Source organism: Pocillopora damicornis, chromosome 1, assembly GCF_964200805.1.
Source record: "Pocillopora damicornis chromosome 1, jaPocDami1.2, whole genome shotgun sequence".
NCBI classification, from domain to species: domain Eukaryota; kingdom Metazoa; phylum Cnidaria; class Anthozoa; order Scleractinia; family Pocilloporidae; genus Pocillopora; species Pocillopora damicornis.
Window position 1 is genome coordinate 40,743,481 of NC_142670.1, and position 69,890 is coordinate 40,813,370.

A 69,890-nucleotide genomic window follows, 5' to 3' on the forward strand; every position below is an offset into this window, starting at 1 on the left:
TTTCTTTAGAAACTTACCCTTTTAAACAATATAACCTAATCAAGATAACGCCACTAATTACATCTATTCTTCTTCGATGAAAAGCGCTACGTTTCGGTTGTCTGCACAAGAAACAATACTTTCGAACACTGCGTACACGGGGGATTACATGATTGACAGTCGGATTGACAGGCCTGCGTGAAGTTACGCATGCTCTCTTTCTCTTTTCTAGCTTATTTGCATTTTCCCGTGCGACGTTTTTCAATGGGCGCGATTCTGTAATGCTCAGGAATTATTTGTCCCTCGTCATTTACTGTAACCAGGTAAGAATACGGCTTTGTCACTTACGTATCTATACATTTATATTTACACTCGAGATTAAATTTATTTCTTACATTATCATTTCTGTACACGAAAGATTAATGGGTGCTAATAATCTTAAAATCACAACAACGCACTTTACTAATAGATTTGGAGTTTGAAAACTGTCACGACAAAATTGTAATCCCACATACAATATATCATCCGTATTGTAAATGAAGAGTCGTCAAAGGGATACACACTGCATGCCTGAAAGTATATCATCACCTTGTAAAACTAGTGTAAGATATATTTTACTGCAATAATAATATCTAATAATAATATAAACACATCATATGTACATTGCTGTGTGAAATAGGCTGTCTACAGCATACCCGTGCTGTAATGAGCTTAATCATTACCATTACAATTTCCTCAAATGTGATTGGTACATTACCTGCTTCATTTTTCACTAATCATTCTGTACAGCTGTAATAGGACAGTTGGCTGTAACCGGACCGTAGAAGAACACAGTCATACTAGGTCCACTTAGCTAAATCCATCAATCACAGAATTTATCACAATAACCATAGCAACAACCACTTATCCAAAGAAAAAGAAGGCAATTTCCAAAATGCAAGAATATTTAACTAAAGACATGGTCTCCACTGGAGATATTTGTTCTAGGTGTGTTTGTTTCTACGGAAATTGAAATGGTTATGATTAATTTGAAACAGGATTTCTTGTCGTCCAATTCTGTCAGTAATCATACTCGTGATAAACAAATCGGACTCCTGATAAACAAATCGGACTCCCGCTAAGCGGTCGTCCGATTTTGTTAATCACTCGTATGATTACAGACCGAATTGGACTCCACTCGGTCCTATTACCGTTATTTATAACCCTGATTCGAGCGTCAGTCTTTGATTTCCACCTCTATCATTTACCTTTTAGCCATGAAGATTTACAAACTAATCATGGTCAGCTCGTTCGATTCTTATTCGTTGTTTCGTGAAAATTATTGGTATGTCAATTATAACAAAAACAAACAGTGTGTACATCTATTTACATTTAAATCTCTATTCGTGGTCAATTTTTTCATCTTAGCCCGTTACTTATCACCCTCCATACTGATGTATTCAACAAGTTTTCGTGAGTCGTAATCAAAGGTTACTTGTTACCTGATTTATGAAACTTCAACACCGAGTTTAATTTTTCTGCTCTTACACTTTTTACGGTTACGTTCACCGTCCTCGACAACATCATTTATTTATTCAATAAATCATTCATTTGTTCGTTCATCCCTTCGTTCATTTCATTAAATACTTTTGGGTGGGATTGAGCTCAAAACCATGAAATTACTGCCTAGTATTTATCATTTAAAACTTCAATTTTAAGCTAAAACTAATCATAATCTGTCCAGTTGTTTTCATCAGCCATTTTTACATTCAATAATTTTTTTTAATCATGCAGTTGATCAGTTTGATTGAAAACAAAAAAAACCAATCGGCTTAAAATGTTTACTATTAATACCTTGGCCTTTCAAAGAAAACCAATCTTTGTAAGTATTTGTTTTCCTCGGAGCAATTTATAACTTACCACCATCAGGAGTACGAGTATTGTATTTAATTCTGCACTTAAAAACTTTTGTTTAGCTTTCCTTGAGAGACAACTTCACCAGTGCAAATAGTTACTGTGGTGAATTTGAGCTCTTCAAAATTCCCTTCATTGCTGTTATCTGAACGAATGTGATAGTTGTCTTTTCGACTTGTTAGAGCATTTCCGATTACAGTTGCACTTTGTGTTCCATCTTCTGTTGCAATGACTCCAACTCTGCCCTTAGTTTCGCAGCATAATATTTTTCGGAACTCACGTTTGAACAAGTGATTCATGCCAGCATATATGAAAGGATTGATTGTGTTGGAAAAGTAGAGGAGAAACATGCAGAGTAACTCAAAACTCCGAGGCATTTTCCCCACCAAATTGAAGCGCCTCAAGATGACAATCACCCAAAATGGAATCCAGCAGATCATGAACGCAAACACAACAGCAAAAAGCGATTTACTCACTTTTATCTCGTGCGCACTTATCGCTACGTTTCCTGTAGATCTCTGAATAGTTGAAGACGCCCCCATGTTGTGTTGTCTGATCATTTTGGCAACTTTTATGTAACTGATAATGGTAGACATTAGCGGGACCAAGAAGAATAGTGTTAGAACGATCCCGTAATGAATCATTTTTCCGCTTTCGCTAAAATGAGCCAAGGAACATTGTGCATAGCCCTGAACAAATTCAAAGCCTTGTAGACCAGTTAGGCGAGGAACAAGGACATAACATGCGACAAATGACCACACCATGATAAGCAAGGCCCGTGACTTGCGCGCTGAAAACAATTTTCTATATTGTTGGTCAGATTTGCACATTCTCACATATCTGTTAACAGCAGTCAGTCCCATAGTCACAGGAGAAACGTAGATCACAAAAAGACTGAAAAAAGCGTGAAGCTGGCAAAGAACCTCTCCAAAACTCCATTGGCTGGTTATTAGTACACCAGTTCCAAGAGGCATGACAAAAACAGCGGAAAGCAAGTCACTTACTGCTAGAGCGATGATGTATAAGTTCGTGGTAGTGCGAAGTCTGTTGTTCTTGTAAACTGAAATACAAACCAATGTGTTTCCAGTCAAGGACAGAACATTCAAGATGATCAATGAGCTTATTTCCACAATCTTTAGGGAAAGACTCCTAGAAATAAGATCGTCAGCCATTTCACCGTCCACCGCCGGAAAGCGTAGAGAATATGCTGCTACGTTTCCTTCCTTATTTGTTTTATCAATTTTTAACGACTTGTAAAGTTACAAGAAAAATACATTAGCACTGAGGGATCTCTCTAGCTGCTGGTGTCAATGAGGGTGTAAGACTCTAATGAGCCTGCTCGTGTTGATGAAAGCACACGATTGAACAAAACAAGAAAATTGTCTTATTGATTATGATCGGTTTGTCGGAATAAATTTACTCAAGTTGGCAACGTTTGAATAAAAACACCTGGCGTAATAGATATATCTTGATTAAAACCTGGAAGAAATATCTTTTATCTATCCCGATCTTCTTTTGATTTTCAGATACTTTTGACTAAAAGGTTTAGTCTACAAAACTCTGGGATCTAGATTTTTAGATAAGGAAACTTCAGGAATATTGAGCATCACTAAGCACTAAGCACTAGGAAGACTTTAAATAAATAAAGCAAGTGCCAGCCTTCCACATCAAGCAAAGCAAGATATAAATATTGATTGTCGAAAAATTTTTCAAAAGAACCCACGGCTCGAATTGAATCGGAGAAATTGAGTGAGAAGAGAGAAATAAATAAAAAAATATTATTAAATCAACGACCGGTTAAAACTATGGTATCAGATCACTCTCTCTCTCTTTGAGATGGATTAGATTGAATATAATAACTTGCCATTTATATCGCTTTTTCAAAACATTTCCTTTTCACCACGAAGGTAAATAGCTTATTAATCTTCACAGAATAAGGAATTTTAAAAAGTTTGAGGAACATTTTTCCTTTAAGCATCAAGATGAATAATGAGGAAATCGACGGAGATTATTTGGATAAAACGTTATCTCTCTGTTCGTTTCGCACAGAAGGGCAAATTTTCCCTTCTGGTGAAGTTTTGATATGAATAAATTGTGGATTCATCGTATGAGTCGAATAATAGTCAACTCTAATTGACTAAGGCTGTTGCTGTCAGTTTTAAGTTTCGATTTTAATTAAAAAGAATATCAAACTAACCTAGAGAGAAAAATTTGAATTATACAAACGTTGAAAGTTATTGTGTGTTTCTGTCAAGTAAACGGAAATTTGGTCTGTGTGAATTCAAGCAGTTTTCGATTGAGTACTGAGGTTGGCTTTGTTTTGCCTTGCGCTGTAAAATATCACCATCCATAAGATGCACCTGTAAACCAATATTTTTGATTACCAAAACATGCGGGAAAATGCAGAAAAGAAAAGAAAGGGTTGAAGCATTGAAATATATATAACAAGATGATGGCAGGAACAGACAATTAAAAAAAGCCATACCGAATTATGTGTTGTTAAAAAAGCAACATGTCAAAGTTTAAGACAATGTCAGAAATACATGATCGTGGAATAATGACTAAGTAAATAAAGTAAATACATAAATGGATGGATGGAAAATGAATAACGCATATCTCACTGTTTTACCGCTTGATTGACACACCTGACAAAACAAGTGAATCAAACCCTAGAGTGCTTCTGAAAACAAAACCTTTTAACCAAAGTGTCGATCGGTGAGGGGAAGAGCTTGACAACTAAGCAGGTTTTCATTTCAAACGAGATTTCTAACCGCTTCCGTGCCAAACGGAGTATAGCCATGCACAGAAGAGAAAAAGGTTAATGGATTGGAATGGAAAATGGAATGTAAACTTCTCCAGTTCTCTGAAAGTGTATCAGAACCGATCTAGATTTCTTGTTAAAATTTTTCTCAGGAAGACGGACCACAGTGGTCATTACAGACCATGCACCAGCACTACACGTAGGTCTCTAAGGCACTTCTGGTTGATTGAAGAAATAACATGAATAAACATACCTTTGGAAAGGTTCAGCAAGTATTTTGTCATTAAAGGGATTATGGTAAGTTATTTGAATAAAGGCTATCGTGTGATAGGAAGAATAGAGAAGAATAGAGAAGGAAGAAGAACCTCTATGTTCTATTTGAGTGCTATGGTTCACCTTTCAATGGTCCTCGAAGAAAACGAGTTCATATGCATGCTAACCCTTTAACTCTCATGAGTGACCAAGACAGATTTTCTCTTTACAAGATCAATATAATATAAAGCAGACAAGCGATAAGGATAAACAAAAATCAATGAGGGGAAATTATTTGATGCAGATATAAAAGTCATCAATGCAGTTATAAAGACACTTTAGAGGCCCACCTTCCTATGTCCATAGTGCCATGTAATGAATTACTTGAGCAACGGTTTTATTCGTTACCCTAATATCACTTAGGGTGTTATTTAACTTTGTATTTAAGACTCAGTTGGATGTTTTCTCAAAGTAATTATATATTTCTATGGAAATGGCACAGCAATCACCCAACAGTTTGATCAGAATTTGTCATCATGACCATAATAACTAAATAAGAAATATGAACAGATCTATGTGGTACTGTCTCTCTTATTGCTGTCTAATGGGTACGCAATATCAGAGGATTTCTTCTAGAATCCCATTGAAAGCTAAGGGAAAATTAGGAAATAATGACAACAACAACAGCTTCATACAAATAAACACCTGATAATGACACTGGATAAACATTCAAGAGGCAACCTGAACGCCCATGAACTATCGAGTTTAGTGAGGAGAAGTTCTCAAGTGACCAATGTTTTTTGTTTGTTTGTTTATATTTTTGTCTGTTTGATTTTTTTCTAAGCGTGACGAAAAGCAACATAATCACGTGGCAAGAAAACCAATGTTACTTTCATTTCATAGGACATGGGCATTTAGACTGGAATTTAGATGAATTTGACGGTGGTGTCTACATTAGAAAAATGATACCAAAATATTTGGGAACAACATTCATTCTACTTATTTTCTTATTTGCAATTGATATAAGAAGAAAATTATTTATACTTGAGGTGATTTATTCTTTTGTAGGTAAAGGTATAATGCTCTATTTGAAAAATATGTCTTCAAAGAAGATTTTTTGTTTTTTTTTTACTTTTTAGGCCAGACGAGATTTTCATATACCCGAGGAATTATTCATATTCAAAACTGAAAAGAGTAGATTATGTTGTTTCTGTGGCAACGAGCGGTTTATCGACTATAATGTGAGCGCTCTCTTATGTAAGCTTTGTTACCAACCTAAACGAAAAGATTACCAAGAGAACCTTACTTTTACAAACGAAAATAAAAAATAAACCTGTCGTCATTAACATTTCCTGAAATAGGAAAAAATTTAGAAAAACTCACTGAAATAGTAAAAATGGATAAGTTTACAAACGCTACCAGGTTTTTGGTTCTTCAAATTTTGCATGCACTTACATGTACAGATTTATTTTTATGACAACCCTGTAACGTTGCTAATATGACAAAAGCCACGCATGTTCTTCTTAATTATGTTCCCTCTCAGTCTTTAATACTTTTCAGTTCCTTAAGTGAAATTTGTTGTGCAAGGGAACTGAAGCATTAATATAAACAATGTATCAGACAGGATACACGATCATTCATATTTGGACTTGTCACGATAACCTCTTAATTGATTATTATTGAACGTCGAACATGTGCGCATTGGTTTTTTTACCGAGCAAAGACTGAAATTAAAAATTTGCTGCCGAAGATCGATCAAAATACTACAATTTACATGGAAAGAGCTTTTTAAAACCTTTTTCTAAAATGATACCATAGTATTGTACGTTCTATTTTTGACAGAACTGCCTTTCTTGAAAATCAGGCTCCACGTACGAGCAAAACGGGAACAAGTCTGTTCTATGGAACACCGCCGCTTTGTGGAATACCTCGAGACAAACCTGGTAGTATACAGTGAATAAACATTTGAACCAAGAACTCAGCTCCTTCTTATTAAACTAATTTTAAAAAAACTCCCTGTAATTTCAACTGGAGTTACAAAGTTTTCCTGAGAGGTGATTCTGAAACGAAAGAGAACCGTATAGTTTAGTATGAACGTTATATCAGCATTTCAGGTTAGGAAACATCAAACAACAATGCAATCACTCTTATTGCGCGAAGAACGGAAATTAAAGGCAAATAATCATGTTTCTCCAGGGCAATCTAATCATTAGTGACATTTCATATAAAAGGAATAATATATATTTCATGCCTTGGCGTTAAAGGTAATGCTACGGTAACAACAATCGTGTGTTTGCTCAGTTTAGCCTATTCGGAAAGTAATTCAGTCATTCAGTGAATGGTAACCGCCAACAATCTTGGTCGTTGTCGAAGGATTGTCATTAGTAATGTTGAATATGTTCTCGCTCGTGGGAAATATGTTGATCTATCCATCTGTTTAAAGAAATAAAAAATTACGCACATCTACAGATCTTTGAATCATAGCTTTGGTTGTGAGCGATTTACTCTTAGCGGTCTTTGTGATGCCTATGACTGAATAAGTTCTGTTTTCAGGATAGTGCCCATTCGGAGAAACAATTTGCCAGCTCCACGCTCTTATTTATCAGCTGTAAAAAGATACGTGCGGATATGCTTATGCAAGCTGAAAGAAGCTATTTTCTCGCCAAAGGTCTCGTACTGGGTTGATGTTATGTTTGGTTATTTGTGGCTGGCTACATTGCAATTCCAAAATTGGTAAATTTGCAAGATTTTGAGTTTGTGCCTGGTTATGCTCAGGGTTCAGTATAACGCCGTGGAGAACAAGAAAAAGTAAGTCATTACGCATAGCCTTAACTCTTATTCTCATCACCCCATTGTTTGCTGCAACGCTTTTTTACTCGAAAGTTCTCAAAGCTTTTCGTCAGTAACAAGCAGGGCTCTTACCGTCCCCTACCGTCTGAGACACTCGATACGAAACGACACCCACATAAATTTTCCGCTCAAGAATTGGACTGAGTAGATCTTTATATTATTCACGGTTGCAATCACTTTCTTGTCAATACAATACAATACAATACGTCTACTTTATTTACCCAGGCTACATCTCGGAGAGATAAAAACTCTATAAAACATGTGCGTGAGACAAAAAACGTTGAAAAGAAAAGAAATCAGTAATTTAAGTTACCATTCTTAAATCTATCTAAAACCTTGCCTCTTTAAAAGTCATTTAAAAGTAGAAATATCCTTGACGTTTATAACATACGTAGGTAACGAATTCCAAAGTTTTGCTGCCAAAAATGAGAATGACTTATGGCGCCATTCTAGATTGAAATTGGGTAACGTTAAAAGTGCCCCCGACCCTCTTAATTTATGATTGCAGATTTTAATCTTAAAAAAAAATTCCTCAATATACCTTGGGCTTCTTTATAAATACATTTATATACCAAAACCAGGGCCTAGAATTTTCATCTTTCTTCAAGCGTTCTTACCGGCCAGCCATATTTAATAAATGATTGTATGGGGTATGCTTTCCATACCCTAAAATAGATCTAAGAATATTATTATCGGTGCCTTCTGGTTCTTTAACTTGACCTCTTCCAACTCCAAGTAATAGCGGACAACAATATTCTAGATGAGGAAAAATATATGCTTTATAAAGGTGGCATATTACTTCTAAAGAAATAATCCTGCGATTCCTCCGAAACACGAAGGCTTTGGCAGACGCCTTTTTTACTTTAGTCGGAAACATGAGCGACAAAATTGTAATCTACACTGAAGTTAGAGCGATATGGTACTGGACCTATAGTCTTTGCCTGTGTCTTAGACGCATTGATCTGTAGATAGTTTTGCCGAAGCCATGTTGATAATATATGTGGATCAGAGTTAATAATATATTCTATAACTGGAGGGGAAGCGTCCGATGCATATTCAGTAGTGCTAAGAAGAAAGTACCGGACTGGCGTGTCGTGCGATTAGCGCGCGCGCGCTGAGACATTTAAATTTGACCAGTTCGTTCGCAAGTTACGCGTACGATTTCTCATGTGTGTGTTTTTCAGTTTTAGTCGCATTTTGGAGGTTTTTGTGTTTGAGTTTGTATTTTAAGCCGTTACCGTTTTACCGTCTTTTTACCGATTAAACGTGCCTGCTTTTAAAGGAGATTTTTGTTATCGCTTCCGAACTTCTGTCATCTGGTGTCATACAACCGAAGAGAGGAAGAGAGGTATTTCTAACCTGAAGGTTCAAATCATTGATGTTAATGTTCAAAAGCAAAGGGCCCAACAGGGACCCCTGAGGGAACCCAGTTTTGATAGGTTTCCAGTCAGAGTAAGTGCCATCCAATTTGACTCTCTGTCTACTAACTTGCAAGTAATTGCTCATCAACTCCAATACTTAATCTGTGAAGTTTTGCAAGCAGTAGGCCATGGAAAAAATAGAAACTGGTTAGCAGTCAATGGATGTCTTTTTGCAGTACATAGATGGTAATATTTAGTCATACCCATCCTCTTCAATTTTACAATCTTGGTACAACGCGGGATTTTTATAAAAAAGATGATCTGGTCTCTGGATTAAACTCTGCCAGAAAAGCAATCGAGAAACAAAATTAACTAACACTGTGTCCTGCTTAATGTCACAGGAGGAACAAACAACGTTCCATTCGTTCAAAGAGTTTCTCTTCTGACCTGAATTAAAGATCACTCTCCGACTTCAATTTACACATTCATTTAAGTGTAACTCTGGAATTGGCTTTTTAAGCAACTTTAGCTTGACTTTAACCATGTCAACTGGGCTGTCATGAGTGGTTTGGACGAACAAATACACAGTTTATGACACGGGCTTTCAGACATGACAAAACACAGTTTTGTAGAATTAGCCTTCGCTAACCTTCAGCGGGGGCATGGTTGTTTCATACAGTAAATAGTTAAATTGATTTTTTTTTCAAATAAGCCGTATGGTCCACTCGAGGCAAAAAAGATAGGTGGATACAATGTGTTTCTAGGGTAGTCAGCGTTTTCTACAAGCAAAATCCGTCTGAAAACAGTGGAAACTTTTAGATCCTCTTTGTGCGTTTGCTATTATAATATTTTTATTAAATGAGCGTTGGAACCTAAACCGATCAATGTTCTGCGTGGAGGTTATACCTGTGTCAGAGTGTGATGAATAACAACGAACAACTTCTTCAAAATTGAAATACTTTAATGCATCAGTAACCTGTATCAGATTCTGAATGCAAAAGGTTAACTAGTGCAAAAAGCATGCAGGTACGAATCTAAGGGACTTACAGTGTAAGAAGCTTGGAAACAATCTCGGATGTAATTTCGAAATCATTCACCGTCTCATTTTAAATTTCTTCCTCATCTTTATTCTTTCCCCCACCCCTTCTCCCCCAATTATCTATGCTGCCTGTTACACAACTTAGACAATTCGTAATAAACCGATCTTAAACTTTAAGTAAAGAAACAGATAAAAATTCAGTGTGAAGATTCCTGGTTCAAAACCAAGGATGAAGTAGTAACAGTACAGTTCAGAGATATTTTCCGAAGGAAGAACGAGCGTGAGGAGGCGAGCGTGGCCTAGTGGTTAGGGCGCTGCACTTGTAAGCCGGAGGTCCCGGGTTCAAGTCCTCCTCCCTGCCACTGGATGGATTTGTCTTCGGTGGCCCCGAATTCAACTCCTGCACGCTTTGTAAATAGCCAACTGGTCTGCCTCCTACCAGTTGGGGTTTTTAACGAGTTTCTGTTCATTTACGATATTTGTTTCCTTATTTACAGTATCCCCAATTAGCACAGCAGTGCTAAAATACACTGACACTTAAATAAAGTTATTATTATTATTATTAACGACCCAACACGCTGGCTTCGTTCATTAATGACAGCCATGACGTCATCTAAGATGAGGAAGATAAATTTTTTACAGACAACTAAGAGGCAAGCGTCCTCGCCGGTTAAGAAAAAACCGCTCTCCTTTCATCCTTTCTCAATTTAAATTGTTTTTTGACCGATTCATTCGCCGCTTAGTGTCTTGAATTTTCAATTCGTACACAGTCATTACTGTATTTTTCTTTGTAGTGACCAGAGAAACCCAGCGGCAGATGCACTTTTCTTTTGGAAAAGCTCTTCTGTATATATTTACACAAAATTTCTGTGAAATGCACGTACGTGAGCTCTTTCTGTCAGGGATAAAAAACGTCATTAGCTGACCGAGCCAATTAAACAGCGGAATAAACTGATCGATGAACGCTTTGTGGATGAGAGCGTCTTTGTGACGAGATACAGGGAAACGATAAGATCTTCTGCTATATTTGCTAGTAAGGACAGAGTCATGTGCAATCAAGCCAATAAAATTAGCCGATAATAAAGAAGCGAACGTATGTATTTCATAACAAACATCATGGTAAGCAACTGAATAGTTAAGGGACTGGATCTTCATAATTGTAGGTGTAGCTCTCGGCATCCACCGTGCAATTAACAAAGTAAGCCTTCATGATCAAGAATCTCGTGGAAAAAAAAAAGTTGCAACTTACCTAACAGTCATTAGTGAAATTTTACCCACACAGAGAAACACATACACGACGGAATAGTTCAGAGCCTGCATTGACCAGGATAAATACAGACAATTGTCATTGAAAACGTCTTCCTGTCGAGCATACAAGAGTCACTGTAATCAAACTTCGGCATCCACTAGAATGGATAAGGGAGCATATGATAATTGGCTTTTTCCTACAAACTGTTTTATGTCAGATATATTTGCGCAAAATTATAAATTCAAGTTCGATAGATAAAGCAGTTGTGAACTATGGGGTTTCAAAACCAAAGTCACAAATTGGGAATGACTAGATAAAAAAACGGAACGAGAAATCCTTGAGTGTGTTTGATTTCGTGACAACGATGTTCGGCTGGCTGGAGATGATAATCGTGACGATACTGCTGATTTCAAAGAAGCGAAAAGCTGCCGTCCCATTTAAAGGAACGGAGCTTACTTAATGTTCTTATTGTCATTTCCTGTTTTAATGGTGCAATGAATTAAACACTCTCTCAATTATAATTAGGCAACAAAAGTATAGGGTATGTATCAGAGAAACACAATGACTTTCTATTTCAAGCAGATATGGGGGAATATCGTCCTGTGTTTTAAATTTAAAGAGCGTGCATTTAGTCTTGTCGTGCTTGATGACCAACTGAATTTGATACGAGCCAATCATATGTTACCGAATATAATTTGTTTGTCTCATTCAGTCATGTTTCAGCACGCACACAGTTCGTTTTGCGATTAATGTAGCAGTGAGCTATGGAATAAAACTGCAATTTGGGAAATAGGCACTGAATTTGATACAGGATTACGAGGAAAACATCTAAATACATAACCAAAAGGAAGACTATTCAAGGTTTATTGTATATTGTGATTAGACAATAAAAATAAACAGTGCTGGTGACGTCACCGGGTAAATAGCCCTTAGAAGGCAGATGGTGTTTAATTGTCTCAATTTAAAATTTAAAATTTTTAGGAAATTCATTTCCTAATATACTGTTGCTATAAGTTGCTACTTGCAGTTTATTTGACTGAACGAAAGGGTGTTTGTTGATACCTTTCAAATGCTATGGGGATATTAAGCCGGCGAGTAGGAAACTCTTTAATAGGCGGCATTATTAGCAAAGTATAAAATTTATAAATATTTTAGTATTTCGTTCCAATTCTATAACTGCATTCTACATTCTTCTTTTTTAAAACGAGATCTCAGGTAATTTAGGAGAAGTCGGTTGTTTGTAGAAGAAGGAAAATGTTCTCTTTTTGGTGTGCTATTACAAAGACTGTGTGTACAAAAGAAGTCAAACAAAAGCAGGATGCAGCTATTTACTTATGTCAAAATGACAAAACACAACAGGGGATCTTCGGTGAAGGCTGTCAAAACTGACCAGAAATAATTTCCTCTCGGCCCTGCTTTAAGCAAATTGTTTGCATTGACTAAATTACGACTCCTGTGAAGCTGCCGTCAGTTTCATGGTCAAACGCCAGGCTTCACATTGAAGCCAGACGAAAGCCTTCCTTATTTTGAGTATTCACCACGGGGAAAACGACTTTCTGGTGAAGAATAAATTCTCAAGCCATTTTCGCATCTCTGAATTTGCAATTCATTTAAGTTTTGCGATGATATCGTAAATTTTGTATATTCATTATTCTTTTTGCAGAGTTAAAATGACGTTTGTTCGAGACTTGATGATCATTGGCGGTCTGCTCGTATTTGCAAGCGGTTTGTTTGATGATAGTTTTCTTTTTTTTTTTCGTTTTGCTCCATCTGAATCACCCATCTCCATAGTTTTTTTTTTGCTCTTCAACGCAGTGAAATCTATAATTGTTTGCTTAGTGCAGTTCATGAGCCATTGTGTTCCTTCCCCTTTTTGGGGGACGGTTGTTCTTATGATAACACGAAATAACGCAATTTCCATTTACACTGTCTGTATGGGTCTTATGCGAAATTACCGGCTCGGTTCATTACCATGAAACATGTATCAAGCTGCAGTGTAAGGAAAGGTAAATAGGCCTTTTACATGTTGTTGCTAATTATTCTGATGTTTCTATGGAAAAATTACTTTGCTCAAGTACCTTGAGAGGCTATTAACACGTGCTTAGAATACAGATCATCTCTGTTCTATATTGGTTATAAATGGCGATTGAATTATCTCCATGTAACCCGGCTGGGGAGTTTTCTCAATGACCCGTGGCGGATTTATGGGAAGGGGTTTTTTAATGGAATTATCCGTCTGTTCACTTACTGTACAAACTCCATTGAGATCCTTTTGCATCTATACTTGATGTTTATGAGTATCGCAAAACTCTCTTTCAGACTAATAAATCGAATTTTATCATAATGCTGCTCTCCAAATATAATACTAATTCAGTTTTGAAGAGAACTGTAAGCCCAACGAACTTTAGATAGAGTATACTTGTACGTAAGATGTCACCAAACTGTCGTTATCGTTGGAATTTAGATAGATATATGTTGTTTAAATTCTTAAAGCACAATCTTCGGATACTTTACGCTAACGGTTAAAAAAAGATGTCATTCACCTTGAATGACAGATTAGATTAAATTACCACCTGATAACTGAGTGACGGTGAGAAAGAGGTCAGTGGTATGTGATGTTTGCTCTCTGGGGTCGAGACTTAATTTCCGTTGTCCGTATTAGGGAGAGCCAATGTAATAGAAGTTTTTTTTTGACAGAAATCCTATCAGAGTTTTATCGCAGCACGGTAGACTACCTGCAATAAAGAGCAGTCCGTAAGGAGGGGTTCGACTGCATCATATTGCAGATGGCAATGATTTTAGCTACTAGTATAAATGCTGTTGTAGGGGAAAGCAACGTTACTAAGGAAACAAGATGCTGTTAAAAGCGTTAAATCGAGCCTGCTTGAGGAGTATATAAGGAATAAGAAGGTGACTTTTTCTTGAGAGCGTGTGTGTAGTTATCACGACCACTGGAGCCATGAGGTGAGGGGTAAAAGAGCGCCAGTTACTGACTGCCTTTGCAGTGGTGGGGTGAACTGACAGATGATAGGATGATTGGACCTAATGACAAAAATAGAAATGAGAATGTACTCAATTTGAGAAAAAAAAGTGATTTATGTAATAATCATTCGAAAGGTCCCATAACTTCAAAAATTTTGTCCAATAAATCTGATCATTCTTCTATTCTTCTACCACTGGTGTGAAATATTTCAATTTTCAGAACATGAAATCAGGTGATTATGTATTATGTATTATGGTCTTAGCTTCGATCAGATTGGTTATTTGTAATAAAGAGTAACAAATATTCCGCGGAAAAAAACTATTCCTACGAATGCCTTTCTATAAACCTTCAAGTTCTCACATTTCAATTATTTCATATAGACTTTGAAAGTATCGCACTAAGATATGTCTAATAGTACACAAGTTCCTTGAGGATAACTCTCACCATAAAAATGTCTGGCGTGAGAGTCAAACACTTTAAAACGGCCATCATCAGGAGAGTAGACAATAGCAACAGTAATGCAAACAATTGTAAAAATGAATGATATGTATTCCTCTGATATCGATGACTCAAAAGCTCTTTTTAAGCCTACACAGTAATCATATCTTTAAATGGTAGCCTCATGATGGACAATACTATTATACCTTGCACTGTATTTCAGCTGGTAAATTTCTTCTGAAACTGTGAGCATTGCTAGTTGAAACAAACTACTCTAAAGTGGATTTCCAATGTGCATTACTTCTTTTAAGTCACCAAGGTTACTTAATATTCCTTTCATATTGTGATATAGTAAAGCACACACATACTCATCGCAGTACATTGTTTTCCTACATTTTTTCCAACCACAACAACATCTGCTTGACTATATGATGCTTTTGTTATTTTACTGGGATGAACATGGTGCATAAATCCTCCACATCATTAGAAAGCTGGTACTATGTACATTTGCCTTTACGAGTTACATTTTGTACTAACTGTATGGGAAATTACACGTAAACAATCTCAATACTTAAAGATATTTTTTTCGATGTTTGCCTTTCCCTGTATAATAGCTATATGTTTGCCCAAAGACTTTCTACAACTCAATGGTTTTTGGTGCAGCGTTGATCGTGTAGAATGCCATTTCGTCCCCATTTTTTTTTTACGGACTTAATACTGTGATCAAAGTCTGCGATAAATTTTTGACGACATAGGAATGTTTTTAGGAATATGCCTCCACGCCAATTTCTTTTTTTTTTTTTTTCTTTCGTGAGGGCCTTTCTGGTTATTTTTTTACAGGTATTCTGCTGAGAGCATGATCGAATCGTTGTCACCGCACATGTTTATTACTACAATTAACGACTATCACATTAATAGACCTTAATTCTTCTGCATAATTTATATTCTTTAAAATGTCATTTTGCTGTACACACGGCGCTGATTTGTCCAATACAGCACACTTTTGTTGTGTACATAATTTGAGTAATACGTCAGCTTTGTCCGATCCAGATTTTTTGACAGGGCATGCACAAACATAGCACAAAATGCGAACACAATTTGCACACAAAAGTGGCAAAACTAATGCAAATAATAGCACTAGCAAAATAGAAGCTGATAATGTACTCAATTGAACAAAAACATGATAATGTCATCACTATGATAAAAGTCACATAAATTCGATAATTAAATGTACCTTCACTTTGATAAGAGCCACTTTTGCAATCCGGCAACAAGGCGTCCGTATTGTTTTTGTTTTTTTTTTTTTTTTTGCTACTTGATCACGCCGCATTATGTTAGGAAATGGCCTACAGATTTAGACTCTCGCCGCCTTCTTTTTGTTGATCCCTTAAAGTATATTGCAATGAAAGGAGGTCAGCTTTAACTTGCGCCTGACTGAAAAAAAGGAGAATTTCAAATCAAAGCAAAGGAGAAATTACTTTTTTTACTCTTCTTGTAGGGAAAAAGTTTATGGTCTACAATCAAAAATTAAATCACACGAAAGCAGACAAGGAATGTCAATTACGCCACGGTCTTCTTGCAAAAATCAGAACCAGCGAGGACCTTCTATTGGCTAAAAATATATCAAATACCACCAACGGCGTAAAGCACTGGATAGGTCTTGGGTATTCCAGGCAGACGTAAGTAACAATTGTAAACTGTGTAATTTTTTGTGAGCATTAACATGCAGGTGGTGGATCTGGTAATGATCAGCAATTCGGATATTTCGGGGTTATTTCTCATTATGTTACTGTTGCTGTAGCGTTTTTGGATTTGTTTTTTCAGAAAATGGGCCTGGACTGATAAGAATGAAATTACAAGGCTGAGAAAAGTTGACATGATAATGGACTATCGTGAAATAGAAGATCAGAGCAATGTGAATAATTCTGGACCGTTCTGTTGTATGATAACTGATGATAGTAAACTAGAGTGTACAAGCTGCACTGAGGAGCACGGCTATATTTGTGAAGGTTAGACGCAGCTTCTGTCAGGCAGTTTTATCTAATCCTAGTTAGAGGTGCCTCATTTATGAGTCCACTTTCAATTAGACTATTGGCTGAATTTTATATCAAGACTTAAAAGAGTACACAACTTAGCTAAGAACCAGTGATCACGCGCATATTTTTTGCACTTTGTTGGGTGATACTTTTGAAGAGCTATTAACAGGATGAATATAATCAAACTTACCCAACTGACTTACCCAAAGTTTGCCATTTCTCCTACACTTAATTACCCCATCTTAATCGCGTTGAGGCCTAGGCCTTAAAACTTAAGGGGTTACACTGGCTTTGTGCTTTTTCTTCGCTTCTGTTCTGTTTGTTCTCTTTGTGTTTGAAAGGGATTTAGCATTACTTAAATACTTTGACTCTTCCTATATAACTATCATTTTAAAGAGAGACTTAAATGTGAAATACTTCACTAAGAGACCTTCTTTCGTTTCCTTCAGTGAATACTCCACTGATCGACTTGACTTTTGCTCTCAGTGCTGCTTCTCCTTCATCTAATAATACTTTTGCATTTATGAAAAGCACAATCTGCGCCATTATCGACCAGTATGGCATAAACAGAATACGCTACAGCATTTTTGTCTTCGGTTCTGATGCCATAATAAAACTAGGTTTTGTCAACATGCGAAGCAAAGACGCCTTAACTTCACACATCGATGAAATCAAAAAAGCTTCTGGAACTCCACTCTTGGTCAAAGCTCTAGATCAAGTGAAATCAGGATTCCAACAGTTTTCTAAGGGTTCCAAGGCAAGTCGTGCTCTTGTTGTAATTCTGGACGACAAGATGGTCATCAGTAACGATGGTTTAAATAAAGTGCTGAAAGATTTAGATAATGAGCGAGTTTTCATCGTTGGTGTTGGAGTTGGAAACTTAGTGAACGAGACAGATTTGACAGCAATTACGAAAGATGAAGCACACATACTAAGAGTTGGCTTAAATAAATCGGCAAATGTCCTTGGAGGGGAAATCATGGATGTTATACAAAGTTACTTAAAAAGTAGGTCTCTCTGCCTTCTCTCAGGAGGTTCTTCTGAGCTGGTTTCTTATTTGTTCTGACTCTCAGGTGTGTTAAGACTTTCTTTTATTTCAAAAGTCCGTGGTCTCATTACCTCAGTTGGTTTAATTTTCTTACCATTAGGGTTACTTCTAAAGCATTTATGCCCTAAGATATTTCATTTCTTGTTCTTGACCTTGTGCACGGGCTCACCAAAGAGACCCTTCCTTCATGTATCTGAGTTTCCATCCTCGTAAATCTCATATACATGCTCTTTGGTTGTGATGTTACTTGAAGTTGATTTCCAGTAGTTTTGTTTCACGCAGAACAACCTCCGATACGATTGCAAAATTCTATTCTTTGCTGAAACGTCCTAGAACTCAGAAAAAGGCAACTTAGACTATTCTAGTAAAACGTGCACCATGCAAGACGCAAAAATCTATTTTAACTTCTTTAGTTGATAATTTTACATTTTTTAAGTTAAAAACAATTCGTGACAGATATTTCAAGGTCAATTGATTAGCTCGGTTCTTCTGCCTGTAGTCCTGCATTAATTGTATATATCTCAAAAAAGAACATCGTCATTCATCCCAAGCGACGTTTAACACGTTCACGGAAATATCTTCTAGTATACGCTCCTCATGATAATAGAAAGTTTTACACTTAAAATCTTATCGTCGATAATAATCGTTATAGCATTAATTCGTATCAAAGCCGCAACGTTTTCTGTGCCTCAATATTCAAAGTGACAGTGAGCTTCTATTGTGTCTGTATGTTTAGAGGAAGTTTTACCGTCATCTGTAGAGGAATTATTGCCTTCTACAGGACAGACACGAGCGACCCCCACTACATCACTTGCGTCAGAAGTAACAGTAACAACATCAAGTAACATTGGAAAAACAGATACCTCAACGATCATAGCGTCTAAAACATCCAGAATGTCAAAGGATTTATCAGCGAGTGTCTCTCCAACGGAGACTGGTGATGATCAAGAGAAGGTGATTATCACATTATATAGTATCAGTTCAAAACAGATTGATCAGCATCTACTGAATAACGTAAACAACCGATCACCAAACAACCTCTCACTTGATAGTGATGGTAGCTTCCGCCTATAGCTGGCTGCAGTCCTTCCCTGGACTACTTAAACGTGCATTTTGCTATCCCACTGTTTCTTCTGAGTTCCACCCATTTGCCATGTATGTCGTTTTATGAGGGTCTCGATGGGGTGATGGCTTTTAAAGCTAACGGTTGAAATGTTGGACATTCTACAGCTTAAGGTCTACCCAAAGAGGTTTTGTAGGGGAGGACAATTTTTTACGGTTAACTTTTCTACGACTAACGGTTAAAATTTGTCAGTTTTTACGCCTAACGGTTAAATTTTTCGGCTATTTTACGGCTTGCGGTTAACGCCATCGAGACCGCATTTTATCACTTGATTTTTACAGTTTACTGCTTATAACAGAGCACAGAAAAACAATTCAATGCAACCTTATTTCTAGATTAGACGTCATTACAACATAACTTCATATATCTGCTTATTTCTTTTACATCCAAATTGACGTTGGAAATGGATTATCTTTGATACACAGAAAAGATGGCCTACAATTTGAAATTATATTTATACTGCAAGAAAAACTGTAAGAAAATGCGTACCAATACAAATCATTTATACAATTCACAACTGTAAAATGTTCCTTTGTTTCTTTAAGATGGTTGAAAAATACTTGGATAAGTTGAATCAGTTAAACTTAAGTGACGAGAATTCTCTCCAGGTAGGCTAGATACTCAGTATGTTTTTATCAGCTCATATGTAATTGTAACATTGGGTATTGGTATATCCCTCATGAAATTGTTATCATCCTTATTTTCATTCTTTTTTTACTGTTACGGATGATCATTTGATGAGTTTCATTATGATTACGATCTTTAGGCTGCAGTCAATGAGACAGAGAAATTGCTTACAGTTTTCCAAAAAATCGCAAGTAAAGAACGTTCAGGCGTAGAAGTGAATTTGTTGCTAGCTGCTCAGCACCTTGAATTGCTAGCTTCACAATATGCTGAGAAGCATATGTTAAAAATTGGCAGCTACCACTCAACCACAATACCCACTAAAGAACACCTAGGTGGGTAATGCTTTTATACCTTTTAACAAGTAACAACGCAATGTATTATAGGTCGTAATTAAAATATGATTAGATGTAACGATTGTTCATTAAAAGGAAATAAGAACTGCGAGTGGATCCAAAAATAGACGGAATTCGAGCCACAAATATCAGAAATTTTCGTTGATTTTTCTTCCCGTTCCGCGGACGATTCGAAAAGCAAAATGAACTGAGTGAAGCCACAGAAACGGTATTATTGATCAAGTTTCTGCTGTCTATCCTGGCGTAAATTTGTTACAAATAAAGATAATTTAGTTACTTCCTTTGGAATAAGCCTAAGAATAAGTTTTATTATTGCTTCTCTCCCTTTAATAGTCATGGAAGTTCAAACCATTAAAGCAGGTCATAAAAAGGAAGTGACGTTTCCTTCTGAGGAATTTCAAGGTCAACCGTCAAGTGATAATAATTTATTACGTGAAAGGTTCATTTTACCACCAAAACTTTTCGAAAAACAAGGTATGTTAAAAAAAATGCAGTATGTGTGTTATGTTATCAACCAGGCAGCTAAAAATCTTCAGTCGCACATTATTCATTGTAATTTATTGCCCATATTGGATCTGCAGTGAACATTTTTTTAATATTATCTAATTATATGCTCTGTGATCCTTACGGGTAAGTTTTCTTCGGGCCTCAAGGATATAAATGTCAGTACGAAAATTTGCCTACCTATAAAATGTTGGGAGTAGAGGCAAATGTTGAAAGAGTATGAACGTGTATATACACTATATCCTTCTGAGGATTTTTTTAATTTCGCTTGGGAATTTGTTCATCATGTTTTCAACAATCGTGAACGCTTAAGTGTATCTTCTTCTCAATAGAAACTGTGGTACTTGGAATAGCTTACCAAGACCTGCACAAGCTTCTTCCAGATGAATGCCAATACCTTCTTGATGGGTATGTATTTTAAGACATACGGAGTAGAATTAGACAGGAGCTTATTCAACTTCTAATACATTGAATACTCTACTTTTTTTCTCACTTTTCTATCTAAATATTTAGATGAGACGATTAGCAAATTTTTACAAACGAGCCAGATTGCTAAAGGAATCAAATACACTTTATTTGCAGGAAGAAAATGATAAATACTAAACTCCAAACACCAATCATAGCGTGTTCTCTCTTACCGGCCCCGACACCAGTGCTGGCACAGAACATTACTATTTCATTTACTTTACGAAAGGTAAAAGTGCACGTCTCATATGCTGACGAACTCCTGAAAAAGATGTTCTTGTTATAGTCTTTGTATTTCCTTTTTTTCTTATTGGTTAGAATTTCTACAGTTGAAAAGATATATATGATTTTTCATCCAGCCATTTCTGGTTGATTGATATGGGAGCAACACGAAGCATGATCTGTGGAAACACTAACGAATGCACGATGCAGTTAGGGAAACTGTATATTCTGAGTCGATTTTTGCAATACGTAATTTTATGAGTTTTGAGTGTATTTCATGTAGACGTTGCATGTAGACGTTGTAACACTGTTATTTTTTCTTTTCGTTCCGTCTTTAAAGTTTATAAAACCCGAGGACAAGCCTTATTGTGTATTTTGGGACTTTGCCATCAGGTATGTTTTCTTAGCTGTACATAAGGCTTAATTCATTTCACAACTTATATTACTTGAAATACTTTTTTTCTGAAAACGACCATTTTCTCTAACAATGTCGCGACAGTAAATGAAAGATAAACTTCCCGTCCATAGGAGTCAGGTTAACGGCTCCTGGTCAAGCAAAGGATGTTCCCTGATTAATAGAACAGACACCAAAGTTGTGTGCAGCTGCAATCATCTGACGAACTTCGCAATTCTTATGCAACTGGGAGAAGCCAAAGTGAGTTACAAAGTAATGTATAGCTATCCTGTCGTGTTATTGATTTGCATCCGCAGCTACCATTTGTCAATGTGTGTCGTTTTATACCTGAAGCGGTTTAGATATTATCAATTAAAAGTTGTTCAAGTTAAGTACTCGGTATTTTTGCTTTAGATTCCTCTCAAACATCAGCTCGCATTGCAAGTCAGTACATTTGTCGGCTGTGGATTGTCGCTTATGGGTGAAGTGTTTACCATTTTAGCTTATCTGGTTTTTATGTAAGTACAAACCCTTCTTTTCTAGCGGTGCTTCACCAACCGACGATGTTGGAGATTTATGAGATTGATTTTAATGAATGTGTCCCTTTTTCTTTGCCTAGGAATCTGAAGCAAGAACATATTCAGATACGATTCAACCTTGTTGTGGCCATAGCAGTGGCGCAAATTCTTTTTCTGGCTGGAATTGATGCCACATCAAAACAGGTAACTGCAAACATATCTGGTCAATCACATGAACTTTAATTACAGATGACAAAGATACTTCACTTGATTACTAGAACATTTGTAAATATTATCAGAGTCAACCGAGATAATTTCTCCAGCAGGTCAAAATGGAAAGGTTAAGGTAGCTCTCTAGATGTATGCCTCGATGAATCTTGAGTAAACGAAGAGACAAAACGACAATTCAAACTTAGACCTTATGGTTAAAATAATTTATTTTCTTGTTTACAGGAAGCTTGTATATTCGTGGCAGTGTCTATTCACTATTTTTATCTAGCCGGATTTTCTTGGATGCTCATGGAGGGAGCCTACTTGTATCTGATGGTGGTTAAAGTATACAACGCCGTCGTAAGAATGAAGTTGCTGTATGTTTTCTCCTGGGGTAGGTAAACCTTATTATTGTGCATGCGCTATTGGTATCCCTTTTTGTATCATTATAGAAAAAAAAAAAAAAAAAAGGTAAAACTAAGGTTATACCTTGCATGTATAAATCTCGCTTGGCGATAACTTAATTGTTAGAGTTTAGGATCGCATGTATGATGTAATCTATTGATGTCAAATGTGAAACAAATGCAAAAGTCGTTTAACTATATTTATGGCGAGATACACACGGAGCTAACTCACTGTTTTGTAGGATTTCCTTTTCTAATGGTGATTTCATCCATTGTCATCGCTTCTGGCTCTGCTGAGGGAATATCGGGCTACGTACATGGTGACTTGTAAGTATTTAAAAGGGTATATTAAAGGTTCAATATTTTCCTTATAACGTCAGGGAGTCCTACATTCTATCCTAGCGCTTTATTAGTGGCATCACAAAAGGTTGCGGGGGATTCTTAGTAATGAAGAGCTTTTAAAGTCTCTTTGTGGTTCGAACTGACGCAGACCGGTAAATAGCGCTTTAAAAAAGAAACGAATTAACAATCGTGATCAAAACGAAATAAAATTTGACCGTGTGTTTGTGTGTTTGTTCAAAGATTATTAATTTCTTCCTTTTCTACAGCTGCTGGGTTTCATTTTCAAATAGTTTAGTTTGGACCTTTGCCGCCCCAGTCCTCGTGGTTTGCCTGGTGAGATGGTTTCTGTTATAGTTTGCTCTACTATTTAGAAGAATTTCTCATCACTGTGATTATGGCAAAATTATACACAGCGTTCGTTAATATACAAGTGACATTAAGATGACTGAGCCTGAAATAAGCTCCATTTCAACAAAATAATGAAAATCAATGCTCTCCAGTTTGTTCCTCTTCTGTTGTAGAAATCATTTGTACATGTACTTGTTCATTTCATCAGATAAACTCCTTCATCCTTTGCCGGGTGGTGTATGAGATGACGAGAATGCACTCTACGAAAGACACCTCTAACGTCAAGTGAGTGTGTCTGCACCGCGCTGTCATTTTCTGGTTTTATCTCAAATTGAATGCTCACTTTTCCCCTCAATATCTGATTATTTCAGACAGGGGTTAAAGGCATGGGTGGTGCTGTTTCCTCTCCTAGGCCTGACCTGGGTATTTGGAATTTTTAGCATTACGGCTGCCGGTGTGGTGTTCCAGTATATCTTCACCATATTTAACTCACTTCAGGTAACAATTTCAGTCTTGAATAACTTTGTAATGGGAGCCTCTAAACAGTATTTTATTTTGCTCGACAGTAACAGAAAACGGTCTTGTTTTCTTATTGTAAACTATTATATACACTCCGCGATTGTTAACAGTAAACAATATCACAAGGGCACCGATTGATGATGCAGCTCAGCGAGATAGACTTCTTACCTTTTTCCAACCAAACACCTCTTCACTTAAGTCCTATTATGACTCTAACTCTTTGCCACGCTGTGATGGTGACTCGAGATACCTCGCACTACCGAGACATCAGTTAGTGTTCAGCAAAAGTCTTTTCCATGACAATTCTTATTCACCGTACAAGACTAGTATCCCAGACTAATGCAATCACTCGTCCTTCTTACATTTGATACCTTTAGGGATTCTTCATTTTCGTCATTCATGTCCTGCGAAGCAGTGATGTACGCGCTGCATATCTTCGCAAGAAACAGAAGTGGGACAATTCTAAGAATTCAACCTTCCCAAGCTCTCGTTCAGTGGCAGAAAACTCAAACGCTGGTTTGGAAAAGCATGACATGAATAAAATGCCTCTCAGAAAGGAGAGCCCTGATCCAACCTTTAGACGACATCAGGTGTCTCCCATTAACTCGGACAGAATAGACACAAGAGAAAGCTGCATCACTCCTGTTGACGCAAATTGAAGTAACTTTCAAAGTGAATTCCTAAAGAGGAAAAGGATGTTATTTTATTAACTTGTGGAGAAAAAAATTTTTTTCTCACCATTTTCTGAGTATAAGTTCATTACGAAATGAAAAAGTCACTAGGTAGGGAGACCTGATGAGTTCAAGATAAATATAGTAATGCATATGTCTGGTTCGTTTAAGCTTCTTATATTAGCTAAGAGGACTCTGATTAGTAAAACTCAAATTGTGTCCAATAAGTTGCAGGTTGACAGTATAATATTTTATTGGTTTATTCGCATTGAATCTACTTGTAGTTACCATGAACCTCCCCGAAGCGGAAATTTGACTGTGTCTGCTCTGGAAGCAAACCGTGAGGTAGAATGTATATCTGGCATGGTACGGAAATTTGTCGCTCGATAAGTAAAGATGAAGTTTAAGTTTTCCAATAATTTTGCATTTTCCAAATTATTTCCATTTTTATATTTCACAGTTAAGACTAATAGTTTGCGGTAAGTGATTCCAAGGATTGATCATATTTTGGAAATATAGCTCATGTCCGTCCTAAAGAATGTGTTTTGTTTTTCTTTGTTCTCTCACTAACTGAAAAGATGTCACTAACACTGACAATAGACATTATCAACTGAGTTGGTCATGTAAATTGGCTGCTGTAAAGATTTTCAAAGCTGTCGTTTCGAGCGTTGGCCTTTCATCAGAGCGAATGGAGGAATTGTGGGTTGTGTGTGTGTTTATAAGTAGAAAATGGAGCTACGCTAATGGTAAGAAAATGGTAACAAGAAAAAAGTTCCTTATGTTTTTCTCGTTTTTGAATTAAATATGTGGATGTTGTGAAAATGAAGATAGTGCCAGTCTCTAAATCGCTTTGACGTAATTTAAAGTTTTAAGAATAATAGATTCAACTGCGTGGTTGTAAAGGTGAAATTTGAGATTGAACAGAATGCAGTCGATATTTTCTTTCTGAGTGGTGGTAGCTGCTTTAACGACAGAGACAGGATAGCCACGTTTATCGCAAATCTGGCACATTGCCTCCGATTTGTGGAAAAAATCAGTGCTGTCACTTCATAAACGATAATCAGGTTTTCGACTTTTTTCAACTCAGTTGATACTACTAAATTACCCTGTTATGCTCTCCCACCTACGCAGAACCACAGTTTCTTTAGAAAGTTACTTCCTTTGTAGGACTGCATCCATACCAAGACAACAACGTTATACCTGGGAGGCTTTGAATGTCCTTGATGGGAACATGCACTGGAGTAATGATTAAAAAAGAAAATGATTATTTAAAAACACCTACCTATAGTGGTACCTCTGTTATCGTGAGAGCTGAAGTTAGCCTGAATGCGAGTGCTCCTCACAAATGAAAGCTAAAGCACTCGTCAGAAAGCCGATTATTCTCTATGATGACTTTGTACCTGCTTTAGGGTAGCACGGATACATTTATTGAATGAAAGACAAAGCTAGGTCCTGAATATTTTTAAAGTGTCATTCTGGGTTGGTACTGACCTTTCTAAAAGATTTTGGCCTCGCAGTTTGACGTGGGTTCCTCTTGCTTTTGCCAGCATTGAGTCTCCTGGGGGGAAGAGAACCTTAAACCTCCGCAGATACAGAAGTTATATTGGCGAGACAAGCGGGGTAATAGATTCATGATGCGACTAGCGTTCCGAGCGTTAAGAGAAGCTGCAGGTTCGTCAGCGTCCTATGTGTAAATGTATAAAGAAAAATGGTCAAATTTACGTAGTCGTAATTCATCTTCCTTTTCATAAAGGACGTTTGTCATTGGACATTCCTGTTGGATGTATCAATACAGTAGCTCGTTGATAGTTGTTCCTAAACGTAAATCTGTTTATTTGGCATTCTCTTTGATATCTAAATTATATAATGAACAACCGCGAAAAAATTAAGTTCCATAATTTTATCCTTTTATTTATCCTTGTAACTTTGTCCACTTTATTTTTGTTATAAAGACAGAAGAGAAAAATAATTTCAAGAGCTTCAAATTGGTGCTATGTATTTCCACCAAATGAAAACCATTGTGTGTGACTCTTTAATCTTAATCTATTCTTCGCTTTATAAAATTTTACTTTGGTTCATTTGTTTACTCTAAATCACACTGACGTAAGGCGACTGCTTTGCATTACAATATCACTTAATCCGCAGCTGCATCTTTATCCAAAGCAACTTTATTTTAGCAAGAATATCTCTCCCTAGGAAAATTTCCTTCATTGCCCAAACTGACCCAATTTTTGAATATCGAATAACACCGCGATGTATTAATGGGAAGTTCGATATGCTCACTACAACAGCAGCCTAAAGGCTAAAATCATACACATTGCCTCTCGCAATAGCCACCCTTAAGGATTGAGGGCATATCTTTTGCTGACGCATGGTGTTGAATACGTTGATAGAGTGTTGTGTTAAGAGTTGCATCTCAAAACTCTCACAGAACCTAAAAATTAGATCTTAACTTCCGCACAATTGTTAAGTTCACGAAAGCAATGAAAAATGAAATTGTTTCAAAAGAGAGCAGTTCCATGAAGTCAATACTCTTAATTGCATGCAAAAAGAGATAATTTTCCAACTAAAAGATTCTTTAGCTTAAAAAGGAAATGGATATGCATATAGCTATTATCCTGTTAGTGATTCACCCTATTTTGAAAAATTTCTAGCCTGTCAATTATTCAAACAAGGTGTTTCTTTGTTACTATTACATTTGAAAGTTAAGCGGATCTTGCAAAGCACGTATTTCTTACATGACTGAGAAAACGCACGTTGGAAAAGCTACAGAGTGTTAATGCACCAAAATTCGCCGACGAAGCTATAGAAAGTTGAGTTATTTAAAAAGGAATAGTGCATAAAGCCACATACTGACCGCGATTTAAAACTTGGTTTTGAATCTTAATGAGGGAAAATTATTTTATGGCAGGTTCGTAGTTCTTATTCACTTTTATATTTTGTATGGTGTTAATAACGATAACCTTCCCTCTATTAATCTTCTATTGTGCTCCGAAAGAATTTTAGAATTTATTTCTCTGAGCACATTCTTTAATTTTCAAATTTTTTTTTTTGTATCTCAACTTTTCAAAAGATTTATGTAAACGCCAAGTGACATATAATATTAAACTGGAACATTTGTTTTAAATTAAGACTTGGTTATACTAATGATAGATTGCAAGTATGATTGTTAAATTTATCTCGGAGGAGTTCTCTGGTAAGTATCATAATTTTTTTAAGCAGAAGAAACTTCCGTCGTGAAGACTCCAGAATTAACTGACCACATCAAACGCTTTTTTTGTTCAGTGAACATTTGTTTCATTTACGTCACGTCGATTTGAGATCTCTTCTCACCTATCGTGAATGTTTCATTTTTTTTTTACATTTACGTTATTTTTTTCTTTAGTTGAGGATTAATTTTGTTCCTTCTGTAACAAATGTTGTAAACTATTGGGGCAGGGAAAAACTCGTTTTCCTACATCCTCTTATTTCACTAAGGAAGAAAAAGGAAGGCATATGAACTATTTTCCATACAATTTGATATTCCATTCGATAGTCAATAAATGTGCAGGTGAAAAAAACATAGTCATCATCGACTACAATTGCATCTCTGAACAAACAAAAGATCTCAATAGCTCATAATCATGGGACGTCAGTAAAAGCAGGATATAAATTTATTTACATAACTAGCAAAAAACATTTCTTCTTTCAAACAGGCGGCACGGAAATTGAGCGGTTCTTCTGATGCTGTTTGGCTAACAGCTCTAGGAAACAGATCAGACGAAACAATTTTCCAAAGGAAGGTTCAGCTAGCTAAGAGATTGCAAGCTACAACACCGTCGTGTTTAGTTTAGAAAATGAATTTTTATTTCCATGTCAACTTGATCAACTTTCAAATTCTACTTCAGATCGTCGTCTTCCTTGGCGGTAAGTAACAACTTTTGTTGGTTTCATGATGATAAGCGGAATTCTTTATTCTGTTCAGTTTATAACTTGACTTGTAAAAGTTTTATTCCTGTCTTTTATTGTGCGGTATGTTAATATAAACTAATAATGATGCCCCCCTCGCGGCGTCAACCTATCCATTAAACATATTTAGTTGGAAGTTTCTGTTTTTTTTGCTTTGAAGCTCTTTTAGGATCATTATTTTCCTATCTTATTCATATTGTTTTCTTTTTTCCATTTTCAAAACAAAAACAAAAGAAAGCGTCTGTCTTTCCCCTAATAGTCTGCGACTAAAGCCGTTTTCTTAATCGAAATAGACGAGCACGGAAGTCACATTCACGTCGTCATCTTACATTGTACGTTGCAACTCCCACTGACATTTCATCACAAGTCTAAACATGTTTACGATTCAATCGAGGGCTGAATTGATCTACAAAGCGTGAAAAGGATCAATTTTGGCTAAGCCTTTCACTCATAAACTTATCATATGACAGGCACCGTGACGATACCAGTCAGAGTAAAAACCTGTTGTGCAAAGTATGGAGTACATTTCTGGCGACCAAGTAGAGCTGCTGTGCGTTGAAAATTGGTTTATCAAGAAATATAAAACTTGATTTGGTAGAGTCTGTAGAAGCTGAACATTTAACCGTGCCTCGAGATGAGCGTTCATTTAATAATCAGAAAAGTTTCGAAATTTTCGCATTTGGCTTGTAATTAAGCGTTCAATTTCTTTACAGCCCTAAACAAAATAAAATCGGCTTGGATATGAGTTTGCACTGAAAGTGTTGATTATGACTCGAGTATTTGTACAAATTTGTACATAATACTCAAGAGCGACAGAAATGCAGTACTTACACGCTTCCGTTTTTTTGTTGTTGTGTTTCGCAAATAATCTGAAAGATGACAAATCGCATGTCCGCCATAAGGAAGAAAGAGATGATCCTGAGGGTATATAAATATTTGAAATTTAACGTTATAAGAATAAATCATATATTCCACCCACGTGCAGCAGGCTATTAAGATTTTTATCCTTGAAGTGCGCATCAAAGTTATGTTACTAGGTTACGTTTAATTCAAAATATATATTGCTTTCCATTCTGTTCCATGAAAGATTTTGATGTATTTTTGAGTACGGAAACTCACGTTAAAGTTGGGAACTTTTCAACCGTGATGCGGGTTGCTACAAATTTTAAGGCTTCATTGTACACCGGTCGATTGACTGTAAGTAAGTAGTTGAATGATTTGTAAGTTGGGTTACATAATAAGCTGCAATATATAATATTTAATTTCCTATTAGATCTTTGCCAGTGTTCCACTTTCACATACCGCCCTAGTTCCAATCGATGCAAGGGAAGGGAGCTGGGAGAGAAAAACCATTGCAAGTGCAACGAAAACGAAAGACTGGGAAGAATAAAAGGCTTGGCTAATCTTCAAGAAATCAAGAATTCTATCAATGATAGCGACTCATACTGGATAGGACTAAGGTAATGTAGAAATGGGAAATGAGGATTTTATAGTTGTCGTATTCTGACAGAAAGAAGAGAGCAAAGTGAGAAAAGAAAGCTCGTGAATTTTGATCAAATTACCGCATACAGCGGGAAAAATGGAAAGTCAATTTCATGTTACTACTTTGAATCCGTCACTGGGACAAAAAGGGCGTGATCGGTGGCTTGTAAAGCTTAGGGTTTTATGAAACATTCAAGGGGATGGAATTGGGAATCTGAGTCAATCATTTGAATTTTTTGCCGTTTAGGTAGTAAAAGACAATTACCAAAGGCAAACATGTTTATCTCGTAGCTATGAAAAAAATAAAGGTTTCTGTTGGATAACGGAGAAACACGATAGATGTACAGAGCATCCTGCGGACCAGGACTTGCTGACCAATATCATTGAAGGTGAAAAGAGTAAATGGAACTCAGGGTGGTACTGCTTTTTGACCCGTAAAGAGGAGCCTAAGATGCAAGCAAAGAAATGCAATGAAAATAACGATGAGCGTTTCATCTGCGAGAAAGGTAACAAGTTAAACTTGTTATTAAGAAGTGAAGTGAACGATTGCTCAAATGAAACATTGAAAATCACACACAGACATCTTGTTCGGTAAAGTTGTTAATACGAAGGGTGATCTTTACCAGATATTGAAAACTAGAATACTCTTAAGTAGTATAGATGAAGAGATATAACGTTTCTATTGGTTAGATCTTATAATTAGTTCATGACAAATTAATTAATATTTACTGACAAATTAATCACATATTTTGTACACTACTGCGAAGAACATCGTGTAAATTTTTAACTCGTCTCTTTATTTTCAAACGACTATTGAAAATTAGGCCCGGGTTGTTCAAAGCTGGGTCATAACCCAGGGTAAGTGTGAAATTTGATTTCAGGTCTGAAAGCTTTAAAAGAAAATTCAGTTCAAATCTTTTTGCTTGTAATTTGATCATTGGATGTTCTTAAGAGGATAGGGAAAATTTTCTCTTAAGGGCTTTTGAACAAAGAAATAAAGAAATCTGGATTAAAATTTAAACCTGGGTTGGCGTTACTCGGCCTTTGAACAACTAGGCACAGGTCTTCTATGCGTAACAAAGCTGCCTACCAATTTTTTCATAAATTTCATAGAAAGTCCGTCGTCCGAGTTATCACCAAAGCACTCTTCGTCTGATAAATCGATGCGACCCGAAACAAAGACAAACATAGTGACCGCAACGGATCCAAAATCCATCGCAAAGTCTTCAGTGGTCATGAGCAGCTTGCCAAGTTTAACCACATCAAGAATGTCCATAGAAATACCAACTACAATTTATTTAGCAAACGTGACAACAGTTAAACTTGCAGGAGTCGCCTCGCTGTTATTATCAAGCACACCAGTTAATTCAGGTTTCACAAGTAATATGATGATAACGGAGCCTATAATTATGGCAAACAGCACCATAAGTGAAGCCTTGATCACACCTGCAGCTCTATCTTCACAAAAAGAAAGTCTAACCGACAGAACCGAACCTTCGGGGGGTAAACTGTCGTCTAGGGATGAGGTATTTACGTGCTTACACATAGATACGCCTTGCTTTCTTTCGTATGGCATATGCCCGTGTGGCTCCTCATTCTATCAATAATCATTGCATATACGTGTAGCTTCGCAGTCAGTTTACCTAGAGGTCAGGAGAGCTACCAAAGAGGATGAGAGGCAGATTTCGCTCTGTGCCACAGACATAAACAATGCAAGAAAACTTATACTTTTCTAAACAAGCTCTGTCCTTTCTGTTTTAGTTACAGAGGTACCATTCAGTCATACGGTCCCTCAACGCAAGCTCCAAAACCTCTTTTCAGGTAAGATTAGGAGACGACAGTAAGGTTTCAGTAAAGCATGTGAAGTTGAGAGGTTTTCGTTGTTTTTTGAATATGTTCAGATTGCAAGGAATGCGACAAGCAGCTTAATAAGATCTTTGAAAAATGACAAGACTGACAATAACGACATCAATATATTGTCAGCCATCCGGCAGTTGGAGACATTCGCCATTAGTTATGGCAGGATTCATCTCAAAGTAAACGAGAACAAACTCATCTCGGACGAGCTCTTTGGTAAGTATCTTGAGTTTGATCAAATAAATTGATACTTCAATCTCAATTGGAGGGAATTCAAGGTTGTTGTTTAACCCCCCCCCCTCCCCCCCTCCTTCCCCCCAAACTCCAAAGGCAAGAGATTAACTAAAGAGAGATGCAGCTGTTTGAGAGTAAATTACGCCTCGTAATGCACACCAATTAATGATACAGCTTCAGCCCTCACGTGGATCTTACCATCTGAGCGATTTATTCGCCTTAATTTAGGTTCAAAGAATGTTTGGCGGACCAATGTGGTCATTAGTTTCAACAAAGCTGCTCGTATAACCACGCCGTTGTGTCTGGAGAAATCTATTAAATTGTCATTTCTTGTGTTTTTGCAGCAATGAAGATTCATAAAGTGCCAGCGAACAACAAAAAATCAATTATTTTCTCCGTAGCGGAGACGAAATTCTCTGGAAACGGGGGTAAAGCAAAAATTTCTCTTCCTCCGGGATTGTTCAAAGGACAAGGTACAATCACAAGACGGTGAAGAATCGATCAGTTTAAAGGGGCGTTTGTTTTCTCAAATGCTGATATATTACATATGACTTATTTTTCCTCAGACTCTGTTGTTGTAAGCACTCTTTATGATAATATCAAACGGTGGATACCTGCATCAAAACATGCTGAGCTGGACGGGTACGTAGGTTTAAAGTGCCCATGCACACCTTAAGTTTGTCCACTTATTCATGTCCAGTCTGTGACTAGGAACATTGCCTTATTCTTATTTGCACTTTCATTAGTAAGGCGTGTATTTATCCATGCACTCATTTGCAAATTTTCAGAAAGTATTTTTCAAAGCTTAAGCTGAGAAGTCGCGTGATTGCCGGTGCAGTGTATCCTGAGCCATCTGGTATTCTTGAGGAAAACATTACGATCTCATTCAGTTATGATGAGGTATTTTTTTTCTGTCTAAACAGTGATGTGTTGCTATAGAGAATAATATAGACGTTTTGATATCGCCTCCTCTTTCAACAAACCTATATAAGGAATAAACACTGTAAGCATTAAGGTTTGAAGTCTCTCTATTGTAGAATGTATGAAATAAGAATTTAAATTTTTCACATCTAATGTTTGAATTGGACTATCTCGTTAGGAAACACTACATGCTAATGTTCCTCACTGTGTTTTCTGGGATTTTAATCGCAAGTAAGTTAAGTGAAGGTGATTTTTGTACATGCGCATAGTCTTCTTAATGTCGGTATCGACGTAAATCTCATTCTTCATATGAAGAGCTAGATCTTAATTCTCATATTTTAAGGATCAATAGAGAAAAAAACAATGGTTACGTTTTTTTCTTGATTACATTGGTTTTAATAATTTAGATCGGAGGTTAATGGTTCCTGGTCTGGTACAGGATGTTCACTGATTCAGTCAGACGACCAACAAGTCACGTGCAGCTGTAATCATCTCACAAACTTTGCTGTTCTTATGCAAGTTGGAGACAAAACGGTTGGTAAAATCATGCTTTTCACGTTTTCAAACTTAAAGCAAAAACATATAATAAAGTATACTGGGATGTTCCATAGATATGAAAGCAGTTCTGTAATCTTTCTTTCCGATTTTTCCATGACAGATGTCGACAGACCATAAATTGGCATTGGACGTTATTACTTACGTCGGTTGTGGCCTGTCACTTGCGGGAGAATTGTTAACTATTATAGCCTACTTGTCCTTAATGTAAGTGTTTTACGATTCATCCAAATTGTATTCGGGTTCTGTATTTAACCCTTGTAAAGTATCTTGACCCCTTTCTTCTCTTTTCGACAACACACAGGAATCTAAAGCAGGAGCAAATTCAAATTCATTTCAATCTTGTGGTTGCTATAGCGATAGCACAATTGACATTCCTCTGTGGAGTAGACTTTTCAGAATCAAAGGTGAGACAACGATCACTCTAATTTTCTAACACGTTTTTCCTGAGAAAGGGATGGGTAGTCTTACTCAAATATGAACGACTGAGAGACCACACCTAGAGACATGATGATTTCATTAAAAAAACTGTTAACCTTCTTAATTATGAAATTTTGATCTCAATTTTATTTACTCTCTGTACCCTAGGGAGTGTGCATCTTCGTAGCGACGTTAATCCATTATTTTTATCTGGCTGGATTTGTTTGGATGTTGTTTGAAGGAATTTACTTGTATCTAATGGTTATTAAAGTTTTCAATACCGTTGTTAAGATGCGCCTGTTTTATGCCATTTCCTGGGGTAAGTACAGTTTGTTTCGTGGATATCTTCCTGCTTTCTGGTAAAAGAAAAAACATTCTAGAGATTTTATTGCTCTTTCATAAGAGGTGAAAAGAGGACACATTTGCAAATTTATTTGCATACCAAGTCTCCCTCAAAACTGTTGGAATGCAACTCTTCTGTAAATTTCAGGCTTTCCCCTGTTCATGGCGGTGTTATCATTGCTGGTCGCCTCCGGTCTGGAGGGAGGTATTAACAGCTATGTTCATGGTGAATTGTAAGTACAAGATAAAAATATGACTAAAACTTCGTTGAAAAATACTGTGCGAACTTTCACAAGTTCACGCGAACACCAACATTTTCATTTATGGTCTTGCATCACTGAACGTGAAGACATCTGAGGAAGTTCCTTCCAGCTGTTAACAACTTTAGATCGTTGTATGACTTCATGGACTTGAATGGGGAATAAAAATTAACATCAATATAACTCATGACAACTACAACTTTAATTCCAGATTATGACGATCGTTTCCTGTGTTATGTTAAGGAAAAGTCTGCTAGAAAGCTACATATCTATTTTTTTTTAGATACATAGATTTTCCATCGTTTTGGTTAATCAATATTATTGTTTGTATCCTTTCTTGCAATTATAGTTGCTGGGTATCCTTCAGTAATAATCTGATCTGGACATTTGTTGCACCTGTTCTTGCTGTTTGTATGGTACGTTTCAACTTTGCAATCCGATTACAACACAATTGCTCGTAAGGTGCAAACTATTAAATATGTTAATGACGAACTACTTTCCTTTTCCCAGATTAACTCCGGACTTTTAACTCGAGTTATCTATGAGATCATTTGCATGCAAGGCGACAGAACGTCTGAGTTCGAGAAAATCAAGTAAGTTACAGAGACATATCTCTGATGAAAAGAAAGTCACTCAAAGTTTATTTCTTTTTCAACGCGAGACTGAAAGGCGCTCTTCATTTTCAATGTTGTGACCGTTAAGCACCTGAAGAGCACTTGAGCTCACCTTGCTGCTCGGTTAAAAAAAAGCCGAAAGTAATACTCTCGATTTCTGTCAAGATAACACCAGCTAAGTTTGAAATTTTGAAATTTTGAATTTTGAAATTTTGAATTTTGAAATTCTTTGGGTAAAACCGGGTAAAACTGGAACTGTAGTATGGACACCCTACGTTAAGGGGATTGTCTTTACGTAAACTCTACAGAGAGTTCATGGAAGGAGGATCGAAATTGTTAGATTGGTCAGACACAAAAAAATTAAACTGATCCAATGATATTGATATTGATTGTCAAATAAAGAATGTCTGCAACAAGCTTTTCTATTTGGCATCTAGTTCATTCCTTCCCTAGTTGTAGATGAAGCTAAAATTTTTATTTAAACTTATTTGTTGCTCCAGGCAGGGTTCGAAAGCGATGTTGGTACTGTTTCCGCTCTTGGGCCTGACATGGGTGTTTGGAATTCTAAGCGTAACAGATACTGGTCTGGTGTTCCAGTATATTTTCACCATACTCAACTCATTACAGGTCACAGTCCTATCTCTGACTCTTTCCCAGTCCCCAGAAACTAGAAATATTTTGTGGACTCACTCAGTTTCATTTTAGTTTCATTAATGTTTTCACGAGTAAATTTAAAATAGTCCTGTAAGTTTTAAAGGGTATTGAAACAAAGCATGCATCGTAATAAGGACAATGGAAATGCAGTAAGCTTAAACCCTTACGAGTTCCCCTTTCTATTCGGAGTTTCTTTAAAACTGATATCCACGACAAATAATAATTTACCAGAATGCAGTGCTTTTTCTGTGCAAAGTTGTCATGCCTTTCACCTCGAACACATTTCGCAGTGATTTTCGACTTTCTCTTTGGCATAGCGTCGAAAGAAGCGGCAGCCATGGTGCTTCCGCGCTCTTTGGCGCGAAAGTATGAATGCTTTAAGTCGTGAAAATTATATGATGCATCAGGAGTGCTACTGGTCACTGATTCCAAAGATTACGATGAAATTACCTGGCTAAGAGTTTCTCAATGAAAATCCGTAGATGTGCCACAGCTTTTCATAGAATACCTATTTCCAGCGACCAAGGTTTCAATTTTTTGAACGGGTTGAGAAACCCGATGCTTTTAACATGTCACATTTCAACATACACGATTTTTGAGGAGTTTCTTTTTAAACCTTTCCTTTCCTTCATTAGGGTTTCTTTATCTTCCTTCTTCATGTTTTAAAGAATGGTGAGGTGCGAGCAGCTTTTCGTAGAAAAAAGAAAACCTGGATGGAATTGAGGAACATTTCAACGTCTCGGGTTTCTTCCCATAGCATGACCGTGCCAAATAAGAAGTTGAGCGAAGAAGCAGCAAATGAACTGAAAAACATGGGAAGAGAGTCGAACTCTTCGGTGGTTGGGTACATTAATCGAACTTGTGTTAAAAAAGACAGAACGCTAACCCCTGTTCAAATGTGATCATTTTAAACGTGTCTCGTTTTGCCAATGTGATCTTATAAAGCCGTATCGTGTCTCATACACCCAATGGCTCACTTCCCGCCCCGGGGGGTAATCTCATTTAAAAGCTCCATAGTGGCTACGACTGATCTCGATACCTGGTCACCCCTCCTACCCCCCTCATCCCCTCCCAAAACGAAACGTAGTCATTTACCGAGTAAAAACCTTTTTAAATTCCTGAATAATAAACACTTTTTCCAATTTTATTCCCCTATAAATACGTTATAAATAATCACGTACAAATGTGCGTGTAAATAGGTGCCAAACATCATTGTTAGTCAATTGTGTCTAGAAACATCTTTCTCAACCTTCACACTGCTGCTACTCATAAAAAATATTGAATATGTATTTTGTCCTGTTTCGTCGTGTGGTCGATTTCAAGTGTATGTAGACCGTAAATATTCCAAAAATAAAGAGAAAATATAAATAAATCGAAAAATACATGTAAAGATTCGTGTAACCCCATACTAATAAAATAAAAAAGCCTAGCCACGAGGGCAATATATAGTTTTCGCCATAGCTTTCTTTGATCGAAGTGCTGCGTTCGTAATGAGGTATGGGGTTGAACGGAGATCTTGTCAATACATAGGTAAATAATAAATATATATATATGTTATTTGCCGGTTGGGAGGTCCGTATGGTGAAAAACTGTGACCGAGGTCTTGAAAATACTGCCCGAGGCCGTAGGCCGAGGGCAGCATTTTCAAGACTGAGGTCACAGTTTTTCACCATACGGACCGACCCTTAGCCGGTAAATAACATATTTATTGTTTTTAAACTTGACGAAATTCTTTCCGAAAGAACCCGAATGATTTATGGCCGTAAATACGGCAAGATCTTCCATAAACTGAACAATTTTTGAGTGAGTAAATGGTAGTTGAAATAGAGGTGATGCAAATTTAAGAGAGATACCTCAGCGAAACATTTTCATTTCCGTATCGATAAAGGTGATTTAAAAGGCTTCCAAACAAACTTTGAAACATTATTTTTACAAGTATCTGTCACAATCTGACACCTGTCAATTAGAGAGCGCGCAAGAAAAAGAAAAGCGTAGGAACATTTGAAAACCAACAGAACTAGTTTGGCAAGGACTGTCACGACAATGTTTTCTTCAAAATCAGTTAATGATCTAAGGGAAAGTATTATTCACTCTCATCGACGATTCATTTATGTACGAATATTTACCTCTGTTCATTAAGTAAACGGCGAGGAAATTAATTGTGAGTAAATTCAATCTTTTTATTTTGAAGTTGTGAGAGTTTGCTCATTTGTTTGCTGTAATGGCGTGTTTAACTCTGATCTTTCCTTCACAAAAACTAAATTCGAACGGCACACTCAAACGAGACACAAGGGAATCCTTCAAATTCCTTCAATTTCTGTTGTGCAATTTAAGGTACAAATGTCCAAATTGAACGGAATTGGAAAGACTCACCAGGAGCGTATATTTGTTGTAGAACTTAAATTAAAACTTCGCTCGCTCTTTCACTATGAACAAATTGCTCGAGAAAATTCAGATATTAAATGAATGAAAGTTCCATCGTTCAGTTTAACTGTAACCAAATACCTCACGTTCCAACTTTCTGGGTACTTTTTGTGAACGATTAAAATTAATTGCAGATGGTTTTTAGGCCGCTTGTCAACCAACGTAATGACACTATTGTTTATACAAATTCATTCTGAAACCAATATTTTTCTGTCAACCAAAGTGATTTGATAGAGAGAAAAGAGAGGATTCATAAGTTATTTATCGGCTTGAGGTAGTGACCGACGTGTTTGCTTAAAAATACTGCCCAGCCGGAAAACGAGGTATATTTATGAAAAATGACAACGAAAGTTGGGATGTACTCGGCGACTCACGAAAGCGTTACCGTGGCCCGTGGGCAGAGATAGGAAAATACTGACCGGGTAAAGAACCAATCAGATTGCAAGATTCGTTACCGTGCCCTCTAAAAAAACAATAAAATAAATTATAGTATACCATGTACTATGTTATTTGGTGAAAAATTTCACAAACAACACCGAATGTGCGCACGCGCTTTACGAGTGCAAACGTCCGTGTGAATATATGAGTGTCTCCTGCACCCGCTGCTCAGTTGGTAAAAGCTATCATGTCTAAACACAGAGCAACAAAATAATTCCTTCATAAGACAGAAAACCACCCCAAATGGTAAGAATACTATTCGGATTCAAAGGAATCCAGCACACGAAAAACTTCCTTTAACGACGTCACAAACCGATGAACGTCCGTGAAGCTGTTGTACAGCGGCGTTGGAGCAATTCTCATGACGTCAGGTTCCCGTGTATCCACCTGGAAGAAATTAAAACCGTAATATTATGCAATAATATAACAGTGGATACGAAAAGATTTCATGAATGTCTAAACCATTTCAATTCTTACCACAACTCCTCGTTTTTCAAGCTCTTTATGCACGGATTTTATTGGTACAGAGAATTTGACTGACAGCTGACAACCACGCTCAGCTGTGTTGACTGGCGTAATGATTGACACATGTATGTTTTTCTTGTCTTCTGCAAAACCGTTCTCCACTTTTTGCCGTTTCGTAGGTGTTTTATCATCGTCTTGTGGCACTCCAAAATGGTGTAGGAGAAGAAGCTCAAGATAAGCTAAAAGAAAACATTTCCCAGTTTAGTAAAAACTCTTGCCTATCCAGAGTATTAAGGGAAAAGTTTCTAAAGAGACAGTGGTTCTGCGTCGGCGGGAGAGTGTATAACCACTCAAAATAATTTGGTTCATCAACTGAGTTGATAATGTAAATTGCCACCGTAAAGACCTTATAAGGCCGCAGAGCAGCTGAGAAACTCTTTACGGTGGCTAAATTCACATCATCAGCTCAGTTGACAAAACTAAATTATCCTATCTGGAGCATTACCTGAGCTTACTTTTCAAAAGTGAGTTTAAAGACAACTTTTTTCTTTTTGATATATCGGAGCATGAGCAAAGACGGGAAAATGGAAATTTGACATTATTTACAGTGTACGAAAATTAAATTGCTTTTTGAATATTCGTTGTTTTACCTGACAATAAATCTGACTTTGCTCTTAGATTCTTCATGCTTGTTTTTGCAAAAATCTGGTTGAAAAGGAAAAGAGCAACACATCCCTATTAGTTTAGTTCTCCTTCTTTGTGTAACACAAGACAGCTACTGTAGCCTTCCTACACACGCAACAGATTAACGCAGTTATATGGTCTTAGGTCTGTAAGTGACTAGTGAAACAAGAGTTAGTCTCTAGATGTACAAGTTGTCATCTACCAGGTTACAAATTTATTTTTTGTTTTTTGTTTATTTTACTTTTTTGGCGCATGGTGAACGCAGTATTGTGTATCAGCTCAATAAATAGAAAAACACGTTCAGCTCTTCTGACCAACAGAAATACAAAAACAAGCTTTAGAAATGACCAACAATAAGTTTGGTGGTGAACTAATACAGGTGCCTTACATTCAAACTTCCTAATAATGAGACAGTTTGCAGTAGAGGTGGATTAGATAACTGATAGGCAGCAGCTCCAGGTAGTGGCTTGAATTCTGCACCAAAAGGAAAATGGTTTACATGTAAGGATTATAACCAAAACTGGAAGCTTTTATATCCTCTTCATGTCCAAGTATATTCAGCATCAAATTTCTCTATACAGTTTTAGCACATCACGAGTTAGGGTCATGAGAATCAAGGAAATGATCTCCTAGAATGACTGCCCTGTCACTTAACAAATCCTCACACTGTCCGTTACAGGAAAATATAAGGAGACCAGCTGAGTGAAGAAATATAAATTCTGTGCTTACCCATCCAAGCCAGGCTTACTTGACAATTGAATTATATGATTAATGAGAAGGGGTGAGAGAAAATACCCTGAGTGGCTTTTGATAGTCTACATGACTTCCAATTTGTCTTTTTCCTCTATGAAATGTGTAGCATATAGTTTCAGAATAGACTTTAAAGCATGAAGGAAAACTCAACAAAGGTCTATATTTACACAATATGTCAACTGCCGTGAAACATGCAAACGAGGCTGACAAGTGACAGCGTGAAGACTTACATCATACACCACAAAATGCAAGGAGAATATGTTTCATCAAAAGTCATTTATTACATACAATAGGGCTTTTTTCCACATACCCCTTTAATTCTTAGCTGTTGAGCATGGACCAAAACCAATGTTATCTTTTTGAATTAAAATATATTTAATAAAATAGGAATATAATGTTACCATGGCCCATTTCAAAACGACTTGTTCTGTCATGACCCCACCAGCCAGCAAACCTACAGAACATAAGTACTCACTGTTTATTGCTATGTGTCAGGAAATTTTTTGAAAATGGTGTTAAAGAAATCTTCCTCATGTAACCATAAAAATGATTAGTGTTATCAATTTATCATTATCCCAATCAAATACTACTTATTAATCACAATTAAATAGCACTCCTGTTAACAACTGTCAGGTCACCTTAGCAACCCAAATAATTTGGATTTATAAGATTCATTATCTTATATCATGGAAAGGGTTAGGGACAAGTGTTCAGAACTAGTTTTCTTATTTTTCATTCATCTTTTTCTGCCAAGGCCAATAGCCAAAATTAATTTCTGGCTAAGCCTCCATAAAGTACAGCCATCCAAATGTAGCATGAGCCCTCATTACCATATTCCTGAGCGAAAGACAAGGGAAACTTTTTTTCAGTTACAAAATGGACTGCTCCAAGAATGAGTGGTCATTAAAATAATTCAATACACACAAAATGGTGTTTTACTTGTTCATTACATGCTTCTTTCGAAAACTTACTTGGGAAGGTCAAAGTTGTAGGCATGTTTTTCATGGACAAATGCTCCAGCAATACCTCCAGGTCCTGAATTGAGATACTTTTAAACAGCAAAATCAAGTGATCAAAATAAATTTTTATAATGACTGAGCTATTACATTACTATAAAACACACATTAATATATACATCACAATTACTTCTGCTCATCAGCTGACCAATGAGCATGTATAGATGAATGCAGGTCACCTAGTTATTCACATGTGGGTTGGCAAAATGTAAAACCAGCTCACCTTGTAAGAACACCAACAGGCAAAGTCAACATTCCAGTCATGAAGTTTCAATTCCACATTTCCAACAGCATGTGCTAGATCCCAACCAACCACACAACCCTTTTCATAGAGAGGAAATTGCAATTATGTGAATGAAAGTTTAAGTTTAGCATACCGTAAATCATTTGACAAAAAGAACCATTATAAATAATCAATATTAATAACAATTAAAATATGCTACTTGATAAGTAAGTATACATGCACAAATTCCCTCAACCTTTGACAAATTTACTTAATAGGCTAATTTATCCCAAATTGCATCCAAAATCAAGTGATTACCTGATATACAAATAATATGGGATTGTTAGGCAATTGAACCCACACTGTTGGTCTCCTTTTCTTATCAAGCATTTTGTATGCGCATGATACATTATGTACCGCTAATAAAATAATAATGACAAGAAAAGAGTTCCTAATCTGAGGTTTTTGTTATAAAACACAGTTGTTCCCAGTTGATGACCAACTTACATATTAGTAACATTATGCAAAATTATGCACAAAAGTAGAGCAACAAATTATATCCGTCTCACCTTTTTCTGTGCAGATGCAGTAATTCTTTTTATGTCAAAAAATTGTCCAGAGTAATATTGAACACCTGAAAATCAAATTTGCATAATAAGCCTTACTCATTTCAAAGACAAAACTGAAGAAAATTAAATGAAAAGACATGCAGGGTTCTGCTAGAAATGTCTGGTGTTTGTATGATCTGTCGCATGCAGTTGTTTTTCCTAAATTTTAGCCAATCATGAACCATCAGGTATCATGCATATCAATATACTTACCACTGAACATAACAAGTGCTATTGAATCTCCATGTTCTTCAATTAAGGACAGAATATCATCAGTTCTGAGTAGTTCCTCACCCTAGGCAGAATTCATTATTTGACTCAAACTTAGCTTTAATAGCTTTCGTCAAACAATGTAATAGCTTCAAATTTAAATTTCATCATTATTCAGCAAATACCTGGTGACAACACCAATACATCTCAAAATTTAAACATGTTGAATTAATTTAATGCATGTCATGTACCACTCTTACACACACCAATAAAAAAAATCCAAGTTCAAATATACACCCACATACTTCACAATAAATTCATGCCAAAAATATATTCATCTTTAATGAATAATTGTGGGAAATTGTAGCAAAGGCTGTTGGAAAGTGCTCAATACACATGAGTGTAGAGCAAAAGACAGTTCATTGAACTGTAATCTTTAATGAACAACTTTTTAAAGATTGGCCCAAAGATACAGCCTAAACTAGACATGTTATTGTTTGTCTGATTTACATCTCTTTTCTAACTATTATTATTTTTATCAGGAACTGTAAACACCCCTAAGTTTATTACCTCTCTTGGTGTAGCTTCCATAAGGGCTTCTGCTGGATTGTATCCATGGAAACTAATCTGTGACTGCACCGCATACTGCAAATAAAATTCTTGGGTTACAGTGTTTCATAGCTCCCTTACTCTCTCCCTAATCTTCCTTTACGCCTACCTCTCCATCTTTCTGACAATCATACCTCCATCCTCCCATTCCTGACTTTCTTTAGTTCTGTATCTCCCTCCCTTTCACTTATCCTCCCTTTCTTCCCTCAACCCTTCCTTTCATCCTTCCTGACCTTACTTCCTTCCTTCCATCCTACCTCGCTCTGTTCCTGACTCTTCTTTCTATCCACCTCCCTCTCTTGCTCTCCTTTTTCCTTCCTTCTTTTCTCCCTTCTTTCCCACCCTCCTTCCTCCCTTGCATCCTCCCTCCATTGTTCATGACCTTTCTTACTTGCAACCACCCTCTCTTCCTGACCTCAACATCTTCTTCCTTTCCCTTTTTACTTGCTTGCTTCCTCCCTCCTTCCCTCCCTTACTTTCTTGGCTTCTTCCTCCCATCTTTCCTCACTCCAGTCTTGACCTTTCCTCCTAGAAATCTCCCTCTCCCCCTAACCTCAACATCTCCCTCCTTCCATTCCTTCCCTTTTCCTTCCTTTCTCCTTTCCACACTTCCTGATCTACCTTCCTTCCTGCCATCTTACCTCCCTCCATTCCTGAACCTTCTTCCTAACAACCTCCCTCTCTTCCTGACTTTCATAACTCCTGGTCTTTTACTCTGCTTGTTTCCTTTCTCCTTTCCATCCTTCCTCCCTTCCTGACCTTCCTCCCTGTCTACCTACCAGTCTCCCTTCCTGACCTTCCTCCCTATCTACCTACTAGTCTCCCTTCCTGACCTTCCTCCCTATCTACCTACCAGCCTCCCTTCCTGACCTTCCTCCCTATCTACCTACCAGCCTCCCTTCCTGACCTTCCTCCCTATCTACCTACCAGCCTCCCTTCCTGACCTTGCTCCCTATCTACCTACCAGTCTCCCTTCTGACCTTCCTCCCTATCTACCTACCAGCCTCCCTTCCTGACCTTCCTCCCTATCTACCTACCAGCCTCCCTTCCTGACCTTCCTCCCTATCTACCTACCAGTCTCCCTTCCTGACCTTCCTCCCTATCTACCTACCAGTCTCCCTTCTGACCTTCCTTGCCATCTCCTTCCCTTAGCCATACATACTGGCTCACAGACATTCACACTTGCCACATAGAAATATGGTTACATAGTATTAACACATTCATATAATACTTACATGATCCGAGGGGAATGCCTTTGCCTCTATTAAAATTTTGTGTCTCTGAGGTGTTGGTCTATAAAATGGCACCAACAGAAGGTGTAGATTTACTGTCAAAGAGTTCATGATGGCAACTTCTATATCCTTAGCACCTTGAAAATAAGGTATCAATTAAGAAACTCAACATTAGCAACAGAGATTCTGGCCTCTCATTTAAACAGTCTTCTCATTTTTGTTTTATTGGCAAGATTTGAATCTATAGCTAATATATTGTAGGTACTTGTCTGTTTCTTCTCTGTAACTAATGTCAATATTGTGAGCACTTTATTGCATGATTGGGGCTAATTTATTGTTAAAAAGAAGATTATATTAATAAAAAAGTCAATGAAAAAAATGAAACAAGATAACTATGTCAATTTATAAGTAATATGCAAGGAACAGCAACACACCTATAGATAAATTATTTTACCTGTTTGAATAAAAAGTTGAAGTTCATAAAATTGATTTATCTTAATTTGTTACAATCAATTATATAAAAAATAACGCATTCCCTTTTCTATTGATTGTATAGAAACCTTACCAACTATTCTGGCACTTTCTGAAAGTACAAAGTCTTCTATTTTCCACCAAGGAAGAGCACCACAAAAATGACCATGAACTCCCCTGAAAATAGAATGAGGATGAACACATCTTCAAAAAGTGACATATTGCATTACTGTATGTTCTTACCCCCCTAAAGTTCATTACACTTCTCAATTATTACTAAAGAAGCTCTGGATATGTCCCTTGTTTCTTTTAAATAACAGCACTAATCAACCTCACTGATGGTTCCTTCATTCAAGCTAAGCCATGTCACAAATAAAACTTCAACTGAGAAAGAGAAATATAATTATGTACATTTTTTGCCACTTGTCCAGCTCCTGTATGACCAATGTATGCGACTCTTTGGGTTGGAGTCCCAAGGAATTTCCACAGAAGTACATGCTGTCCATCTCCATATCCACTATTGCAGGATCAACTGCATGTGCAGAAAAAGTGTAATTAATAAAATAATAGAGTTTATGTTGACTGGCATAAATAAGTTTTGGATGCAACTAAGAGTCATTTTAGCCTGAGCTGCTAGACAAGGATTAAAATGACTCAGAGAAAGGCCAAAAAACATATTTATGCCCAAAAACATAAATTCTACTACTCTTTGGAGGCATTGAGGAAAAATTGGAACTGAAAAAGTGACCACAAAACATTCCAAACAACTACAAGCAGACTAAAATGTCCCTCTATTTTAGCCTGCAAAATGCTGCACATTACCTGATAAAATGATAACAATAATTATGTTTTAACTCTACTAGACATTATAACTTGACATTAACTAAAAATAGCTGTTACTAATTAGTCTTAGTTTGGGCATCTTTGCCAAAAATTTCTATAACATGTCTTCGAGAGATTTCCCTTCCCCAACCTCTCTCTTACTCTTTAAGTAAGAAACATCCTCACAACTTTTAAAAATTGCCAAATTAAAGGCTAAAAGTTATCAACAGTTATTAAGCTCATCATTTGCCAAAATCCAATGCTAAAGGACCATGCAGACTTAATTGAGATCAGAGACATTTAAGTTTTTCCCAAAGCACCATAATTAAAATCTAATTGACCTTGCTTCCTGTTTTTACTCATAAAGTATACAGTTGCCAGGTGTAAAATGAAAACAAACTTTAGAGATCATCAGAGTAATATAAGATCTTTTGTTATACCTTTTGATGTTCCCTTTATTGCTACTTATGTAACCAATGAACAACACAAATGCATGCAAACAAGTCAACCCTGTGCTTTTCACTTTTTCTCTCTCCCTATGCTCTATTTGTCCTTGTTACATAATATATGACATCCCCCACAGATCAAATACCTTTTTTGTTTCCAAGAGAATATACCACATGTTATTGGCCAAAACTTGCTAATTTCTTCAGGTCAACAAAACTCACAAATCCCTCAGGGTAAAAGCAACTTTTAACTCACACAAGATCCAGTCATGCACCATGAAACCGCTGAATATTTTTGTGACAGCTTGTGTGAAGAAATTAAATTCAAATATGCTTTCCAGTAGCAATTTGGCATGGATTGCACTAAGAAAAGTTTTGCAAGACATTAATTACTTCATGGTCAAAACATATCAACAAAACACTGTTCCTAATGTCACTCTCACTTTCCTTAGACACTTTTTTTCAAAAACAGGCAAACATTTAAGATTCAGTAGTACTTAAATGGGATGGGCAGATATTAGAAAACTGGGACTTAACAGTTGGAATCTCAGTGGTAATGTCACTACTTGTTTGTGATCTGTATTTTACCAGAAGATTTCCAGTAAAATTTTAGAAGAAACCAAGATCTACTTTAGTTTTGCTCTTTGCAGACTAACATCCATTAGCCCTTCTTTCATATGAAAGACAAAAAAACCTGCTGCTGATTTAACTGAATTAAAAAAGAGGAAGTATCATTGTGAGATGTTTGTCAGCAATTCTCAATTCCAAACATATTTTTTTCAGTTTGTTTAATCCTTTTTTAGTTACTCTCTTTGAGCAGCTATTGGATAAATGTGTATCTAGTCTATGTCAGTTGTGCAGTGTGTTCATTACAATTTTCCTCCTACTTAAAGTGACACTTGTAGTTTACCAGGAGTTTTTGCTTTCTTCACTACCATTTTAAGTTTTCTGTGCTTTTTGGCCAGCAACATAGACAACTTAGCCCAAGTATGACAGATGCCTCTGTTCTATTTCAGTCAGTGTAAAACACAGACCGCAGATTGCAGAGTGGGGATAAAACGCAGACTGAGGGTAAAATGTAGACGGCAGACTGCAGACTGGGGATAAAAATTAATGCAGACTGATGACCGACTGCAGACCAGGGGTAAAATGCAAACTGGGTTCTAGAACAACCCGCTTTCCCAGAAAAACTTCGAGAGTACCTTTGTTTCGCACTGCAAGTTAGGCATGCAAGTTCTTTAAATTTAATGCAAATTTGTTGGGGGTTAGAGATAAGGGTCTAGTTAAAAACCTCCAAATGTCTCCTGGGCGTTTCACTTCAGTATTAACCTGAGGTAAATCTGCGGCTATCATGGCCAACTTAACCCGTGTCACACTTCTTGTTGGCTGACAGGGGATGCTCAGAAATTTAGTTTTGCTTTAACATGTTTTAATTCACTGGAAAAATGGCAGAGTCTTCCTTAAATGGAAACAAATTAAGAGCAAGTAGAAGTCTCAAGTTTTTTAGAGAAACCAGAAATTTCTATAAATTTCAACAAAAGATCCAAGTCTGCATTTTACCTCTGGTCTGCAGTCTTCATTCTGCATTTTACCCTCAGTCTGCATTTTACCCCTGTTCTGCAGTCTGTAGTCTGTGTTTTACACTGTAATTTAGTGTTAACAACTGAGTTGAAAATGTAAATTGGCCACCATAAAGAGTAAAAAAGCTGACGTTTTGAGCATTAGCCCTTTGTCAGAGCGATTGTTTTACACTGACCAGTTCTATTTTTGAGATGAGAGGTACAAAAAAAAAACATGGCCAGTCTCCCAAGAAACAGTAAGCTTTATTTTCCGTCAACCCACTGTGTTCCCAAGGAGCTTCGCCTTGAGAAACATTTGGGTTCTTAGGAATTAAAACTCATATTTTTCCTCAGGGCTAGCTACTAAGTAATTTGTTCTAAGCAGGAGATAACTGCAACACGTGCAACATGTGGACTGGTTTGTTGACCTCAAAAAGAAATTTGAATCTTTCTCATCATGTAACGAAATATCCCGAAATATTTCGTGTCAAAGATATCAAAGATACATTATGGAGCTGAACCCCCCCAAAAAAATCCACATTGTACAGAATTGCTGTTCAGGATCAAATGATTCTAAATTATACGAGGAATATCTGTAAGCCAGCTGTACGGCTTGCATCTACATCTTCATTTAAGGTATAATTTCTGCACAGCCCCATACTATTGTAAAACAAGTAAGTAATTTAGTGTTAACAAATGGGTTGAAAACGTAAATTAGCCACCGTAAAGGGTAAAAAAGCTGACGTTTCGAGCGTTAGCCAAAAACAAATCTATTTTCCCAATGGCAATGTATTGTTTTTGTCATTGTTTTTTTTTATCCAGGAACTGAATGCATAATGTAGTGTGGGGCTTTGCGGAAATTTTAGCATATTTTCATATGTTCTAAGCTCAATTGGAATATGTGTGATTCTGTCCACAAAATGCTTTTCATGCCCTCTCTTGCGGACGCCATGAGGAGTTGTTCAATCAAGATTCTGTGTTTAATAGGCATGTTATACTAAAAATATAGCTAGTTGTATCCCTTGAAATTTTAAATTCTGAAATCTTAAACTAGTGTCGTGATGACAAATTCACCTTACCTTGAGGAAGATCCTTCATCTTCGGATAGAAAAATTCTCCTCGAAGATTCTTCAACTCATCACTATCGTCCATCATCTCTGCGAATTTTGCATCAGTCATATCTAATTCAGCTGATTTTGCCAATCGCAGGAGCGTTCGACATGGTTCGAAGTTCAGTTGCTCGCGGCATTTCTTACCTAGTTTGTCGTAAAATGTCATTTTAAGTAATTTCGAATGTAAACACTCCGTGCTAGCATACACAACAACGAGAGACAAGGTATTAATTAAAATCAATTTAGTGCGCGGGAAATACTGGCCGTGTGACATTGGGTGCTAGAATCGCTCTTTCGTTATTCTGTAAGAATTCTTTTTGATCATGATTGGTCTTCATGAGTATTAAGTGGGTATCAACAACCAATTTCTCTCTTCCAAACGATTTAGGCTTGTTTCTCATCATTAAATACTTCCCTTAATAGAAATTGACTTAAAAAAAGGAAATGAAAAGAGAAATACAGCGGCAAAGCTCATCACTAGGGTTAACAAATGCAGTTATTGTTAACAGAAGCAACTTAATTTTTATGACAGACAATCAAAGTATAAACTCATCATACTAACTGACTTCCCTGTACACTCAAAGAAACACAAACATTCTATTGAATACTTTCACTTTTTTATTTTTCTTTTATTTTTTCTTGACATGATATAATTACAATATAATTTGCTTCAAAAACGTTAAAGGCTGGTCATATCATGGCAGATTTGAAGCTTAGCAGCTGGTAGTAAATGCATTGCTAAATTAGAAATGGCAACAACAGCAAATAGAAATATGCCAAAACATGAACTAAGTGTTATACCTTTTCTTCTTCTTTATTTAACCTTATCAAATGATATGTAGGATGAAAGGTAAAAATACCTACATTGACAGTTATTCTTTTTTCAAGAATGCTGCAGTCTTGGACTGCTTGATTTCAAGCAGACATTATCTTTTCTAAGCCTGTTTTACACAAGGAAACTCTTAAGTCAAATTCTTATCCCATAACACATGTAAGCAAAATTCCTATTTTCAAATATACTTTTAACAACTGCAGAATTTGACAATAATTTCACTATTTCCAATGTATTTTTTTTTTCAACCGCACGGCGATCACACTTTTTGCTCTCATAGAGAGTAACCTCAATTTACACCTACATTACATCATTGAAGACCATGTTGTTACTCAATAAGTGCAGAAATCTTCTTCTTCTGCAGTAACTCTCAGCTGAGTCATAAGGCACTTTCTGGTAGAAAAACAACATGGCAAACAATGCTTGCACAGGTATATATACATTAGGGGGGTGTACAACACTCTGTCTTATTCATTCCACAATGGGAAAGTTGATCAGACATGGTCATTTTCAATATATTGATAATACAGAAAAAGCAGTAACTTTGCCTTATCTCGTTGCCACTAAAACCTTGTCACTGCTAAGGAAAATCATTTTACACATCTAGTGAAACTAACAAAAACTGTTCCTTAACCATAATTGGTAGTACTCCTACCTCAACCAAATCAAAACTTTAGCATGCCTTTCACAAAAAGACATATTCTCAACTGTGGATGCAGAGGAAATTCAGTTTTACTTGTAAATGTAGTTTATGATTAGCAAAAGAAAATTAGGAGCTAGTGTATATTTATATCTATTTACTTGTAATGTTCATGTACTCTACAGCTGTACTCAACTACTATAGTGGTTAAAATTCAGTGTTTGGAGAGTCCATTCCCCATATCACACAAAATATTAGCTAAGACTGTCACATTGGCACTTGGGTTATCATTAATAGCCTTTCTCATAGCAGCTTCTGGCACAGATTCCCCAAATATGCCAACCAATCTCTCAAGTTTTAAATTCAATGTCTCCTGGTCTCTCTCAGGATGGTAAAATCTGCATTTAAGACCATAAGTACACTTCTTCAAATAAGGGCAAATTCGAGGGTGAGTAGCAGAGCCCTTTCGAAGAAAGTCCTCAAGATTGGGTCCATGTTTGCCCAGTGGGTCATCGGGAACCATAAACTTGTCCCCAACAAAAGAGTACATCAGTAATCTTTGTTCGATTGTCTCTCTCCATTTTGGATTTTCATTTGTCAAGTCTCTAAAGTTATCATTTGAGACAACCACACCATCTGTCTCTGCTGCAAGTTTGATGATAAAGCGGTCATCATAACAAACAATTCTTCTGCCATTCACTTTCCTGGATGGAGTGAAAACTAGGATACCATCACGCTCAAGACTGTACAGAATATCCTGATCTGTAATGGGTTTGTCCGGACGTGAGGCTTCCTTCCGCCATAATGGCACAAAAACTGTGATTTCTTTGTGTCCCCTTGCTCTAAACCACTCAACACACAGTTGAATGCCTCTACAGGAAAAGATATCTTGTCTTCCATGACTGTGCAAAAGAAAGGAAAAAAATTTCAATTTTTTGAATAGAAAACAGAACAGAGAAAGATGAAAGTCTACTTTATTATTATGTGCTTTAGTGATAGGTTTAATTTGATCTGGTATATAATCATTTGAGGAGGATGTTCTGGCTATTTATAACAACTAAATTCCAGCATATTTGCATATGCAAGATGACAAAGACACCCATTGTAAGATCAACAGGAACAGGAACTTGTCTATCAGCTCATTTTATTTCTTTTACTTGTCCATTTTTTTATATTTGAGTAACAAATTCACATTCAAATGACAGACTCAAAAATTAATCTTCAAAAATGCACTAAGTAGTCTCTTCAAAAAATAGTTTCAGAAAAACTGTGTTGGTTCGAAACCAATATGTCGTGTAAGGGATGTTGCCCAACAAAGGAAGTTACTCAACCACAAGGATAATATTACACATTTGACCTTGTTTAAGCTCTGAATCAACTGCTCATGCTCAGAGTATATTCAAATTAGCTTCCTGTTCACAGATCTCATTTCAACAAAACAAAACTCTCTTGTTTCAGCATGTCACATTTTTTCTCCCACTAAAACAAAGTCCAATAATTTCGCAATTCCGCCACATTTTTCAGTCTTGTAAATCCCTAAACCTTGATCATGACCTATTCTAATCGCAAAGATTTTCAAATGTTGCTAACTGCTTTAATCAAAGAAAATTTGTATTGATGGATATATGAAAACCTACATTAAAATAAAAAGTCCTTCCAAACTGAGCAGAAGTTACTCACCTCATAGCAACATTGCTCCCATCAATAACCACTGGTCTTAAGTTTGAAGACGAATTCCCCGAAACTTTCTTAGCACCAAGTATTTGTTGATACATCAGTTGTTCTTGTTCGTCAAGTCTGTCACTAGCACTGCTGCTTGCTTCTCTGTGGTTCTCATATGGAGATGGTCCAGGGTTACTGTAGGGCTGAACCTGCATTAAAGGGGGAACAGAAGGCCCTGCTCCTCTAGCAATGATATCAGGAGGACGTTCGAGAACTCTTTTTGTTCCTCTCGGAATAGCTTCGGGATAAAGTTCATGGTTTGGCCTAGGCATCGCAGAAGCCCCTTTTGCCATCAAATCTCTTTCCCAGCTGTGTTGAACACTAGGTACTGCAGCTCTGGGGTTCTCATAGCCAGCCCTTAACACATGAGCAGAGGTGTTTGGCGCTCCCCTGGCCACAACTTCTCTCCTAACAGGGTAAGGACCCATTGCTGAAGTAGGTTTGGGTTGTGCAGAAGCAGAAATTTGATAAGGCAACGATGCAGTTGTTTTCAGAAGTTCGTTCAAAAGCGTGTTCTGACTTACATCAGGTCCTAGCTTTTGAACAGCCTGGTCTATGACTTGGTTAGAATAGCCCAGCTTTCGTGCAAATTCCCTCAATTGAGGTTCGATGGCGGGCACGCTTGGCGGATGCGAAGTTGGAGGTGTACGCAACTTGTCTTCAATCGCCGACTGCGCCATCGTAACCGACACAGCACTGCCTTGAAGATGACAACTGTTTCGTGAAGTAAACTTTAAGACAGCACTTGTAGTTTTTTCAAGTTCATCAAGTGATTTAAACAGAATTTCGTAGAAGCGCTCGCTGAACGGAACTTTTAACTCCAGCTCAGGATTACAAAGGGACTTAACATATTCCTAGAAAGGAAAGAGATTCCATGTAAGCTTCCAAAAGCGAGGCCCACAATAAACACACGCTCACAATGTTTTCTTTTTTTTTTGCGCTTTTCTTTGAAAGAATGTAATTATAATTTTATTCAGAAAACCCGAAGGAAAGCAGCTGGGAAATTAACTTCGTCTCTTTGATTGTCAGAGATTCGCATTTCAACCGTTGAGCACTTTGGGCTAGAAGCATGCTTTCTATCGAAATAAAATATGTTTCCAGCAGAAGAAGACAGAATAAGAGTTCCAAAATTCAAGCTTTTAAGAGGACAACCGCACGTAAACTCGCCGTTAAGCTTTTCATTTCAATGCGGAAGTTTTAAAAAGCCTTGTGACCTTCTCGTTGCGTTTCGCAAGAAGGAATTTTTTCTCTCGAAGATACGCGCTATAAACGACACAAACACAAGCTGCAATTCCTACTAACCTTTGCCTTATCCACATTGTCCTTCTCTCCTTTTAAAGCTAGCCACTGAGTTCCACTTTTAGCAGCGCTTTCCTCGGGCGAGCTGAATTGAACATCCACACTGAAGAGGAGCATAATTCGCTGAAACAAGCTGGCAACGAGGGAACGCTTTCCATGGCCAACACAAATTTCTTCGATAATATCGTTGTCCGCCATGTTCAATCGAAGGAAACTTTCCAGAAAATGATAACAGTGAAGATTAAAGTTCTTCTATAAGCGCCACAAAAACGCCATAAGCGAAAACCTCGAATATCTACAAAGGAAGTTGAGGGCGGATTTGATCAGTCTTATAAATAATACTCTTTGTAGAAACGACAGGATTGGAGAATAGTGCTATGACGTCATGTCTTTCATAACAAGCAAGTATCTTAAGACTTCCTTTAGGGAGGGGTAAGGAGTACGTTGTTCAAAACAACGAAAAATTCACGGCAAGGCAATTTTCTTCCTCTGTAACTCTGTAACTCTGTAACTCTGTAAATTTACTACAGAAAACACGATCGATTTGAATTTTATAACATAAAGATACCAAAATACCTTGTATACATGTCTAAAATATTCCCCCCATACTCCCCTCCCTAACGTTCCGTTTGGAGGGTTTGTCATAAAACACGTAAGGAATATAAAGTCATGCAAGATAAATAGACTTCCTAGAAACTGGTTCAAAACATAAAAACTGACCAAGAAAGCTATAGCGTAACACATCTTTTGGTTTCAATGGCTGTTAATCAAGACCACCTATTAAAATAATTTATGACACGAGATAAAACGTGGTAAAATTTCCTGACTATGAAAACATCTGTTTAAGACAAAACCTATATTTATTCCGTGCACGTCTGTACTTTTTATCCTTGTCATCCAAACTAACTACAAAGCGTAAATCAAGTTATCGAAAAGCGCAGTTTGTCTATAAATGCAAGTATTTTATTGCGGAAAGTGGATCAGTGCACAAACTATGTTTGCCGCCGTCACGGCTGTCGGTCGTGCTGAAAAGGGGTGACTAGGGCATCAAAGTGCGTCAGATGATACCTAATCAACAACTCTAGAAATTTCTCTCTAAAAAAAGTGATTTTTTAAGGAAGACTTTGAAAGGAAAGTACAACAAAACGCGAGAGCGGACGAGGAACGCTGTTTCGAGAGGGACTTCAGTTTTCCATTCCAGTTGCGGAAAATATCTAAAATGAGAAGTGTTTAGCTTAGACTTCCGCTTTAAAAACGAAAATGCAGAGTTCTTTAATTCGGTTGCTAAACTGTACCAGTATTTTACCAAGAAACTGAAAGGACATGAAATAATATCGTCATCGCTAGTTTTTTTGACTGTTTTCTTATTTGTTCGAGAAATTACTGGAGTAATGTTATGCCCTCTTACTACTATTGTTGCTTAATTTGACTTACATGAGTTAAATTATCACGTAAAATACATTCATAATGACACACCTTGTATGGGAGTAGAAATGAATAGAGATTATGGATAAAGGCGCTGAGATTGTGGATTAAGCATTTCCCTTGAATACGTTATTAGAAAATTGTGAGCTCTTTCCGTCCATAATTGTATGCAAACAAGGCACTAAAACAAAACAGATCTTAAAATATCCTTTCCCCTCCAAATGTAAGAGGCCTCGAGGCATGTATCAAGAAAATTTCGTGCATGAAAGATTTCCTTGCCGATTCACGGGTTTGAATCCGGGAGTCCCAAAAAAGAAATTTCGGTAAAGAAACGTATTCAAGATTTACTTACCTTTCTAGAATCTTTTTTGCCGTACAGTGGTCCCAAGGTTCGTCTAACAGCCAAAGAATGTCTCTCAACTGCGTGAAGTGAGACAAACAGGAAGAACATATTATAAATTGCACCATCTGTAATCTGATTGGCTAAATCTCTAACGGCCGCGCGAACGTGACGTTCGTGACGCAAAGCAGGATGAACCGTTTTGCGGTTTGATTGGTCAAATTCTGACACAGAGCATTGGAAGATGCGACTGTTAGTTTTCGTCACGTCCATTACACTAAGTTCTGATTTTACGCGATCATTTCTATAGAGAAGTTTATTTTACACTTCGTCCCTATTGAGCTTGCTTCCCCCCTTAGTAAAAACTACATTCGGCTATGATTCAGTTCTTTTCATTTGGGAGGTCAATCCAACGCGCGTCAGTTATTGATAGTTTTGCACTCATTCACTGAAAACAATCAATTTTCCGTGAAACGTCGAACAGGAATGGTGAAGCAGCACACGCAATGAAATCAACTTACATAAATTGTACGTTTTCCGAGAAAAATATGGTGGAATGGAAATAATTTGTCGCTGGTTTCCAAGCCTAGTAGATTGAATATCAATAAAACACAATGATGGTAGGCATTACTTACAATAGGCCTACGCAGTAGTCCGACTTGAAAAGGCGGCAGGGTGTAGTGATTTCGCTGTCATATTTAGATTTACCTCCCATAGGAAACTGTGACCGTGTAGGTTCGTGTATTGTCAGTAGATGAATTTTTAGAATATTTACAAACATTTACGGTCTGAAGGACAGGAAGTAATTATTGATAGAGCTGGACTCGTTGATTAAAATTCTCCGGGTTTGCTGATTCCCTTGGGCTGACTCATTACGAATTCAAGTCAATTCTACGTTTTCAAAGAATTCTTATTTCGAGCGTTTTTCGTCGTTTTCTTGAAGAAGACTGAAACCGTGGGTTGCAAGACAACGGGAAATGATAACGGTGGAGCGAAGGGAGGATGGAAGGGTTTTAAAAAGGAAGAGGAAGACAACTCAAGAACAAGAATTTCGAATTTTATCCGCTAGAACTGTGGAGGATATGCAACACTGCGTAACAGTACAACGGGAAGCACGAGTTTCAGTCACCAGTTCCTGTGGAATAATTTTTTTTTTTTCTGTAGAAAATTGTTATCTCGTGAGTGATGCAATTAATTAAATTAGCATTGTTCCATTCGGGTGGATTCAAACCTCAGCCAGTTCCGACTTCAAAGTCTTTCAACCAGCAATCATTTTTTTAGCGATCAGAACCATGATAGCGGTTCATAGGTTACAAGCAAACTGCGAGTTGTTCTTTTTTAACCGTTTGCATTTTTGATTCGTACTTTTAACGCGTGGGTGGTTTCTATTTCACTCAACCCTCCTCTGCACGAATCTTACACTTACTTCTTATTATCAGTGGCCTTGGCTAGTTGTTTGAGATGCTTGGCTCCGAGGTTGTACGATTGCCCGATTCCTTACAGTGAACGAAATGTTTAGCTTCTTCAGAATGGTTGAAATACAAATCATTATTCCATTTTCTAGAGAGCGCGATCAAGTTTAAATAGTGTTCGAATACCTCTTTGTTAGGAAAAGAATCATTATCATTCTTTTGAAAGGTATGACACATGATTACAGCAAAAGAAAGAGAAAATCACAAGCGTCAAGTTCTAAGATGTCTTAACACCATTCCTATTAAACATTCATCCGTATGGGTCGGCTTTAAAAAAATTTTTCTTGGCACGGCCATGAAAGAGGGAGAAAAGTTTTTTCTCTAGATCGAAAGCGGTGAAGTTCCCTTGAAGGAACTCGCTCAACCACAAGGAATAATCTTTTGACGACCCTAGGCCTGTTCAAGCTTCACTTTAATTGCACATGTTCAGAGCATAGAAAATATTAACTTCCTGTTCGTCAAAACTAACTGAGTCAGCTCCCAATGACTGAAACCTTACGCTTACTCGAACCAATATTGGTTTTCCACCATGCATTAACTTTAATTTCAACGTCGGTTTCTCAAATCATTGATGACTCGAACTTCCGCCGGATTTCGTTTCCCTCGTTAAGGTCATTTTTTTTTTCATAAAACTCTACTATCGAAAAGTCGAACCAAGTTTGTCACAACGACGGAATGACAAATTTAGAGTGCTGCTGTCCAACTCCTTGATTTAATTCAAACAATCGTGTATCCTATCTTTTTGTTTCTCTGGTATTATACGAAGAGATATTTACTGAATTATTTAGTTACTATTTTAGTGATTTGTGTATTTATAGTTTTAGTTAAGACTCATTGAATTTGAAGTCCGAAGATATTAATTTTGGGTATATATCCTATCGCCTAGAGTTTCCTAATTGTAACTGTCTTGTCTAACTTCCAGAAGAGGATAAGGTTAGTTCCTTTAACCCACACTTTAGTTCTTGCGTGTTTTGGCCTTATCAGACAAATATTGATTGTTTACTGAATCGGAAGCATTGAAAATGCTGTTGTTCATTTGTGAGATCATTCTTGTAAAAGTTTTGTGGTTGGTGTTCTAACAACAAATGTTCAATCTTCCAAAATGAAGTGGCCAGCGTTCCCACCAATGGTGAATGTAAAAGCGGGTACTGTGGATTTCGCATTAAGAGAGTGTAACCGATAAGAGTTGCTCAGAGTTTGTAAGAATCAATTAGAGTCGATCAATCAGTCGGAGAACAAAGATTTAAGAAGACCGAGAAGGGTAGGTCGAGAGTCCTTACCAGTCTTTCGCTAAGCCTAGTATAAGTTCTGCAGCTAGTTTCCCCTGTCATTGCGACGATTTTAAATAGCAATTTATTCAAATTTCATTAATTTATTAATAAACTCTTTCAATTTTTTATCCTCATTCTTTAATCCTGATTTTTTTTGCCACAGTTGCGTGCAAACATTTCCTCCACTTAACGCCTCCGTGGGAGCACATTCCTGTAAACTTTCTGAGAATAAAGGCGAAATGTGTCACAACATAATTACAAGTCGATATGTTTATGGTGACCAATCAATGTTGGAATTTGGTGAAAGGGAAACTGGGAACTCTCATAGCTTTCTCAAACTGATTGAAATCACGCCAAAATACACGGCTCGTAATGAGAGACTTGTTCTGTCACTACCACTTCCCACAGGGTGGTAAATCTTTAAAGTAACCTGAAAAACGTCGGATTTGACGTAGCTTGTGAGGATATTTGTACTAAGTCGTTTGCAAAAGAGAAATCGATTTAATCAGAGATGCACCGGCCTAAGTATTCGACAACGACATGATAGAATGCTCACGCTCCAAGTTTGATTCTGCAATGGTGGCTTTGCTCCTGAGTGCTTCTAATGGTACGATCTCCCTGGAAGTTGTAACACCAGCATCACCAAATCCTTTACTTGAACAAGTTACCCTCATCATTAACTCATATCCTTTTGAGAATTAATGAACGCTCTGGCTTTCACGAGGTCCTTGTGCTGTGTGCATGTCTATGCGGTGCCTCTGTCCTCTCAGGTAACATTAACGAGCCTCATGGATTTTTTGCGCATAGTTTGGTTTCTCTTCAATGAAAGCGAGAGTTAATTTGCTCAACAGCCAGATGTTACCTATCGTGGGCATTATAAGAAGAGCTCTCTTCCTTAAATGCTCTTCAGTCCGGGGTGTGATTAAAAAGACGCTATTTTTCAGGCTTAAAATTAAGCCTCGTTTTCCGGACTCTTCCTTATTACTTTTCAAAAATAAATCCTTCAGTATGAAGACAAATTAGAGTACGGACTGATGTGAACGACTGATGTGAACATGTCACCTTTTGCCTTATCCTTTCACTGAGTATGGTGGAAAACTGCATAAAGAGTAAAACTTTGATAAACTTGAAGTTCGCTTTGGCGAGCTTTACATGTAATAGATCATTTTCTCCTTGAACGAGAGATATTCTGGCAATGACATCTGCGAAGCAGACAGAATCTTCAGTAGCCTTAGTTGAGGCAAAAGTTAACTTTCTTTGTTTGCTCAGAGTCCTTATACTATTCATTGTTTACATCGAGTTCACATTGTGCAAAAGACGACTGGTCGACAGTTATGGGAGTAGCTAGTTACCATTGGTCTTGAGAGCGAGGTCCTGTCCGAATTGAATCCTGGGACCGCTGGAATTAAATTCGACGATTGTGCGCATTATACTTAAACATAAATGGTACACTAGCCACGAACCACGACCCAGAACCCACTAAAAAACCAGCTGCTTCTGAATAACTCTGCGAAGTCTGTTTTTTTCATCCGAATGCGTCTTTGTGATAGCGATAATTTCGAAGTTTTGTTTGAATATACATTAACTTTTAAGGATGCGAACTTGTTTAACAGAGACGGAACAGTATGGTGGCCCTGGAGGACCATTTTTGTGTGGCTTAACAACAACTAAGCACTTTATTACCAAAATAGAGAAACTATGGACTACAGAAAAAGGATAATTGGTACAGATAATTGTGGCTTACCAGCAACACTAAGTCTAATTGTTTAATAGTGCTCACAACACCAACAAACACCTCATTCACAAGATGATGCATTAATATGTAGCCCTACTTTCTACAAAAAGATGAGAGATCTGACTTAACATTGTTTCAATAATTACTTTCTAGTCTTTTGTGACCAGTGCTGACGAGTGTCTGAAATCTCTACTGTAAAAAAAAAGTTTTGCCAATTTAGGGGTAAAACAGCAAACTGGCCCAGAAATAATTAAGTAACATTTAAAATGTTACTAAAATGAGAAAAAGTTGCACAAAATATGGAAGACAGCGCAGTTTTGCCAATCTTGTGTTAAGAAGCACAAATGGCCCAAAACTTTTGTCGTTTTTTTCTGGTTCAGAAATAATGCTTTTATGGTGATGGCTTGCCTTTGGCAGAATCAACAGTTTTTTATTGAAGAAGATCCAACCTACATTTGTTATGTTTATATCATTTACTAGAAGTTTTTAAGTAGTAACCGGAACTTACTGTTTGTCTATTACGCTTTCATTAACATGTCTACTAAAAAAACTACAATCTAAGGATTTTCACACGAGGGAAACATCGGGCACTAACCATCACAATACACAGATAATCAGTGTTCCTTCTTTGGTGTTGTTTCCTTAAGCCTCAGATTGGGAAGTCTACCGTCATCTCGCCACCGGGAAGACTCGCCACTAGGAAGACTCGCCCCCAAGGCAATCTTGCCACCATCAAGTCTTCCTGGTGGCAAGGTGTCTGAATACCGATTGGGCTCGTATTGCACCACAACGAAGATAATGCAACACTTGGGCCAGGCGAGGACTCTAGGGTAAACACCCAAGTTTTGAGCTCGTAGGAAGACTATGAGGGTCGTCATGTAGTAAAAGCCGAACCCAATGAACACGTGCCATAGAGTGTGTCCAAAGATGACAATGGCGACACTGTGGTTACCATGTTGCACACATACCACCTCATCAAGGATCCAGAAGAGGTACGCCAGTATAACTGAGATGATGGTTTTCCATACCAGATTGAACATTGCTTGTCGCCTCGGGTGTCTTGGCGTTCCTAAGTGGTCCCGTAGGCACCAAATGATCATCAATCCGATTAAAGCGAAAATCCAAATCCCATCAAATGTGATCCAAGAGATCCAAGACTGCTCTAAAGTAATTCCCAAAACATGAGCAAAGAATGGGTAAATAGAGAAGAACATGATCAGCAAGTAGGAGGATATCTTGTAACATAGGTGTTCTTCTTCGGGGATGCAACTCATGTAAACAATGTTGATGGCCTGGAGGAAGTTAAGTTGGACATCAAGGACTCGGTAGAAGCCCTCCCACAAATTCCAATGGAAGCAGCAACTGGATATGCCATAGCCGAACATAGCAGAGTACAGAAACTTGCCTCCTTCGGTTATTCTCGTGGACAGCAACATACCAGAGAGACCAAGAGCAGCGACGAACAAGCATGCAAACATTGGCGGCGGTTCTTTTACAGGACCCATCGGTGCAAACACGCTTGACCAACATGTTCCAATGTGAGGTTTTGTAAAAGTCTGATTGTTGCCCATTTTCTAGGGAAACAATGTTTAGAAGTTTATTATGTGGGGTAAACGTTACCATATAATCGTTGGAAGGTCCATTTTTAGGCTTGGGTAATGTTATTATTCAAGTTTTCCAAGTTTTAACGAGACAGGCTTTTTCTGATAGTATTTCTATTAGAAAATATAGGAAGCATGAAGAACACTCCCAACACAATCAACACGATCGTAGTTGTCTCAGTTATCGCAACCCAACTCCCACTTCACCCCAGACTACGGCATTGACTACACATGCCATGTCCGTAAGTGGAATGGGAACTAGTAATTTCGGGTCATGCATTTAGAGCGAAAAACGTATTGCGCAACTTTCTGCCTTTCCCAACTTATAGGCCGAGGCAACTCCTGCCTCAATGAGGATGGCGAACTGTTATATATATATATATATATATATATATATATATATATATATATATATATATATATGCTTTATTAAATTCTCCTATTGAGGCTTTTCAGAACTTGATTTCAACGTAAAAAATTATATTGGAAGAATAATAATTTATAGTAATATTATAATGCATATGATAATTATATTTAAAAACTATATAAGTACTCCTAAAAAACACTCACAAAAACTAGTTTGAATCTTAGAAAAGAGTGAATACATCTAACGCTCTCGGGCAGATTGTTCCATACTGTAACTGCTCTATACAAGAAACTGCGCCGACCTGCAGATGAACAGTACTTCGGAATCTGCAACAGATTCTTAATTTTGTTGTTGCGGCCGTGAATGTCTGATCTTAAGATAAACCTGTCACTCAAGTACGATGGAGCTAGACCTTTGAGGCACTTAGAAGCCATAGCAGCATCTCTTAATCTTAGCATCTGAAGCGCTTAGAGCCAGTATAACTGTTTCAAAGCCAACGTTATATGATCATGTTTCTTAGTGTTAGTCATAACACGTGCAGCAAAGTTTCCTCTAACATGAGCCTGGCACTAAATACGTTTATCCGCTCTAAAAGACGTGCGCATGACGTAAAAAGGCTGTGACAAGAACCTCGGTTCTTAGAAAAGGCCTTTTATCTGTTGTCTTTTTTTCTATGAAACGCCATCTGAAATTCTTTGTTAATATTTGAGACAACATGTCTTGCCTAATTTCGCTTAAACTTTAGGAACTTTAAGACACGAAAGCCTCTTACGCGCGATTTTCGCTATTCAGAATAGCGGTACACAGTTTCTGACTTCATTTGGAATTCATGAGTCGGAAGATAGATTTGATTTGATCTATCAACGCCTTGCAAAATTTGATAAGCAAAAGTCCATTGTTTAATGGACTCGTTGGTTAAGTCAGAATTAAAATTGACTTCGTGAGCGTCGCACAACAAAATATACTTCCATATCGAGATTTAATTTGATCTATCAACGCTTTGCACAAGTAGGTAAATCTTCCCAACTTTATTTTGTAAGCATAAACAGAATGTTACGCGTACACTAACCATATTTGTAGAGATTAGTATAATGACTCATGACCCATGGTGGCTAAGCCAAGGACCGAGAACTCTTTATTTGCATTATGGAAGGATCCAGATTTTAATATTGATTAAAAGTCTTTGTATAAACGACAGGATTGGAGAATAGCAATATGACGTCTTGTCATTTCACAACAAACAAATTTCTTAAGACTTCCTTTAGGGAGGGGTAAGGAGTGCCTTGTGCAAAACCAAAATTTTTAGGACAAATTTACGGCAAAACCATTTCCACCGTGGTAAATATACAACAGAAAACGCGATCAATTTAAATCTACACAAAAATATACTAAAATACTTGGTATCCACGTCTTAAATATTCCCTCCATACTACCCCCTCTAACGTTCCGTTTGACTGAGATAAATAGACTCCCTAGAACTGGTTCAAAACGTATAAACTTACCAAGAAAGCTGTAGCGTATCACTTCTTTTGGTTTCAATGGCTGCTAATCGAGACCGCCCATTAAAATAATTATTACACGAGATAAAACGTGGTAAAATTTCCTGACTGTAAAGACATCTGTTAAGGACAAAACTCTTCTTTATTCGGTGCACGTCTGTACTTTTTATCCTTGCCATCTAAACTAAATTATCGAATTCATCGAAAAGCGCGGTTTCTCTGCAGATGCAAGTATTTTATTGCGAAACGTGGGTCAGTGCACAAACTACGTTTGCCCCTACGTTTTGCTGCTATTTTTCTAACTGTTTTCTTACTTGTTCGAGAAATTACTGGAGCAATGTTCTGCCCTCTTATTTTTATTGTTGCTTCATTTTACTTTCATGAGTTGAATTATCACACAGATACATTTATTATGAAACGCCTTGTATAAGAGTAAAAATGAATAGAGATCATGGGTAAAGCTGGGAGCATTCCCCTTAAATCCGTTATCAGAAAAGTGTGAGCTCTTTCCGTCTGAAATTGTATGCAAACAAACAAGATATGAGAACAAAACAGATCTTAAAATATTCTTTGCCCTCCAAATGTAAGAGGCCTCGAGGCATGTATCAAGAATAGTTTGGGCATCAAAGGTTTCCTTCACGGGTTTGATTGTGGGAATCAGTAAAGAACATTTCGGTAAAAAAAAATGCTCTTACGATTTACTTACCTTGCTAGTATCTCTTTTCCATACAGTGCCCCCAAAGTTCGTCAAACATGTACAGACATGAAGAGTTTTCTGAACTGCATGAAATGATACAAACGGGAAGAACGTATCATAAATTGTACCATCTGTAATCTGATTAGTTGAATCTTTGACGGTTTCGAGAACGTGACGTTCGTGACACTTAGAATGATGAATCGTTCTGTGATTTGTTTTGTCAAATATTGACTCAGATCAATGGAAGATGCGACTCCTAGTTTTCGTCACGTCCATTACACTAAGTTCAGACGTTTACACGATCATTTGTTGATAAAAGTTTATTTATCACTTCATCCCTGTTGAGCTTGTTTCCCCCCTTAGTAAAAACTGCACTCAGCTATAATTCGGTTTTTTCATTTGGAAAGTCAATCGAACGCGCGTATTTATTGATAGTTTTGCACTCATTCACTTAACACATCAAGAAACGTCGAACAGAAATGGTGAAAAGGTACACGCAATATAAATGAGCTTACGTAAATCGTGCCCTTTGCGAGAAAAGTATGATGAGATTGAAATAATTTGTCGCTGGTTTCCAAGTCTAATAGATTGAATATCAATAAAACACAATGATGATAGGCATTACTTACAATAGGCCTACACAGTTGTTCGACTTGAAATGGCGGCAGGGTGTAATGACCACGCTGTCATATTTAGATTTACCTCTGCTAGGAAACTGTGACCGTGTAGGTTCGTGTATTGTCAGTAGATGAATTTTCAGAATATTTCTCAACATTTACTGTCTGAAGGACAGGAATTAAACCCAGTCTAGTATTGATATTGGTAGAGCAAGACTCGTTGATTAAAATTCTCCGGGTTTGCTGATTCCCTTAGACTGACTCATTACGAATTCAAGTCAATGCTACATTTTCAAATTCTTATTTTGAGCGATTTTCGTCGTTTACTCGAAGAGGACTGAAATCGTGGGTGGCAAGACGACGTGAAAAGATGACGGCGGAGCGAAGGGAGAATGGAAGGGTTTTAAAAAGGAAAGGAAGACAACAAGAACCAGAATTTCGAATTTAATCCGCTAGAACTGTGGAGGATATGCAACACTGCGTAGCCCAACAGTACAATGGAAAGCACGAGTTTCAGTCATCAGTTCCTGCGAAATAGCATCTCTTTTCTTTAAGAAATCGTTATCACATAAGTGAGGCAATGAATTAAATAAGCACTGTTCCATTCGGGTGGATTCAAACCTCAGCCAGTTCCGACTTCAAAGCCTTCCAACCAGCAATCATTTTTTTAGCGAGCAGAACCATGATAGCGGTTCATAGGTTACAAGCAAACTGCGAGTTGTCCTTTTTTGATTCGTGCTTTTAACAAGTTGGGTGGTTTCTATTTCACTCAATCCTCCTCTGCACGGATCGATTTACTTACCTTTCTAGAATCTTTTTTGCCGTACAGTGGTCCCAAGGTTCGTTTGACAACCAAAAAATGTTTCTCGACTGCATGGAGTGAGACAAACAGGAAGAACACAGTTTAAATTGTAACGTCTGTAATCGGATTGGCTGAATCTATAACGGTTGCGTGAACGTGACACTTAGAGGGATGAACCACTCTGTGATTTGATTGGTCAAATTGTGACACAGGGCAGTGGAAGATGCGTTTGCTAATTTTCGTCACGTTCATTACACGAAGTTCTGATGTTTCCGCGATCATCTCTAAAGAGAAGTTTATTTTACACTTCATCCCTCTTGAGCTTGCTACTCCCCCACAGTAAAAATTGCATTCAGCTATAATTCGGTTCCTTAATTATAATTTGGTTTCGATTTCATTCAACCCTCCTGTGCACTGATCTTAACCTCACTTCTTATGGCCAATGGCTGGTTGTTTGAGATGCTCGGCACCGTGGCTGTACGACTGCCCGATTCCTTACAGGAGTGTGCGCAAAGATCAAATAAACAATCAAAATTTAAGAATTTGTTCAAGCTTAGCGTGGGTATATCGAGTTATGGATGCATGCGGGAAGTTTGGAGAACACGAAAAATGCGTAAGAGTAGCTCGAGGCGCAGCCGAGAGCAACTCTAGCTTTTTGAGTGCTCTCCAAACTTCCCAAGTGCATCCACAACTCGATATACGCACAGCTAGAAGCATGAGCAAATTCATTTATAACAGAGTGACAACAAGGATCTGCGCGAAGAAGCCTTTTATTGCGATAGAGACCAAAGTTCTCACAACGCACAAAAAAAAAGTAAACAAACGTCCCTATTGGCTGGTCAAAAACACGCCACATTTTATACTTTGGTTTGAGCGAGGACATTTAAGCCATTTAACCGATAACAGTGAATGAAAAGCAGAAAATCTACGGGGAAAATGGAGAAAATCAAAGCCAGATGAACTCAAATGACACTAAAAAATGTTTTAAAAGTCAAAGACCCGAAGTTATCAAGGGTTTTGATTGTTCAAAATAATGTTTACGCTACCGTGCACGGTACAATTGGAGAAGACAGACTGCAGGAAACTTGCAGTTTTCTCCTGGGCAACCACCACACTGTTATTTGACGAACAGTTAAGGCTGCAGCAGAAGACTCAGATTGGCTGCGAACACTGTATTGCTCACGTCATCTTATTTACGCACGGCCGTGCGTAAATAAAGATTTTGTTCAAGGCGGCTCAATGGGACTTATATAGGGCAAACACGCGCGCTATGTTATAAGAGTTATTAATCAAAATCAGTGTTCTAACAACAAATGTTTAATCTTTTAAGATGACTCGAGCAACATGCCCACCACGCTACCAATAGTGAATATAAAGGTGAGTAATGTGAAGAAAGAATCAATCAGTGTCGTTTTTGTTACAAACAAGTCGGTGAGTAACTGAACTATTAAAGAATTTTAGATCCACGTTTGGTGTGTTCACTGAAAAGGTCAAACCACGGTTAGCAGTTTGTGGTTAGAGCTTAGAAGTAAGAAGGCAAACGGCGAACGTGACCGCTGGAGTCTGGTCACGTAGATCTGGTCAAATCTCGATCATCCTCGATTATCTGACCAATGATAAAAAGCACCCAGGGTGTGTGTCTCAAATGTAGAAACTAATGTATGAAAGGGACGCAAAATGTATTGCTACCAGTAAAGAGAGTAGCAGAACAAAGAAAAACATCAAACTGGATGGCAATAGGTGAATGGACAAACACAATATGAATTGATGTCGTAACTTGCTGTGGGGCTTCATGAACTGTTAAAACGTGTCCACCTCATGCAATCATATCAGGATATGATTTCAGTAATTAAGCCGGCTGTATACTAATGGTGGACCACAACGATTTTTTTGGATCACATACAAACCCATACATTAAGAAAGATGTTTTTTCGTCTTGTCACGAGCCAAAGACGTCCTGAATACTGCGTGCCATATGACCTTCATAATAGACCTCGCTCACCGAAGAGTCTCTGTGGCGTGAGACAAAGAAAAAATTCAGAGCCCCCGTGAGGAATCGAATCTCAGACCTTCGGATTTGCGCTCCGATGCTCTACCACTAAGCCACAGAGACTCTTCGGTGAGCGAGGTCTATTACGAAGTTCATATGACACGCAGTATGCAGGACGTATTTGGCTCGTGAGCTCAAAACTTACCATCCCTACTATTTCTATCAAAACCCATACATGTTTGAAGAATTTTAATTGTGCTAACATGAAAGGCTTCTCACTGAATACGTTGCGCAAATGGCTACTGAAAATAAAATCATAAAAGATGACCTAAATGAATTCAAATCTCAGCCTAAAGGTATTTCAAAGCTCGCTAAGCTATATGATAGTGTTTCCATTCTGGCCCGGTCCATGGAGAAATTCGTATTTTCCTTTGTTCTGCGCCTACGTGTGAGACACAGCCGGTAGAGTTGAAGATCAACCACCGGAATCAAGGACTCGATAATTTATTTGCACTATATCCGATCTGGTTGAACATATAGTTGCGCAAATGGCTACTGAAAATAAAATCATAAAAGATGACCCAAATGAATTCAAATCTCAGCCTAAAGATATTTCAAAGCTCGCTAAGCTATATGATAGTGTTTCCATTCTTGCCCGGTCCATGGAAGAAGATTGAAGATCAACCACGGAAATCAAGGATTCGAAAATTTTATTGCACTCTATCCGATCAGATCGAACATATATCTATATGTATACAGTCAACTGAAATTATAAAAATTATGAGAAAAAAAGTTACAGTAGCATACGTTTGCGAACGCGAGGGCGCAAAACGATAATACTTACAATTTGTATCTATCAGTCCTTCAGTTCCCGGTTAATTACAGTTCAAACAATCGTGGCTCTGATCTCTCCCTCTGCTCGTTACAATATCTTTTGGCGAACTTTTCATATAACGTTTACGCAATGGAGGCATATACTTTCACGAAACTATGTAAATATTCTGCGCGAAATACCAAACACAGTATTCACAAATATAATGTTTCATGACAATGTTTATGAAAACGCCGACTAATTAATTTTAAAATTATTCCTTCAATGTATCCTCAAAGGGATAAGCCTAGTAGTTGTAAATAGTCTGCGTGAAATGCACACTACCCTTGAACTACGGTTCAAATATCCTTCTGGACATCCTATAAGTAAAAAAATAAAACAAGCCGGTTGTCAGCTTATGTATCAGATAAAGGAAAAGAGAATGTTCCTTATTTATTTCCTTTTACTAAATAAACGATACTAAGCTCTACTGGTCATGAATGTTTTTATTATCAGTAAATTGTATAATTATTTTTTTTGGCAAATGTGAACAGAGAGACGGGAGCTTGCAATCTTGGTCACAGTTAGTAAACCAATCTTGGAGCTTGCACCAAGATTGGTAACTTTCTTTTAATATTGATCCTTGTTAGAATACCAAGTGTTTATTAATGTCCTACGTGTAGTTTTCTCTTCGGTTTCGTCCTTCCCAATTATGCAGCACAGACAATTTGGCATTCAACGGCAATTTTTGCTTCACGACTTAAATATTTAACGATTCTCGTAAATTTTTGGGTCAGAATTAGTGATTATTCGTTTGGCCCCAAATGGATATAAAATGTTAACGGTTTTTTGCTCTACCGATCATGGATGCAAAATGTTTACCTCTTTGTTTTTAGTAAGTTCTTCCTCAAGACGCGTCAAAAGATGTGCAAATGAAGGACGTTCAGCCGGATCCAGATTCCAGCAAGACCTCATCAAATCATAACTGGGAAAGGAAAATAAAAAGTCTAGTCAGCCAGCTCTTGGAGCTGAACCATTATGACAGAACTTACTTTCATTCCATCAACGACCTCTTACATTTCATTCGGGCATCCTTCCGGCTTTGATAATTTTTTTCCTTTCCTCAAGAATTCGACAATTTCCCTGGCTATAAGACCGGTATACGGCATTTTACCTTAAAAAAAAGACGGACTATATTTGTTTCCATCTCAAACATTAGGATACTCTACATAACGTTCAGAAAGCACTAATAACAAAGATAACCCAGTAGTTGTTCAGTTCAAGTTACAACTGTACCTCTAGATTCGATCTCCCATAATAAAACTCCAAACGACCACCTGTCAGCAAAAAAAAAAAACAGAAAATTTTTCATTATCAGAAACTTCTTCATTTGATTTCTCAGTAGAAATTTCAAAATGAAAAGAGACGAGAACTCCGAAAATTATTCTTCAACTTGGTCATTACAGTTTCTCAAGGCAATGGAAACAATTAGATTTTTTTTTTTAGTTTTGATTTTTTTTTCCAGGAAGCGTGGAATTAGGTTACCACAGTTCCCTGCAGTTTTCTAAAGCTTATCACATATTCAAAAGAGGAACTCGGTTGTAATGGTCAATTACGAATGTAAAAACAGGCCATAGAATGCAGTACAGGATATCCGTGTTCCACTCTCTCGAAATTAGACATGCTGATCGCTAATTGCTACGAGAACTTTGAGCTCGGTATATCCGCCCAAATTATTATGCAAAACGACCAATTGGCAGAGAATGTATTGGAATTTTCAGATCACTCAGGAAGATCTCATAAAATGAGTAATGATCACCAG

The 69,890-nt window shown here is 37.3% G+C and overlaps 7 protein-coding genes across 37 annotated transcripts in view; 2 read left to right on the forward strand and 5 right to left on the reverse strand.

The window, feature by feature from the left end:
- Window positions 1–218: 218 nt before the first annotated feature.
- LOC113667943 (adhesion G protein-coupled receptor L1-like) lies at window positions 219–25,411 on the forward strand. Of its 18 annotated transcripts, none has more exons than XM_089196745.1 (21): window positions 7,380–7,693; window positions 13,048–13,109; window positions 16,304–16,484; window positions 16,630–16,814; window positions 17,291–17,848; window positions 18,626–18,843; window positions 19,558–19,620; window positions 19,779–19,971; window positions 20,326–20,466; window positions 20,829–20,904; window positions 21,079–21,190; window positions 21,524–21,576; window positions 21,712–21,850; window positions 21,992–22,095; window positions 22,197–22,299; window positions 22,549–22,699; window positions 22,952–23,036; window positions 23,318–23,384; window positions 23,608–23,684; window positions 23,771–23,897; window positions 24,296–25,411. In XM_089196745.1, the coding sequence occupies exons 1-21, from the start codon at window positions 7,653–7,655 to the stop codon at window positions 24,575–24,577; spliced, it is 3,018 nt and encodes a 1,005-aa protein (XP_089052871.1). In that variant the 5' UTR covers window positions 7,380–7,652; the 3' UTR covers window positions 24,578–25,411. The 18 variants fall into 18 exon arrangements, with proteins under 18 accessions (XP_089052929.1, XP_089052897.1, XP_089052871.1 ...); XM_089196746.1 differs by having other exon boundaries at window positions 21,712–21,838; XM_089196749.1 differs by having other exon boundaries at window positions 18,671–18,843.
- LOC113667936 (melatonin receptor type 1A-like) lies at window positions 272–3,261 on the reverse strand. Its single transcript, XM_027183811.2, has one exon. It carries the CDS (start codon window positions 3,042–3,044, stop codon window positions 1,917–1,919), a length of 1,128 nt encoding a protein of 375 aa, XP_027039612.2. The 5' UTR covers window positions 3,045–3,261; the 3' UTR covers window positions 272–1,916.
- Window positions 25,412–27,285: 1,874 nt separating the features above from the next.
- Window positions 27,286–37,324, forward strand: LOC113667933 (uncharacterized). 2 transcript variants are annotated; one of them, XM_027183801.2, is made up of 20 exons: window positions 27,286–27,500; window positions 28,285–28,495; window positions 29,811–29,997; window positions 30,311–30,525; window positions 31,133–31,545; window positions 31,781–31,840; window positions 31,921–32,092; window positions 32,455–32,583; window positions 32,677–32,752; window positions 32,899–33,010; window positions 33,210–33,262; window positions 33,439–33,565; window positions 33,690–33,793; window positions 33,891–33,993; window positions 34,175–34,325; window positions 34,497–34,581; window positions 34,958–35,024; window positions 35,119–35,201; window positions 35,723–35,849; window positions 36,512–37,324. In XM_027183801.2, the coding sequence occupies exons 2-20, from the start codon at window positions 28,426–28,428 to the stop codon at window positions 36,776–36,778; spliced, it is 2,601 nt and encodes an 866-aa protein (XP_027039602.2). In that variant the 5' UTR covers window positions 27,286–27,500; window positions 28,285–28,425; the 3' UTR covers window positions 36,779–37,324. The 2 variants fall into 2 exon arrangements, with proteins under 2 accessions (XP_027039602.2, XP_089053102.1); XM_089196976.1 differs by lacking the exon at window positions 35,723–35,849 and having other exon boundaries at window positions 36,512–36,679.
- LOC113667932 (kynureninase) lies at window positions 36,973–49,187 on the reverse strand. The gene is made up of 14 exons (XM_027183800.2): window positions 48,916–49,187; window positions 45,421–45,541; window positions 45,104–45,186; window positions 44,542–44,675; window positions 43,268–43,342; window positions 42,701–42,782; window positions 42,449–42,513; window positions 41,880–41,978; window positions 41,612–41,688; window positions 41,042–41,094; window positions 40,276–40,361; window positions 39,854–39,908; window positions 39,216–39,442; window positions 36,973–39,125 (listed from the first exon to the last, which is right to left on the reverse strand). The coding sequence occupies exons 1-14, from the start codon at window positions 49,112–49,114 to the stop codon at window positions 38,994–38,996; spliced, it is 1,488 nt and encodes a 495-aa protein (XP_027039601.2). The 5' UTR covers window positions 49,115–49,187; the 3' UTR covers window positions 36,973–38,993.
- A 361-nt stretch (window positions 49,188–49,548) lies between these two features.
- On the reverse strand, window positions 49,549–56,227 carry LOC113667925 (NEDD4-binding protein 1). Of its 2 annotated transcripts, XM_027183791.2 has the most exons (5): window positions 55,842–56,227; window positions 55,219–55,286; window positions 53,445–53,736; window positions 52,101–52,996; window positions 49,549–51,322 (listed from the first exon to the last, which is right to left on the reverse strand). In XM_027183791.2, the coding sequence occupies exons 3-5, from the start codon at window positions 53,637–53,639 to the stop codon at window positions 50,635–50,637; spliced, it is 1,779 nt and encodes a 592-aa protein (XP_027039592.2). In that variant the 5' UTR covers window positions 53,640–53,736; window positions 55,219–55,286; window positions 55,842–56,227; the 3' UTR covers window positions 49,549–50,634. The 2 variants fall into 2 exon arrangements, with proteins under 2 accessions (XP_027039592.2, XP_089053268.1); XM_089197142.1 differs by lacking the exons at window positions 55,219–55,286; window positions 55,842–56,227 and adding an exon at window positions 54,918–55,080.
- A 3,367-nt stretch (window positions 56,228–59,594) lies between these two features.
- On the reverse strand, window positions 59,595–65,384 carry LOC149053886 (uncharacterized). Of its 2 annotated transcripts, XM_089197317.1 has the most exons (3): window positions 65,268–65,384; window positions 63,858–63,931; window positions 59,595–61,258 (listed from the first exon to the last, which is right to left on the reverse strand). In XM_089197317.1, exon 3 carries the CDS (start codon window positions 61,253–61,255, stop codon window positions 60,299–60,301), a length of 957 nt encoding a protein of 318 aa, XP_089053443.1. In that variant the 5' UTR covers window positions 61,256–61,258; window positions 63,858–63,931; window positions 65,268–65,384; the 3' UTR covers window positions 59,595–60,298. The 2 variants fall into 2 exon arrangements, with proteins under 2 accessions (XP_089053443.1, XP_089053449.1); XM_089197323.1 differs by lacking the exon at window positions 63,858–63,931 and having other exon boundaries at window positions 65,268–65,381.
- A 2,566-nt stretch (window positions 65,385–67,950) lies between these two features.
- Window positions 67,951–69,890, reverse strand: part of LOC113667924 (inactive tyrosine-protein kinase transmembrane receptor ROR1-like) — a 10,082-nt gene continuing 8,142 nt past the window's right edge. For 10 of the 11 annotated variants that reach the window (XM_089197075.1, XM_089197079.1, XM_027183788.2 and 7 more), the window contains 4 exons: window positions 69,365–69,405; window positions 69,146–69,242; window positions 68,951–69,053; window positions 67,951–68,448 (listed from right to left, as the gene is read on the reverse strand). In XM_089197075.1, coding sequence (XP_089053201.1) covers window positions 68,428–68,448; window positions 68,951–69,053; window positions 69,146–69,242; window positions 69,365–69,405 — 262 coding nt within the window. In that variant the 3' untranslated portion in view covers window positions 67,951–68,427. Of the gene's footprint in view, window positions 68,449–68,950; window positions 69,076–69,145; window positions 69,243–69,364; window positions 69,406–69,890 lie in introns of all 11 variants that reach the window. The other variant, XR_016183854.1, reaches the window with a different exon arrangement.

Excerpts from the sequence above, each read along its gene's own strand:
- LOC113667932 (XM_027183800.2), bottom strand. The coding sequence starts at position 49,114 with ATGACATTTTACGACAAACTAGGTAAGAAATGCCGCGAGCAACTGAAC. Across the intron at positions 45,187-45,420 it reads CTGGACAAGTGGCAAAAAAT|GGGAGTTCATGGTCATTTTT; the intron begins GTACATAATTAT and ends TTCTATTTTCAG. Across the intron at positions 42,514-42,700 it reads AGCACTTGTTATGTTCAGTG|GTGTTCAATATTACTCTGGA; the intron begins GTAAGTATATTG and ends TTTGATTTTCAG.
- LOC113667933 (XM_027183801.2), top strand. The coding sequence starts at position 28,426 with ATGAATTTTTATTTCCATGTCAACTTGATCAACTTTCAAATTCTACTT. Across the intron at positions 33,994-34,174 it reads TAGACTTTTCAGAATCAAAG|GGAGTGTGCATCTTCGTAGC; the intron begins GTGAGACAACGA and ends TCTGTACCCTAG. Across the intron at positions 35,025-35,118 it reads CTGTTCTTGCTGTTTGTATG|ATTAACTCCGGACTTTTAAC; the intron begins GTACGTTTCAAC and ends TCCTTTTCCCAG.
- LOC113667936 (XM_027183811.2), bottom strand. The coding sequence starts at position 3,044 with ATGGCTGACGATCTTATTTCTAGGAGTCTTTCCCTAAAGATTGTGGAA.
- LOC113667925 (XM_027183791.2), bottom strand. The coding sequence starts at position 53,639 with ATGGCGGACAACGATATTATCGAAGAAATTTGTGTTGGCCATGGAAAG. Across the intron at positions 52,997-53,444 it reads ACAATGTGGATAAGGCAAAG|GAATATGTTAAGTCCCTTTG; the intron begins GTTAGTAGGAAT and ends TTTCCTTTCTAG. Across the intron at positions 51,323-52,100 it reads GGGAGCAATGTTGCTATGAG|TCATGGAAGACAAGATATCT; the intron begins GTGAGTAACTTC and ends TCTTTTGCACAG.
- LOC149053886 (XM_089197317.1), bottom strand. The coding sequence starts at position 61,255 with ATGGGCAACAATCAGACTTTTACAAAACCTCACATTGGAACATGTTGG.
- LOC113667943 (XM_089196745.1), top strand. The coding sequence starts at position 7,653 with ATGCTCAGGGTTCAGTATAACGCCGTGGAGAACAAGAAAAA. Across the intron at positions 19,972-20,325 it reads ACCCACTAAAGAACACCTAG|TCATGGAAGTTCAAACCATT; the intron begins GTGGGTAATGCT and ends TCCCTTTAATAG. Across the intron at positions 22,700-22,951 it reads GCTGTATGTTTTCTCCTGGG|GATTTCCTTTTCTAATGGTG; the intron begins GTAGGTAAACCT and ends ACTGTTTTGTAG.